Raw genomic sequence first — 72,089 nt, forward strand, 5'->3', positions numbered from 1 at the left:
CTTCTATGCTCGGGTGAAAATTCATGGGAATTTAGAGGTATTCTTTTGCTCGCTAGAAGAATTCCATATTTTGCTGACAAAAGTAGTTTGACCAGAGGAGAATTTGCATTCTTGGAGTTCAGTTGAATGAGCTGTAATGTGCATTCAAAAATACATTATTTCCTTTATTTCCAGCTTTTGGAAAGCAACAACTTTATCAAGAGTGTGAACAAAATTGGGTGGTGGCCTATCAATGTTTGCATATAAAAATTAAGGTGCCTGTGAGGTTTTGCAAAATTCATGAATTTGGTCAAAGGTGAAATTTTGTCTGTACTTTCAGTAAAGAGTTTCCATGGTGGAATAATGGCTGGAGACAAAGTGAGAGATTGACAAATTTGCCTCAAGTTATTGTCAGTGTGGAAAAATGGTTTTTTATTGCAAAGTGATCAGGAAATAACATTTCCCTCCTCATTTCTCCCCCACCCCTTACACACACACACACACACACACACACACCTGTTGTACAGCATTGCACAATTGGCTGAATGTATTAAGAATCCAATCCTGCAGACATGAGCAACTCTAGTCACAGGAGTAGTTTTTGTGGACTCTACTTGCAAGGCTAAAGTTATTTGTGTGTAAATGTTTGCAGGATTGGGACCTATGAAGACTAATCTTTCTCTGAAGTACTGGATTCCAGTCTTCTGAGGCAAGATAAAGGCTTAATTAGTGACCTGTATCAGTGTGGCACATTTATGTTTGGCTGAAAACAATGGCCTTGGGCCGTCATAGGAGCGTGAACAATAAGAGGCCAACATGCAAATTGGATGGTGTTTTCCCGCAAACCTGCAAAGTGCAATTTTTGTGCCCAGCTCTCATTCTAGGAGAACACTTACAATTAAGTTTTGGAAACGTGGTGGTCCAGCAGAAGGCTGCAGAGAGAGTGCAGGCTGTGGGTAGTTGGGTAGGAGTTACAAGTCTAAAATGACTGCCTGTTATCTGAAAAAACCTTAGATTTCTATCTGCTTCCATTTTTTAACCTACGTGCTTCTATGGCCCTCATCTCAGTGGCATCTCAGCACTACCCACATTAATAGAAAAGAAAACAGCAAACAAAACAATCTGCCCTATCTGCCTGCAGGATTATCTTGAATGTCACACTGTCCCCCATTCTCCTTCTCACTGAAGATATGCTACAGCACACTCAGAAACCATTCTTGGTAATGGCAAAACCTGCAAGACAAACACAGGGTACTTTGCAGGAATCAAATGTATATGGTCATTTCTCACAAATGAAGGAATTACTGGCCATGATGACTATTCTCCACAAGATGGCAGTAGCTTGTGTGCAAAAATCTTTCCAGTCAAATATATTCCTGGAGTCTTTGTGGATGTAGCTTAATTTAACTCTCCCTCTCTCTGCATTTAGTGCCTGCAGAAGGTGCTCCATGCTCAGCTGTCAGATCTGGAGACTGAAGCCCACATACCAGGTACAGCATGGATAGCAGCAGTGCAAGTTTCCCCTCAATGCCTCTCAATATAGGTCTCATCTTTAATCTGGGACAAGCAATTTGGAGCAGAGACTAGTTCAGTATCTGTACCCATCTGGTCCCTGGCAAATGACAGCACTAGTTGTCATTGTGGTGGGGTTGGCTCTGTCCAGTTAGTTATCAATGTTCTTTTAAAAGTCAGGCCTGAAAGAGCTATTTCTGGTAAGATAAGAAAACATCAGCAGGGGAGGTGGCCTGTTAGTGTGGTATTATGACACGTGGCATGTGTATTTTACACAGTACCCTATAAGCCAAGAAACCTCTTCAGCGGTGAGGAGTATTGCTCGGAAACTCTGACATGAACCTCCTAGAATGTCCTGGCTCCTCTGCCTCTCCCACTCCTCAAAGCAGATAGTCCAGCTTTTCCAGTCACCATGGAGTGATTAATCTTCACAACAACTGCATGTGGCCCAAGTAGCCTGAAAGAGGTACTGTGGTACTGCATGAAGCATGCAGTAGGAATGGTGCTTTCAGAACCATGTGCAGAAGTATATCAGTGTTTCAAATATTCTTTGAAACTTGGATGTATTATTCAAATACTTGACTATCTTTGGATACTGAGAGTGATTAGCTGTGGGATCATAACCTAATATTACAAGAACCAGAAATAATATATATTTATGTTGCTTGCATATTTTGGTAAACCAGGACTGACAGTGAGGGAGAGCTCAACCTACTCTGTTCCTTCGATTGGGGATACTGATTCAAGGCAGCCTGTAGGACTCTGGAAAACTTGTTCAGCTTGTCTCTGTGTGTGCAGACATATAAAAACACCAGTCTCCAGAGACACATTTACGTGGAACAGAACTCAGACTTCCAGAATTTTACTGTATGTGTCTTAAGATTAGAGTGGAAAAATCAGGATTCCAGGTGGGAAAATCCTGAGCTCTTTTTTTCAGGTTTGTTAGTGGATTTACAACAAGTCACTGAAGTCTTTTATATCCATTTTATAGATGGATAAACTAGGACATAAAGAGGTTATCTGTCTTCTATAAGTGAATATAGAAACGTAAAAAGCACTAGAAAAAAACAGGAAGTTGAAATGCTGAAGGGATAACCAAAACCAAAAACAATTCAAGCCACCATAGATGCACCAATAGAAGAGTGAATTAAGAAATGCCCATGGAATCATGTGGAATGTTAAGAGTAAATTAAGGAGTGTTAAAAAAAGTCAAAGGACAGAGTTGTCTCCAAAAAGGATAAAGAAAGAAATGCAATACTCCCTTGAGGATTTAGGATAAAGGATCCCTCAGTCCTAGGTAACAGCACAAAGCAGGTTAGGGAACTGCCTGTGGCAATATAGAAGCAAACAAACACTTCAAAAGAACCAAGAACTTGAAAAAGTTGAAAAATGCAGTTAGTAACACACTTGGATCTGAAGAGGAAAAAAAGCCAGAGCTAGCACAGCTGGATGTGAACTTTGATGCTGAATTAAACAAGGTTTAAGAAGAATGAGCCTTTAGAAGAAATGGTCATTGGAGATTCCATGGGGTCAATCAAGGGGTTAGGGAGGGAAAAATCTCTTCTACTCTCTTGCGACCAAGAGCCACTGGTTAGCAGTCTTCTCCGATAGAAGCTGAGCCAGCTACTCATGCTGAACTTATGCAGAGCCTTGCAGATCTGGGGGCTTATTTACCTTGGGATTTTACACAGGCAGCTGAGCAACAAGGACAATATTTGGCAGTCAGTAACCAGGAGACAGCTCTGAGGCAGTACTCTTAACATCTTTGCAAGGTCTCCCAACCAGGCAGCACTTTCCAGGGTCCAGTCCAAGGGTGAATGATAAGGGACAGTTTGTTTGAGCTAGAAGAAGATATATCTATTACTTTGTATCAATCTCTGTATGACACCAATCCCCTAGATAGGGTCTGAAAACTATCCTTCCCTGTTTCCAGAAGCACGATGTGTGTGATAGAAAAGGAACCAACAGTCCTTCGAGCTAAAAATTGCTGAGAAAGTGGAGAGTTTGTACTTTGGAACCAGGAAAGGAAAGAGGAAGAGAATGTTGGTACGTTGAATGAAGGTGTGATGGGGTGCTCTACTTACCACTAGTCTGGTGCCTCCTCCTGGCTGCTCTGGAGATTAGCTCATCAAGTCATCACCCCTTCCTGCAATTGCACACTGTCACTCTACCTCTCTCTGTGGTCTGCAGCCCCTCCTTCGCTCCAGGAAGCGCAGTGTCCTCTTTGCGTCTTGGCCCTCCGGCCAGGTCACTCAGCATTCTCCCTTTCTGGGGTATATCAAAGTCTTTTCTTTGGCAATCCTAGGCAGGCTTCCCATTCACTGCCTCAGGTGCCACTCCTTCAGTGGCTGATAGGAGAACCCAGGCCTGCCCTCTACTATGGGTTCCACTCCAGGGACCCTCAACCCAGCAGTTCCTGGCTTTCTTCTCTCTGTCCTCACTGCTTGCTTGCTTGCTTGCTTGCTTGCTAGCAGCCGCAGCCACTGCCGCCGCCGCCGCCCTTCTCTGGGGGGTACCAGCTCCAAACCCTCCTCCCTCTTCCCAAGGAATGACTGCTTCTCCAATCTGTTGCCAGCTTCCTGGCTTTATAGGCCCCACCTCTTTCTTCCCAGATAAGCCTGCTTGCAATCAATCCTTGCTCCTTGGCTTTTCCTCCAGGTGAAATCAGTGGAGTTAATGGGCCCACCTGGCCACCTTAACCCCTTTCAGTCCTGTGTACGGTGAACACCTCGTCACAGAAGGAGAGAAGGCTGCACTAAGGCCCTTTCTACACCAAAGCCCTTTCTACACTAAGCTAGCAACAATGGTTTTAGGAAATGCTTAAGAAGTGTGGTTCTGTTTAAGACAGTGTGGTGTGAGTACGCTACAGACAAATACTAAGCAGGCCCATTTCAGACTGTGTTCCGAGGGAAGGTGTAGGTGGGAAAGAGCAGGGAAGAGAAGCAGGGGTCTGCTGAGGAGCCCCTTGTCATTTACGAGAGAAGAGGAAAGTTCATTGCCCACATACCCCACTGTCAGACGTAAGTGAAGGGGTGGGAGAGAAGGGAAGAGACCACTCCTAACCAAGGACCCTATCCTCTTTCATACCCCAAGTCCTCATGGAAAAATGGGTCCTATGTTGTGACCTTTTCTTTGTTTTTGTATGGAAGACAGAGGGCCCCCAGCAAGTCTCTGTGCGAGAGGGGGGAATCCCAGAAAAGCGACTCATGGGGTCTTGTATTCCCCTTCTTGTACTCAGTTGAAGATGGTGTCTCTGGGAAAGGATACCTCCTTGAAGGAAGGGGTGAATCTCCCAACAGATCTGGTTGTTCTCCCCCTTAGGAGATGGATCTTCATGTAGCATAAAATGGGATTATAAAAGAACCTCAGGGGAGTTAGGGACCCAGCTTCCACTGGAAGTGAATGAGATCTGAGCTCCTAACACCTCCTCCTCAATATCCCATCCATGGTTGTTCCTGTCCACGTGGGTACCTTTCAGCTACGGCAGACTGCAACTGCTTATTCAGAGGTTTACACAGGAAGTACATGATACCTGTGCACTGTAGTTAGCAAGACCTTTCACCTGATTTCTGAAGTAAGTTCAAAAAGTTGGTTTCAAGCTACAAAGCCCTTAATGGTTTGAGTCCTTCCATCTTAGCAACAGTCTCTCCGCCCAGCTTTGTCTATATTAGCAATTTTCAAGAAGTTTCCCACTGTTGCTCTAGCACTGGTGGCACATTGGTGTAGACAGACTCAGACATTTTTTTTTTTACAGATGGGGGCATGGACTAGTTGCCCAAGTATGTACCCAGGGACCTGGGGAGAGCTGGGGGGGCTTGTCCTCAGGCATCTAGCCCATGCCACTGCCTGTGCTGTCATGGCTTCGCTGCTGTTTTAGCAAACTAGCTTGATTAAAGCCAGCATGATAGGTAGGGATTGTCGAATCGTGGAAGTCAACGAATGGCTACGCAGGTGGTGTCGGAGAGAAGGCTTTGGATTCTTTGACCATGGGATGGTGTTCCAAGAAGGAGGAGTGCTCGGCGGAGACGGGCTCCACCTAACGAAGAGAGGGAAGAGCATCTTCGCGAGCAGGCTGGCTAACCTCGTGAGGAGGGCTTTAAACTCGGTTCACCGGGGGAAGGACACCGAAGCCCTGAGGTAAGTGGGGAAGCGGGATACCGGGAGGAAGCACGAGCAGGAGCGTGTGAGAGGGGAGGGCTCCTGCCTCATACTGAGAATGAGGGGCGATCAGCGGGTTATCTCAAGTGCCTATATACAAATACACAAAGCGTGGGAAACAAGCAGGGAGAACTGGAGGTCCTGGCAAAGTCAGGGAATTATGATGTGATTGGAATAACAGAGACTTGGTGGGATAACTCACATGACTGGAGTACTGTCATGGATAGGTATAAACTGTTCAGGAAGGACAGGGAGGCCAGAAAAGGTAGGGGAGTTGCACTGTATGTAAGGGAGCAGTATGACTGCTCAGAGCTCAAGTATGAAACTGCAGAAAAACCTGAGAGTCTCTGGATTAAGTTTAGAAGCGTGAGCAACAAGGGTGATGTCGTGGTGGGAGTCTGCTATAGACCACCGGACCAGGGGGATAAGGTGGACGAGGCTTTCTTCCGGCAATTCGCAGAAGCTACTAGATCGCATGCCCTGGTTCTCATGGGCGACTTCAATCATCCTGATATCTGCTGGGAGAGCAATACAGCGGTGCACAGACAATCCAGGAAGTTTTTGGAAACTGTAGGGGACAATTTCCTGGTGCAAGTGCTGGAGGAACCAACTAGAAGCGGAGCTCTTCTTGACCTGCTGCTCACAAACCGGGAAGAATTAGTAGGGGAAGCAAAAGTGGATGGGAACCTGGGAGGCAGTGACCATGAGATGGTTGAGTTCAGGATCCTGACACAAGGAAGAAAGGAAAGCAGCAGAATACGGACCCTGGACTTCAGAAAAGCAGACTTTGACTCCCTCCGGGAACTGATGGGCAGGGTCCCCTGGGAGAATAACATGAGGGGGAAAGGAGTCCAGGAGAGCTGGCTGTATTTTAAAAAATCCTTATTGTGGTTACAGGGACAAACCATCCCGATGTGTAGAAAGAATAGTAAATATGGCAGGCGACCAGCTTGGCTTAACAGTGAAATCCTTGCTGATCTTAAACACAAAAAAGAGGCTAACAAGAAGTGGAAGATTGGACAAATGACCAGGGATGAGTATAAAAAATTTTGCTCGGGCATGTAGGAGTGAAATCAGGAAGGCCAAATCACACCTGGAGTTGCAGCTAGCGAGAGATGTTAAGAGTAACAAGAAGGGTTTCTTCAGGTATGTTGGCAACAAGAAGAAAGCCAAGGAAAGTGTGGGCCCCCTTCTGAATGAGGGAGGCAGCCTAGTGACAGAGGATGTGGAAAAAGCTAGTGTACTCAATTCTTTTTTTGCCTCTGTCTTCACAAACAAGGTCAGCTCCCAGACTACTGCACTGGGCAGCACAGTATGGGGAGGAGGTGGCCAGCACTCTGTGAAGAAAGAAGTGGTTCGGGACTATTTAGAAAAGCTGGACGTGCACGAATCCATGGGGCCGGATGAGTTGCATCCGAGAGTGCTAAAGGAATTGGCGGATGTGATTGCAGAGACATTGGCCATTATCTTTGAAAACTCATGGCGATCAGGGGAAGTCCCGGAAGACTGGAAAAAGGCTAATGTAGTACCAATCTTTAAAAAAGGGAAGAAGGAGGATCCTGGGAACTACAGGCCAGTCAGCCTCACCTCAGTCCCCGGAAAAATCATGGAGCATGTCCTCAAGGAATCAATTCTGAAGCACTTAGACGAGAGGAAAGTGATTAGGAACAGTCAGCATGGATTCACCAAGGGAAAGTCATGCCTGACTAATCTAATTACCTTCTATGATGAAATAACTGGTTCTGTGGATGAAGGGAAAGCAGTGGACGTGTTATTCCTTGACTTTAGCAAAGCGTTAGACACGGTCTCCCACAGTATTCTTGTCAGCAAGTTAAAGACGTATGGGCTGGATGGATGCACTACAAGGTGGGTAGAAAGTTGGCTAGATTGTCGGGCTCAACGGGTAGTGATCAATGGCTCCATGTCTAGTTGGCAGCCGGTATCTAGCGGAGTGCCCCAAGGGTCGGTCCTGGGGCTGGTTTTGTTCAATATCTTCATTAATGAGCTGGAGGATGGTGTGGATTGCACCCTCAGCAAGTTTGCGGATGACACTAAACTGGGAGAAGTGGTAGATACGCTGGAGGGTAGGGATAGGATACAGAGGGACCTAGACAAATTGGAGGATTGGGCCAAAAGAAATCTGATGAGGTTCAACAAGGACAAGTGCAGAGTCCTGCACTTAGGACGGAAGAATCCAATGCACCGCTACAGACTAGGGACCGAATGGCTAGGCAGGAGTTCTGCAGAGAAGGACCTAGGGGTGACAATGGACGAGAAGCTGGATATGAGTCAGCAGTGTGCCCTTGTTGCCAAGAAGGCCAATGGCATTTTGGGATGTATAAGTAGGGGCATTGCCAGCAGATCGAGGGATGTGATCGTTCCCCTCTATTCGACACTGGTGAGGCCTCATCTGGAGTACTGTGTCCAGTTTTGGGCCCCACACTACAAGAAGGATGTGGAGAAATTGGAGAGAGTCCAGCGAAGGGCAACAAAAATGATTAGGGGTCTGGAACACATGACTTATGAGGAGAGGCTGAGGGAACTGGGATTGTCTACGGAAGAGAAGAATGAGGGGGGATTTGATAGCTGCTTTTAACTACCTGGAAGGTGGATCCAAAGAGGATGGATCTAGACTAGTCTCAGTGATAGCAGATGACAGGACAAGGAGTAATGGTCTCAAGTGGCAGTGGGGGAGATTTAGGTTGGATATTTTTCACTAGGAGGGTGGTGAAACACTGGAATGCGTTACCTAGGGAGGTGGTGGAATCCCTTTCCTTAGAAGTTTTTAAGGTCAGGCTTGACAAAGCCCTGGCTGGGATGATTTAGTTGGGGATTGGTCCTGCTCTGGGCAGGGGGTTTGACTAGATGACCTCCAGAGGTCCCTTCCAACTCTGATATTCTATGATTCTATGATAGGCCTACATGTGCTACAATCACAGCTCCAATTGCAGTGTAGATATACCTGTGTCAGAGCAGACAGACTTAGATGATTTGGTGGTAAAAACCCTTGAGGCCAGTCTACATGACAGCTCTCATGGTTCGAGCTGCATGAGTACTAGTGCAAAAGTAGAAAATTTTCCCAAAATTTCCAGTGTAGATACCTCTTCAGTGGTCAGCTGAGGAATTTGAGCCATTAGTGCTCTGGAGTTTAAATGGATCAAGGTATTTTCATCGAGGAGCCAGTCCCTCTACTGTGTATCCATGATCCCTGTCACATGTCCACATTACCCTTTTTTCCTAAATTTTCCCACCATTGCCATTACTGGTGCAGCCAACTTTTGGGGCATTAATATAGACTGGATATAGATGTTTGAACCATTATTTTGTCCATCCTGAAGCATGCCAGACACAACAGTGGTTCAAATGCCTGCAGACACTAATGCAGCATCTATACTCATGCTCTGCAACTTTGCTCCAGGGTAGTCAAATATTAGAGGCATGGGCCAACATACAAGCAGAGGTAAGAAATCTTACTCTGTTAAAAATACCTTCACAAAAGTATATTACCAACGTATCCATTGGAAAAGAAAACAAAACCCAAATTAGATTCATCGTGAAATGCAAAAACCTGACCCTTTCCATATAAGGCCCCAATCCTGCAAAGAGAACCGCATGTGCAGACTTTCAATGGGGCTCCACTTGGTCCACCTGCATAGCTCTCTTTGCAGGATGAAAGCCTAAGAATTCAGATATTAGCATGAGCTACATTTAAGCAACAAAATTGTAGTTGGAACAATTGAAGCATTATAAAAAGAATTAATGATTCAGAAGTTAAAAATCTTTACTGCAATTTAACCAGAAGTGATAAATTTGTTATTAACATGTCAACTTGTTGATACAGGATCAAGCATGGTAATACTGATTTAAAACCACACATGGAAAGCAATAGAAAATGGAATAATTATTAAAAGTAATGATTGAGAGCCCAGTATGTGGCAAACTCAAACTAGGTAGAAAATGAGCTCCATTAAAGTAATACACCAAATTTAACTTCTAGTTTGGAATAAATACACTAGGGCTAGAAGCACAAGCAACACAGACTTCTGATGACTAAACAAATGTTATTTTGTTTGGATTGTTCATGATTAACATCCATCAAATCTACCTATGTTAATTTTTAATCCTCTCTAAAGAGAGTGCACATTGATCAGGTTTCTATAATTTCACTGAATGAATGAAACCATTCAGCATAACATTTAGCAAGGTCAAATCACCCTTGCTACTATTTAAAGGTGTTACTTTACTCCAAACAAAGCTAGTCAATGTAATGACATCAGCAGGCCAAGATTATGTAATATTCAGGATGGTAGGTTTTATAGCAAAACCCCCATCTCTTATTGAATTAAGAAATTAATCAGTCATTTTAATAGATTCCATTTGAGTAGCCTATATGACACTGAGATATACTCTGCTAAGATAAGGCTGTCTCCTCACATTTCATCATTTTACTGCCTACTTGACTGGTTGGCAGCTAAGACACTGTCAGGTTAATCCTAATTTCTAAAGCAGTGTCAACTACTATTTCTTTCCCTGGAAATGATACAGAAGGCCCCTATGTGGTTTATGACGCCACACTACCGAACATGAACCTTAAAAAAAGTCTTGTCTCCAGTAAAACCTCCCCTTCTAAGTAACCAGAAAACCTAAAATAGAAATCCTTTAACTAATGGAGGTGGGGGGTAGTTAGAATGAGCAGAGAAATACTGCCAAATTACCTTTGATCCTTTCACCTATTTGTTGGGTCCAGGCAAGAAGAGGTCCTTTTATACTGAGCAGACAAACAAGAGAAGTTAGATATAAAGACTATTACATCATTGATTCTATCTCTCTTCCAGTGTAAAACAAGGCCTCGAGATGGGACATACCAGATATCAAACAGGTGCTAGATTTGCTTGAGACAAAATGTGGTTTATGTTTACTAGGAATTGGGAGAATAAACGTGATTCATGCATATTTTCACACATTTAGAGTGAGTTCAGTTAACTGTCATTTGAGGGGTAACATTCTTAGCCTTTTTTCAGTATTTTAACGCCTCCCAGGTATCTGAAAACATTCATGAAGCCCAAAATTTTCACTAATTTCAGCACAAATGATCACCGGACCTAACATTTGTACCGGGAGTAATTTATTCACTGTTCATCCTTCTTTTGTTTCAAACGTTTTTTCATACAGAGCTAGGTTGTGCCTTGCCACAAGCCCCCAGTGTATGGGACACCTCACTGTTTACAGCCCAGGCAGTAAACTGTACCTTGTCACAGTCTACCTCAGCCGGATTTACCATGCACCGGCCTACACCTGATGCAGCATACGTGTCATAGTGTGCCAGTGCATCTGAACTGCCCAGTAGGTAGGGGGGTGAGCGGAGCCAACGCTCCACCCCCCAGCCCCACCCACACCCACCTGCATACATGTGACGGGAAACAGTAACTCTGTGGAGCTTGCTTCCACTGACCTACTCATGCTGCTACCCAAGATGTCTTGTGCCCCCCACCCCATTCCTCTGAGAGGGAGCCAATTTCTTGCTTTCTTTTAATTAGGGAGCAAAACCAATACCAAATTGTTATTTAAAAGAGGGTTTTCCACAGCAAAATGTGAAATTCTGAAGACTTACTCTAACAGCAGTGGGACACCCCAGGGTATGAAGTGTCATGTGATGGCTGAAGGCACTCTATACAGCAGAGATCTGTGCCAATAGCCTATTAAGGCACACTCTGTTGTAGTTATTCTGGTTATATTGCTGTCTGTTGGTGGCATGATAGGAGCTGATCAGTATGATCCTGGGGGGCTTATTAAAGACAACTGAGCTTCAACAAAATCGTGCTCCTGAAGGAGTCTCCATACATTATGTAACAGACTGGTGGGGGGGGGGGGAGGTCCTTCATATTGCATGTTTATTTCAGTCTTACAAGGAAGTGGGTGAGTCCTGAAGAATACCAGAAATAACTTACGTAATGTATGGACACCCCCTGCATGATTTCAGCTGGTCATCCATTTTGGATTATGACAAGAAATTTCTCCTGTTATCTATCATGAAATCCCATTGTGCAATACATCTTCATCCGTGTGAATATTCTTCTGTTGCTGACTTCTTAGTATCCAGGCATAGGGCCTGATCCTACAAGGGGCTTAGCGCACTCAGATGCCATTAAAGTCAGTGTGATGCTGAGTGCCCCCACTTTAAAGGAAGAACCCAACACCTCACCGGATCTGGCCCTTAGGTCCAATCCTGCAATCATAAGCATGCTTGCAATTTTTTAAAATTACCTACACTCATCCTTTGACCCTCAGTTTCTCTCTGTACTCTTATATTCCTTGATTTCTTTAACCAAGCAGCAGTTATTGACTGGACCTGTTTCAAAACCCAGCTGACAAGAAATGAGTCAGTCCCCCTGTCCAGGGTCTAATAACTAGAACTGGTCCAAAAATATTTTTTTAGAATGTGGGAATTTTGAGAGCATTTTCATTGTCTTTTCTTTAAGCTGACCAATTTTTCACTTTCCGAAACCTTCCATGGATGTCTTGAATATTTTTCCTTCCTAATTTTAATATCATATTTTTTAAAACAAATCTTCAATTTTGTTAAAAATAATCCCACCACATAGCTAAACTGGCCAATAAAATTGTGCAAAGAAAAAACCAAACCAATATGCTAGCAGACAAAAATGTAGAAAAACAAAATAGTTTCACAAAAAATTTGATTTTGAAAAAAGGCCATTGTCTGATGAACACTTTTCCACTCAAAACGTGTCCATAATTTCCACTTTTTCCATTTATTCTGTGTCCTTTACACTGCCTGCCTTCTAGTGACTAAAATCACTTTTTATGCAGTGTAAGGCAGTCTCGAGGACAGGAAAACACACTTGTAAGCTCAAGGTTACATTGCCTTTTCTACTCCCTTATTGACTTATTTTTATTCTAGTCTTCATAGTTTTCATCATCTTAATTCAGCACATTAGCATTCCTCCGATTTTTAATTATTCTCCCTGGTAGTTTCTCTAGGCCCTCTACTTGAACTTACTTTCTATACTTGCTTAACTCTTAAGTAGTGAGCACCTACATTTTCGGAGTTTAGCCCCTGTGATTCTCTTTATTTCATGCATATGTTGCAAGCTGTCCCTTCTAGGGAGAGGCCTTCCAAGTTTGAAAGAAATGGGCGTCTATTCTTTCTCATCTTATTTCATTGTCAGGTTGACTACTGCTGAAGACAGAACTATGACAGTGCACAGTTTTGAACCCAGCCATGAAAATGGCTTTATCATAATCTTTACCAATGCTGCATTACATGGTACTGGACTTGCATTTGGGCCAGAGAGTCTTCTCTCCATCTGTAATTCTGATTTATGACCAAATTATTTTTGAATACTTCATGCCTAATACTAGGAAAAATAGAATGGTGCATTAGAGGCTTACCTGTAAATGTGAATCTACAGTATTCAATTTTCTTGCAGTAGTACTTATTTAGTATAACATATACACAATAGGATTCTTTTATAATATGTACTGAGTGTATCACTTCCTTCCCTACTCTACACATCTTCTCATTACTATGATCAATTTTACTATTTCTTCCTACTGATTAGAATTTAATCCTAGTAAGTCACTATGCTTGTGGTACGTGCACATCATGCACAAATACACATGCCTCTGTAGAGTACCATAACTGCCGTTACTTTCCCTCTGAGCTAATCCTTATAACACCCCTGCATGACTGTGGAAAGCTGAAAACGCAGCAGAAATGCCACATCTTCCCTGGGGGAGGGGAAGAGGAAGCAGAAAAGATACCTGTCAGGTTACAGCAACCTCCATGCTGTCTCTGCAGCAGTGCAATATTTGAGAATGAGTTGAGGGAATGGCAGTGGCAAACTGCCTGGAACCAATAGACCATGACAAGGGATAGGGAACAGTCTTACAGCCCATGCACTATAGTGGTACCTGTGGCCAGTCTATGCATGTGCTCTGCTTCTTACATCTGGGGCTCTGGTGGATGGGTGGGGAAGGGAGACGATTCTTTTCTCCACCCCCAACCAGTCACACAGCCTTTGCAAAGCTCTTCCTCAGACTTGGTTCAGGAGGAACAGGATTTAACCTGCTACAATCATAAGAGTCAATACTTCAGATAACAGTGTGTACATCTTCTTTTGGCTGTATTTGCATGGCTGTGTCCCTTCTCTTTAAAATTGCACATTACCTGGCTGGGATCATACATCAGCGATATGTATGCTGAATAGGTCATTTTAATCCCATTCCTTCCATACAAGGGACAGGATTTGACCCAGTATAGCAGGGGTGGCCAACCTGTGGCTCTGGAGCCGCATGTGGCTCTTCAGAGGTTAATATGCGGCTCCTTGCATAGGCGCTGACTCCGGGGCTGGAACTACAGATGCCAACTTTCCAATGTGCCAGGGGGGCGCACTGCTCAACCCCATGCTCTGCCCCAGGCCCTGCCCCCACTCCACCCCTTTCCCCAAGGCCCCTGTCCCTTCCCCCGAGCCTGCCATACCCTCGCTCCTCCCCGCCAGAGCCTCCAGCGCATGGGAAACAGCTGATTGCGGGAGGCATTGGGAGGCACTGATTGGTGGGGCTGCCGGCGGGCGGGGGGCACTGGGGGCTGGAAGGGGAGAGCTGATGGGGGGGCTGCTGACATATTACTGAGGCTCTTTGGCAATGTATATTGGTAAATTCTGGCTCCTTCTCAGGCTCAGGTTGGCCACCCCTGCAATATAGCTATTAAACAGAGTAATGACATATGAAAAATTAGACAAAAAGATTTCATGCCTGAGTTCGGCAAAAATTATCTTGAAAGTGACACAAAGTAATATTGGATACTCTACACTGGAAATATATGGGGCAACATAAATTGCAACCCTGCAGTTACCGTTCAGTCAAGTAAAATATACAGACGTGTGGCGCACTGTGCAGAGCAAATAATGGCAATCTTCTGTATGGCTTGCCAACCCAACCCTCTGCCCCACCCATCACCCCGCCTTTGAAACCAGAGTTTTACAGGCACTGCAATAGGAGAGTGTACTTATTAGTGTTTACAAAACAGTGGCAGGTATGGAACAGGATAAATGTAAATTAAGGCACCCGTAACTCATTTAAGATGGTATGTACACACACACCTTGCTTACCTTATTTCTATGTTAATCACAAGATGTAGCTTAAGACCTTTACATTTGAATTCAAATATTTCTTTATAAACACTTGATTTTGTGCTTTGCATGGCACTAGTTATGGATCATGCACCATTTCTATCTAACAACTTGGATTTGCAAACATCCTTCCCAGGGAACTTGTGATTAAGCTAGCTTGGATTCCAATAAGGTCAAATCACTATATGAAGATGAGGAAAGTCCTTCTACATCAATTTACATGATAGACACAGTGTCAGATATTGCTGATCAGCTGTAAAGCAAAATGTCCTAGACATGTCCTCCGGAGGAAGAGAAGAATCTAAGTGGTGATTACAATAAGGAAGAGCCAGAAAGTTATTTTTAGGTCCTTTTGCAGACAGAATCAGATGCCATTTTTTGTGTGTAGTATACATAGCACCTACATACCAGAATGATAGGTACATTAGAAATGCAAACAGAGTGATACATTAGGCTGGCAATTGTAGTCTTGCTGTCACTCTTTCCACATTCCTTCTCTTCATTTAAATTAAACCCTTTTCATTTCCCCTCTCCTCATCGTTTCACTATTTTAATGGAGTCATATCAGTAACTGTGTGCTGCTTCAGTGTTACACAGTGTAGTTAATTCTATTATCTGCTTATACTCAAAATGTAATAAAACGTTATTCAAAATATAAAAACTACTGTGAGGTAAAAATGCCATGCAGGTTAGCCAATTACTGGCAAAACATTTATTCACTACAATAACTGACAGGTTGGGACTATGACAATTTATGGATTCCTTTTTGTTTTATGATTAGCATTTATGATTGTAACCTTCTGTATGGATTAGAACTTCCATTTTGTAGCAGAAACCGACTACGTATGGGCAGCTAACACTGTGTAGTACCACCCTGGGGGACAACTCTTTTTGGTCCTATAAATAATACAGAAGAGCAAGATGGTTTTAAGGTTAGAGTTTTAAGGGATTACCTAGTCTTGCTAGCTTTTGAAACATAAACCTCTGGATCAGAGTTTTCTGGCTCAGGCCCAGCTGCAGCTATTATCGTGTTCTGGGACAGATTCAGACCAGTGACCTGGAGGCTAAAGGCTTCATAACCCACTAACCCTCGCTTGAGACACTCAGTCTCCTTACATGCACTGTCTTAGAATGAGGAGTTTCCCCTTAAATTGTGATCTGGGACACCTATTCTTTTAAAAGGAATTCATTCTAAAATAATTAATGACAGTTTATATTGCTGTCATGTATCTGTAGTTTTCTCCACACTCTGGCTACAAATATCATGCAATTCACTCATTCTGTCTTCACAGTCCTACCCTGGTAATTGTAATGCATGGCTAAGGTATCTGTCAACACATTGCTCTTTTTGCTATTTGATGGTTCATAGAACAATGGAAGCTATATACCAAACAGCACCTGTCTTTTTAATAATTCAAGATATTAAATAAAAAGCAGTAAAGTTGAGAATATACCTACTGCCTTGTTCTCTTTAACTCCCCCATCCCTCCCACACACATTTCATGAGCGAAGCCAGATGTTAAGAGGCACTGATTTGTCATCACCACAGAAAATTAAATTGCAACCAGGAAAGATTTTGCCTTTGCACCTTACTGTCTCTCTACAATGTATTCTAACATTAGCCAAAACAGTTTAAATTATTAGCCAAAACAGCACTATGCCCTAATTACACAGAATAGCCAAGACAGCTGTGCATATAAAAGCAAATGTATTTATACTGCTAGTACATTTTTGAATAGTTCCAACAAAGTCCACATTTCTTAACATGCAATAGATTTCAGTACTTTTTCATATAATCTGAATTTGTTTTTTTGAGTCCTTGTGTTATTACATTTTCTATTATCTGCATATATTTCTATTGTTCTGCTCTGTTCTTGTTTTACTTTTAACATAGATGGCCCAGGATGCAAAATTGGGACCCAGATACTAAAAAAAGCAAACTTTGAATTTCAAATATCTCCTCAAAGTTGGGGCTGTTCAGAGCCAAGAGTTTTCTTTCAGTCCCAGCTATCTTCTTCCATATTAGAACATAAGAACGCTCATACTGGGTCAGACCAAAGGTTCACCAGCCAGATATCCTGTCTTCTGACAGTGGCCAATGCCAGGTTCCCCAGAGGGAATGAACAGAACAGGTAATCATCAAGTGATCCATCCCCTGTCGCCCATTCCCAGCTTCTGGCAAACAGAGACTAGGGACACCATCCCTGCCCATCCTGGCTAATAGCCATTGATGGACCTATCCTCCATTAATTTATCTAGTTCTTTTTTGAACCCTGTTATAGTCTTGGACTTCACAACATCCTCTGGCAAGGAATTCCACAGGTTGACTGTTCATTGGGTGAAAAAATATTTATTCCTACCCTTTGTTTCCTATCTTTTAACTAGTTACCAGTCCATGAGAGAACCTTCCCTCTTATCCCATGCCTGCTTACTTTTCTTAAAAGCCTTTGGTGAGGGACCTTGTCAAAGGCTTTCTGAAAATCTAAATACACTATATCCACTGGATCCCCCTTGTTTAAATAATAATGGGGGATTTCAACAATCCCCATATTGACGAGGTACATACCACCTCAAGACGGGATGCAGAGATAGTTTCTTGACACCTTAAATGACTGCTTCTTGGAGCAGCTAGTCCTGGAACTCACAAGAGGAGAGGCAATTCTTGATTTAGTCCTAAGTGGAGCATAGGATTTAACCCCCATTATTATAGAGTTTTTTATTTTAATAGCCTCTCTAATCTCCCTGAGCATTTCAGTCACTATCACCATCCTGATCAAGTGGTCGGTAATATATCCCTACTGCTATATTCTTATTACTCGAGCATGGAATTACTATGCATAGAGATTCTATGGTACAGTTTGGTTCATTTAAGATTTTTATTTCATTTGATTCTACACTTTCTTTCACATATAGTGCCACTCCCACAGCAGCATAACCTGTTCTGTCCTTCCAATATATTTTGTACCCTGGTATTACTCGTCCCATTGATTATCTCATTCCACCAAGTTTCTGTGATGCCTATTATATCAATATCCTCATTTAATACGAGGCACTCTAGTTCACCCATCTTATTATTTAGACGTCTAGCACTAATATGTAAGCACTTTAAAAACTTGTCACTTTTTAGCTGTCTCCCATTACATGATGTAATTGAATGAGACTTTTTTCATTTGACTGTTTCTCATCAGATCCTACCTGTATTTTATTATCTTCCATACTCTCCTCCTTACTAGGACATAGAGACTCTCCATTAGTAGATCCTCGCCAAGGGATGTTTCTGTCCAAACCACGTGCTCCTCCGCACCTGTTGACTTTCCCCCAGCCATATTACTATGGCTCTCGTTACCATTGTTTGAGTACCTCACAATCTCTAATATATTTATCCTCACTACATCCCTGTAAGGTAGGGAACTGCTATTACCTCCATTTTATGGATGGGGAAATGAGAGACCAAGTGAGCCACCCAGCATCACACAGGGAGTCTGTGGTGAAGTAGGGAATTGAATGTGGGTCTCTGAAGTCCCAGGCTAGTACCCTGACCACTGGACCATCCTTCCCTTTCTACTTTTGAGGCTCTACTCCATCTCTCTTTTTCAGTTACCATACTTTTGAGAAATCAGTTATGAGATTAGTCTTACTGGGACACACTGTGGAATAAAAGAAAAGGAGTACTTGTAGCACCTTAGAGACTAACCGATTTATTTGAGCATAAGCTTTCGTGAGCTACAGCTCACTTCATTAGATGCATACTGTGGAAAATACAGAAGATGATTTATACACACAGAACAAGAAAAAATGGGTGTTTATCACTACAAAAGGTTTTCTCTCCCCCCACCCCACTCTCCTGCTGGTAATAGCTTATCTAAAGTGATCACTCTCCTTACAATGTGTATGATAATCAAGGTGGGCCATTTCCAGCACAAATCCAGGGTTTAACAAGAACGTCTGAGGAACAGTGGGGGGGGGGGGGGAGAATAAACAAGGGGAAATAGGTTACTTTTTATAATGGATCAACCATTCCCAGTCTCTATTCAAGCCTAAGTTAATTGTATCCAATTTGCAAATGAATTCCAATTCAGCAGTCTCTCGTTGGAGTCTGTTTTTGAAGTTTTTTTGTTGAAGGATAGTCACTTTGAGATCAGAAATCGAGTGACCAGAGAGATTGAAGTGTTCTCCGACTGGTTTATGAATGTTATAATTCTTGACATCTGATTTGTGTCCATTTATTCTTTTACATAGAGACTGTCCAGTCTGACCAATGTACATGGCAGAGGGGCATTGCTGGCACATGATGGCATATATCACATTGGTAGATGTGCAGGTGAACGAGCCTCTGATAGTGTGGCTGACGTTATTAGGCCCTGTGATGGTGTCCCCTGAATAGATATATGGGCACAGTTGGCAACGGGCTTTGTTGCAAGGATAGGTTCCTGGGTTAGTGGTTCTGTTGTGTGGTATGTGGTTGCTGGTGAGTATTCGCTTCAGGTTGGGGGGCTGTCTGTAAGCAAGGACTGGCCTGTCTCCCAAGATTTGTGAGAGTGTTGGGTCGTCCTTCAGGATAGGTTGTAGATCCTTGATAATGCGTTGGAGGGGTTTTAGTTGGGGGCTGAAGGTGACGGCTAGTGGCGTTCTGTTATTTTCTTTGTTGGGCCTGTCCTGTAGTAGGTGACTTCTGGGAACTCTTCTGGCTCTATCAATCTGTTTCTTCACTCCCACAGGTGGGTATTGTAGTTGTAAGAATGCTTGATAGAGATCTTGTAGGTGTTTGTCTCTGTCTGAGGGGTTGGAGCAAATGCGGTTGTATCGCAGAGCTTGGCTGTAGACAATGGATCGTGTGGTGTGGTCAGGGTGAAAGCAGGAGGCATGTAGGTAGGAATAGCGGTCAGTAGGTTTCCGGTATAGGGTGGTGTTTATGTGACCATCGTTTCTTAGCACTGTAGTGTCCAGGAAGTGGATCTCTTGTGTGGACTGGACCAGGCTGAGGTTGATGGTGGGATGGAAATTGCTGAAATCATGGTGGAAGTGAGCTGTAGCTCACAAAAACTTATGCTCAAATAAATTGGTTAGTCTCTAAGGTGCCACAAGTACTCCTTTTCTTTTTGCGAATACAGACTAACACGGCTGTTACTCTGAAAACTGGAATAGCAGCCCTTACGATGGAGCTCGGTACCTCTTCCCTAAGAAACCAGTGGAAAGTCACTAGCTGCATTTCACAGACCACATGCCCATTGGCAGTTCAGGCTGCTGATTGTGACCAGCACTTTTAGGTCATACATGAGTTTTGCTATCAAAATTGACAGCAGCAAGGATTCACTTGAACTGATTTTCCCTGGCTATTTGAGGCATGTTATATCAGGTTAGGTACTATATGTTGCTGCCTATCGCAAACCAACAGCTTTGATAACTGAAAAATGACAATTTAAAATCAATGAATAATACAGCAAAGAACCAGATGATAATCTTACATTTATATAGCCTATTTCAGCCTGAAGGCTCTCAGAATACTCCACCATGATACACAGAGAGATTTACTGAATCTGTACACATCTGGGGTAAAGGGTAACAATCTAGCAGCATGTTGCCTATCAGTGGGTGATGGGAAAGTATTGTCCAAATTTTGTGAGACAGTCCTATAACGTTTAATAGAAAATGGTATTAAAAGAGCCATTCTATATAATTAACAGGGAATTTTATCCCTGCTATAGAATTCTATAATCTGGTTCAAAAAGTGCATAGAATTTGAACAGAGAATGATATCCTTTCCATTATTTTTTCTTAAATTCTTATATACTTGTGCAGCAGAGACACGACTATGTTCAGTTATATTGGCTTTTAGATATAGAATCTTATTAAATGTTATAGAACCTTATTGGTTCCATCCCTATTAAATTCTATAGGACTTTTCCATAAGGGAAGCACACCAGAGCAAGCCCTCACTTTTCTGAGAAGTGTCATGGGATCTTCACTGTCCCAAGAACAAACAGAACATTGGTTTACCATCTACAAAGTACCATATTTATCTGCCTTAGAAAGATGAAGTTCAGCTGAGCATGCCAAGAAAGGAAACTATGGTTGCATGGAGATTAGGGGCCAAAGTCATTTATGGCATAAGCAGTTGTAATTCCATTTACGTTCACAGTAGCAATGAATCTGAACTCGGAACTTAAGGTTCAGAAGATATTTTTTAAAATTTTGTTTCTAAAATCATTGGGCTCTATTTTACCTAAATATTTATAGAGTGCTTATAACTGGATTCTAAACACCTGTCCCCTAAAACTTATATTTCCAAAAGAGGCTACTGATTTTGGGTGGACAATTTGAGACATATTGGGCCCAATTTTTAGAGTTGCTGAGCACCTCAAATTCCAACTGACTTCAGCTGAAGCTCTAGATGCTCACCACCTCTGTAAATCAAGCCCTACGCATCTTAAATTGAGCACCTAAGTATTGTGGCATGTTAAAAAACAATCAGTGGTCTCTTGAAAATTTTGTCTCAAGAGTTCTGCTACTGAGACAAAAGGCCACCAACTCTAGGTTCATTACATCACTTAAGCATTTTTGAAAGTTTTAACCACCACCATCTTACATTTAACAGGACCACCTTCATAGTTCTAATGCTCCCGGAGTCTCTCTGCTTCTCTTAAGACTAGAGTTGGGCCAAAATAAAATCCCAATACCTGAACACCAGGGAAGCTCAGATCTCCGTATGAAGTTTGCAAAGCCTTATTGCCCTGATATTACCAACAACATTCCCATGCCTCCTGGATTTGAATGATGTAGTGTATATGTCAGAGTTAGACTGCAAACTCCTTGTATTTGACTTGTTTTGTCAAGTACTGTGTACAGTTATGGCTCTATGAATTAATAATAAGGTGGCATCAGATAGTCATGTGGCATCATTGGGATGCCACATCACAGAAACCATTTTAGAGTGCAAAACAACTGAAATTGAAGTTTGAAAGGCCTACAAGTGTTAAAAGAATTTTATTCTACTGCTGAATATTAAAAAAAGATTAATTGCCCTACTGTGCATATATTATGAAGCTGTCACAGAAACAAAGAGGAAAAAAACTTCCTTGCTACTCCTAACATAGCCCATTAACCAGCATTGTATTCAGATCTTGCCAACCCTCTCCGGCTTTGTTCCCTGAGTCACTATGAGCAAATGGAAAAAATAGCCAGTTTTCACACAAATGTTTGCTCAAATTGAGCCCAAAACTTGTTACAGTCTAACATCATCATTGTGTTGCCAAGTAAAAATTTAATCTGGAAACTGATAAGTGAGAAATAGGGAGTTGTTTCTTTAGATATACCACTTCTAATAGGAAAATGAAATCTGCTGTAGAAGTGTCAGGCTGAATCCACTTTGATGGTATCTAAGTGTCCTCAGAAATCCAGCAGCCCATCTACTGAAATAAGACTTAGGAAACTGGCCTACCTCTGAAGGGAGTTTGCAGAACTCCAGGATCACAAGCACTGCTGTGGAGTTACAGAGTAGCACAAATCACTCTAGAGAACAGAAAAAGAAGCCTAGAAAAGCTACTTGTTAGTGCTCTTTGGGGGGTTACCATAGACTCTTATAAAACATTGTAGGTTATGAAGCTCCAATGGCATCAAATAGGAAGGCTAAGGAATCTCTGTGGGCAGACAGAGGGAGTAGGCTTACATTGTAAATTGATGGCACAATGGAAGACAGCAGTTGAATTTTGTAAGGAATGCTGGTGTTCACTGGAACCAAAACCCCACATCTGAACATCTCCCAGAACTATCAGATGTTCGGAATGCTTCTTCTCTTCATTTAAATTAAACCCTTTTCATTTCCCCTTTCCTCATCCTTTCAGTATTCAGAAGCCTGGTCTGGAACTGAGCTTTGTGACTTGAGCACTTCTGCAAATTAAGAACAAGATAACACCCCCCCACCTAATGTTCAGGGCATAGATGGCTAAGCTCAAAGGCAAGAGTCAGGACTAGTTACCAAGTCCACTCAGGAGACAGGTATCAAGGTCAAGACAAGCCAGGGTTGAAGGCAGGGAGTCAGGCATAAGACAAGACAAAAGATAAATTGTGTAGCAGCGGCAAGCCAGAGTCTACATTCCTGCTCAGACAGCTCCCTGGGCTAACTTCTTGGTTTAAATAGTTGATGTGGACCAATCAGTTGGCTGCAGGGTTCTGTTGCTCTGGCCTCTTTTAGGCGGAACTTCCTGTCATGCCTAACCCTCTAGTAATTATTGAGTGCTGCTTCATCTGGTTCTCCAGTGGTGTCATTAGTCACCTATGACCCCACAGCCTGGGTTTCTGTACCCCTGGATCAGTACACCCCAAAGCAAGCAAACAAACCACCACCACCCCAAGCTAAGCCAACCCTTGTGTAATAGATAATTATTCATGTGGCAGAGTCAAGACACATATTTTTGATGTACTGTACTCAGAAATCTGAACTATAGCAACATGAATTTCTTCTCACTTCCTACTCCTACTCTCATATGGTGGAAAACGTATTTTAAAATTTTGAAATACATTTGTTAAGCTCTTGACTGACAACACATTTGCAGGTGAAGATTTCTATTTAATACTACTGATCCTACCAATGTTGTCTGATAAGCCATCGCTCCAGCAGAACCAGGAGGGTGTGGACAGGAAACAGCAGAGCCTGGTGCTCTGTTTGTGGGAAGGGTTATTGCTTCTCAGTCATACCCTCGGAAAGGTTCCTTTGCCCGCTGGCCTTTACCTCTGGGGAGCCTGCTGCCTTCTTTCCTGCTGAGCAGTTCAGGGGAGGGGTTGGGTGAGGGTTTTGCTGGTGCCTTTCTTTCTTGCCCTCCAATTAATACAGGATTATGAAGGTGCTCCCATCCCCTCTCTCCAGCTACAAAGTGCTCCTCATTACTCCACAGCCCCAGTTCTTTTGTTGGCTCCAACACCCTTCCTATAGGCTCTTCTTTCTTGACTCTCACTGTTAGACTCAGCTGCCAACTTCCCCCAGAACATCTCTCAGAGCATGTGCTGGGGAATAAAGTAATCTCCCAAAGATGACCTTGACCTCCAAATCCTTGCACCTATGGCAGGTAACTGAAGTAATTCCCCTAGCTAGCCCTATCCAGCCAACTTGTGGATGGAGGCTATACATCCCATCACAAGTGTGGATTGACTCGATGAGTTGCTGTAAAACTATTCTGGATTTAGGTGATAACAGTCAATATTACAGAAAAACCAATAGATCTGTCATGTCACAACCATCCAGCTTCTTCTCCAGCATAGGCCAGAGCTGAGTTGATCTGGAGAATGAGTTGATCTGGAGAATGAAGCCTCTTTTAGGAACTGACATAACCAAGATCAGCGTTTTTAACATAGCTGATCTATTTTAGAATGCTAGCTCCTACTTTCAGGATGAGTCCTGGTCCCATTGACATTAATGGGAATTTTGTCATTGACTTCAATGAGATCAGTATTTAGCCCTTGAAGAAGCAAGTAAATAAAACAACAACAATACAGTAAGGCCTACTTAAATTTCCATTTGTAACCTATCAGCCTTCGTATATTAGCCATTTAATAGATCAAGAAAGAAAATAAAAAAAATTAGATTTCAGCTGCCAATGAATATTCCCATACAAGTGAGTGTGAATCTTTCAGGTATCATGGTTAAGAACCAATTGATGCCCTTGGATGCAAACACATAACTCCAATTCACTTCAAGGGAGTCTGTATGTCTACATTATTATTACTATTTATCTGGGGGCAGAATCAGGCACAGACTTTACATCTGCATTTGTGATTATACTGATGAGATCTTGCTAAAAAGCTGCCTGGGGGGGAACTGCATAAAAGCTTGGAAGCCCTGTCTACTGTACAAGCTCATTTTGTAACCAGATGGCCATATGTTCATTTTATACCTTGCTTACGACAGCCATGACCGTGTCCCTGCAGCAGCTATTCCACCACACATCTACACTGGCTTCACTGCCTGAGCAGCTACCCATACTGTTCCAGAGTACAGTCACACAGACCAGTACCAAAAGCTCTGGGACATATGATTGGCTGACATAGTTAAAGAGTTCCATCTGCACAGCTAGAAAACTCAGGTGTTATGACCCAGTTAAAAGACAACCATGTACCAGTCTAAGCTGTTGGCAAAGGTCAGACTCAACTAGCTGCCACTAACCAGGCATTAACCATACTGTATATGACAACAGACTTGTGGTGGGAGCCAACTATGTCCGTAACTGCTTACAAAGGTTGAAGGCAGCAAGCATAGTAGACAGGGCCTTGGTTACTTTGAGTAACATTTAAAATCAATGTGTGTGTGTGTTGGGGGGGGAAATACCAAAGCTCTTAGAAGTGCTGCTTACATATGGCTCCTGAAGTCTTTGCTTTGGTTAATATTGTTTAACAAAAATCAGAACAACAGCAACAAATGAATCAGATATATACATTAAAATATAGTAGAGAATAGCAGCTTACAAGTTGAATTTCATTTCAAACCTAACAGGCAAATGGGAATAAATGCTTGGGTATCTCCAAGTGAGCCATGGGGGGCTTGTTTGCCAGCGTTTCAGTCTCTGGTGACCAGCTCTTTGCTATTACATGCAAGATTCAGTAACTAAACAGATGGTACACTAGAGCATGGCTTCATGAGGAATAAGAGATGAGTAGCTAAAGCCTCTCAATCTCAGTTTTATATTGGGTGATCAGAATCTCAGTCACAAGCATACTATGATAAAATACTCTGCGTGAAGGATGAATTAAGATGGTATGTGTGTTTTATCAATAAAAGTAATGGTAAGAGATATATTTCTTACAATTCTTTAAGCAGAAGAAAGCTCACATGAGTGATACATTTTGCTCATAAAGCAGTGTGAAGTGGGATAAATCACACTGTCAATTTAATGGTTCTGCGTTTGCTGCATCTGTATTATCAGCAAGATTATTCTTTGTAGTCAAGCGAAATGCTAGAAATATATATAGCACATTGTTCTGTGCTAGGCTGAGGCCTATCAGGAGTGCTCCGAAAGAACGAGGCCTACACGCAGCAAAGCAGCGAGTTATTGGCTTTATGAAGGTGACACACCCGCAACGGGGACTCCAAGCGTTACTGTCACGGAGGAGGGAACCCAGTGCACCGGAGCTCTGCCTGGGACGGAGTCCGACGAAGGGGGAAACAGCGAGCCATAATAAGCAGTACACAGAAACAGCTCATGAATATATACTTAGGTACTTTCCTACAAGGGCTTTCTGCTACCTGGCAAAGGGCCATACAGGGCAGACAGAACCGGCCGAAAGCTGGTTATATCCAGATTTTTATGTCCTACAGTGAGCCGTCGGCTCCGAGAAAGCGGAAGTTCCCTAGCCAGGCCGTAACAAAGTCTTCCGCAGTCCCTTACACACATCCACACTAATTTTTTTCCCCTGCAAGGGTCCTTAGCCATATAGGCTAGCACAGGTTAGAAAACCAATTACTTGCTTTATTATATACTCTTATATTTATGACACATTATAAATTAATTCAGGATCCTGTCATCTAGATGTATTTGAACAAGATTTTCATATTTGAAAAACACTTTCATGTCAAGAAGTTAATGAGTGAAATAACATCAGTATGACTAGAATATTAGGACAGCCTACAAGTAGATATTTCACTTACGTTATGTGAGGGAAATAGCTTAAATTATTCAGCACATAAATTGATGTCACATGGCCACTGTGCTGTACGTACCACAATCTGAATTAATGTAATAAGTATTAATTATTTAATAATCAGGGCCAAATAAATTATTGTAAACATAAGTCAAATGCACCAGGACAGCATCTCTCTCGCTCTCTCTCTCCCCCAATTTGCACAGCAGATCTTGATGCCAAATTAGAACTGAGCAAACAATTTATAACAAATACTCTATTTGCATCTATATCCATTTTTGGAGCGAGATCACAATGGCCTCAAATCTATTTCTTCAAAACAATTCATTGAAAATTAGCACAAATTTAATTTACTCTGTGCACTGCTATTTAATACTCGATATTCAAAAATGAACTGTGTCAATTAGGGTTTGACTACACAAAAATTGTACCACTTCAACTATATTGATAATTAAAATGGCACAGCCCCCTCTAGTGTGGGCACAGTAATACTGGTATAAAAATGCTTATACAGGCATAGTTTGTTCCCATCAGTTATGTGCCCTTACCAAAATAGTTAAAAATCAATATAAAACTACTTGTGTCAACTAGGCCTTTGGATATGTCTACACTGCATTCAAAGCTGTGACTGCAGCATACATAGTGATATCCAAGCTACCTTTGATATAGCCAGTTCAAATAACAATGCAGTGAAGACACAACAGCATGGGTTAGCCTCTTACATACATATCCAGTCTCCTGGGAGGGCTTGTACAGCCTCAGCCAATGTGGATTCATTGCTATTGCTATTTGAGCTAGCTAGATCAAAGCTAACTTAGGTATATCTGTGTGCGATGCAGTCACGCCACTGATTGCAGTATAGACATACCCTTAGTTGTGATTGGTGACATAAGTCACATGCTATTGTTTGTTCCTTGAGCAGATCCTGGTTTCTGTGAAGTCAGCCAGCTCTGCAACAGAGTGAACTTTCCTATCTACTTTATTAGATAAGAAAGGTAACTATTAATAAATGTAGGCCCTAGTTCGCCTTTTATGATTTTGTTTTGTATTGTAACCATTTGTTTCCATGACTCTCACTTGTTTCCAGTAGAACCTCGATTCTCTCTTAAATAAACTCTTGTTTCTTTACACATGCAGTGCGTTACACAAGAGTAGTGCTTCAAGGTAAAGTTGGTAAACTGGTCCTTTGGAGTCAGAGTGTTGCCGGCACCCAGTGCCAGAGGCGAACAACAGCAGGGGTTCATTACCCGGTGTGTGTCACCCAATAATCACAATGGGGTGGAGAAGCGGAAAAGTTTATTTGCAGCTGCAAACAAGGTACAGGGAGAATAGAATCTCAAATCCTGCACACAGAGCAGGAAGTTACACAGGCTTTTATAAATGCTTTTTTCAGCATACTTATCCAATAGCAAGCTGCCCTAAGTATCCATATAGCCAGCCAATCCAGTTACCAGCTAGTTCCCTTGTTCTCTGTACCATCTGTTAAACCATACATAAAGCTGCTTTATTCAGCATTGTTCTTCCATATCTGCCCTGTTTGGCCTTGTATAGTTTCAGGCAGTCTGACTCTGCAACATATTGTTGCACATCCTCAGCATAACTGCTGCGAGTGCCTCCAGGCTGGGGGACCAAGGACACTTGGGCCTAGTGCGCATAACTGCTGCGAGTGCCTCCAGGCGGGGGGGGGGGGCGCCAAGGACACTTGGGCCTAGTGCGAGGGGGCTTCATCGACACTCGTCGTCTTCCATCCCCTCGAGTTACCTAGTGGCCATGCCCCAGTGTCCCCAACAAGAGGATCTGGGATTGTTGAGAGTAACTAGCATCAGGGGCTGGATATCACAGGGGGATGATTTAAGGGGATTAGGGCGCTGAGCTGCACCTCTTGTTAACTTGAAAGGCAAAGACATGGCTTACAGAACCTGGAAGAGTGTGCTTGCGTGGCTGAAAGGCTGGTTGTGTTAGGTAGCTAGCAACCAGTTAACACAAGCAAGACTCCCTCCCTCCCTCTGGAGGCAGTGGGTAGCAATGTATTCATAGTCCTGCGTACTCTGATGTCCACCACAGGGCCTTATTCAGGTTTCTGGTGCAAATTATCATGGAAAACAAATATAGTGTTTGCTTTCCATGCATAGTGGAGCATGCAAACTCAGCATTCATGGTATTAAATACTGATGTAAACAGGAAAATGAACAAAAGTGGGTGCAAATATGGCAAAAGCACATTCAGATTTAAATTCTAACAAATAGTTGCAGGATTTTCTGTTTTGTTTATTTGTTTGTTTGGCATTACTTTCCTAGCTCTAATGCTTACCTTCTTTTTTCGCTATGTGCTTGGAACTCACATAGGACATCAGCGATTCTCCACATGGATCAGAAGGGAGAATTTTGTCCTAAATTATGTATGCTATAGAGATTTTAATACTGTATTGCCTCCATTCACAGATGATCGCTTCCAACTCAATCAATGTGACAACAGTGCAAAGCTCTACAATTTCATAAAAAGCCATTTTAACATTTCTGAGTCAGACTCTCTGGTGATGTAAATTGGTACAAAGTTGTACTAATTTACACCAGCAGAGAATCTGTCTTTGGTGGATTCATGCCAACATAGTGAAAATAGTGATTTTTGATCCTATTATACAGGTCCATCCTGGCTAGCATAAAAATCAAACCTGAATCTGAGATCCCACAGGTTTACACTAAAAAAGCCTTATAAGCTAAATAAAAGAGAACTCTTCAGGGAGTCTCACACAGGCATCAAACTGCGGCAATGGAGCTCAATTTTATCCCATGCACAGCAACTAAGTGGGAAAAGTGTTTGTGGAGCATTTCTTGGCCATTTGCTTTACAGTCCCCTCATCTTCTGTCTTAGTGTTTGTTTGCAGCTGTTCCAAACTGTAAGCGACATCTACTCTGTGTAGCAAATTGTGCGGAATTTCATTTTTTGACACTATGATATTACTGACTGTGGTTGTTGCTATCTGATATTTGATGTTTCACTGTTTCAGCATCACCAAGCCTACAAAAAACTTGACAATCTCTAGATTGCTAGGTTTCAGAGTAGCAGCCATGTTAGTCTGTATTCGCAAAAAGAAAAGGAGTACTTATGGCACCTTAGAGACTAACAAATTTATTTGAGCATAAGCTTTCGTGAGCTACAGCTCACTTCACTGGAGCATCCAATGAAGTGAGCTGTAGCTCACGAAAGCTTATGCTCAAATAAATTTGTTAGTCTCTAAGGTGCCACAAGTACTCCTTTTCTTTCTAGATTGCTATTGGGTTGAGACCACAGCCTATAATGCTGATGAATATTATCTCATTGTTTCCTTTGACCCCCTCATAGGTCTGTCTGTATCCATCTCTTGTCACTTTTCTCCTGGGGGAATTCTGCACCAAAAAATTAAAAATTCTGCACACAATATTTTAAAATTGTGCAAATTTTGTCGAAATTACTATATAATCACACCATTTTCAATTATTTTGATAATTTATTTCAAAATACCTGTCAGCCAATAGGTCTGTAACAATACAGACAACAAAAAAGATTCCCTCAGGACTAGAGAGTTAAAGAAACCCCTATAACAACCTAGTCCCTGGTTCTCAGTTATGCTTTTGTTGGCTGCCTCAGCGTGGATGGGTCACACGTGCCAGCTGGGCACATCTTGGAGGAAAACTCTGTTCCTTGGATCTCAGACACCCAGACCCATCCCTGCACCAGAACTCAGCCACAGGGCACTTCCCCCCACCCCCCTGCACTCCTTACCCCCCCAGAGCCCAGGGATCCAGAGGGAGAAAGAGCCTGATGATGGTCCCAGGATTGTACAGAGTTTCCTGCACATCGCCTACTTCCTTCAGGAGGTGCTGGGAACAGCAATTGCCCAGAACCTTCAGCTCTCCCCACTCCCTGCCCCTCCCCCTCAGCAGCATCCTATATTTGCAAGCTGGAGAGTCATGCTCTGCTCAGTCTAGCAGCCCTAGTGGCAGCCAGCAGCTGTGCAGCACCAATTCTGCGCAAATTCTGCATTGCGCAGTGGTGCAGAATTCCCCCAAGACTATCTCTTGTCTTATGCTTAGATTGAAAATTCTAGGGAAGGGAGCATCTGTTCTGTGTTTGTACAGTACCTAGCACAAAGAGGTCTTGGTCTATCACTGGGGCTCCCACATGCTATGAAAATACAAATAAGAAAATAAATAATATGCCTTCCTTGCCCTTTTATTTTTCATAAAGTATCAAACCCTTGAGATTTAATCCCAGAAATTTAGCTTTTTAAAAAACAAACACCAAAAGGAAAAAAAGCCAAAGCCAAGATGAGATCAAAAATGCTCCTGAATAGCAAGCCTATATTACTATCACAGATCAGGAGGCAAAGTTAGAGCAAGAACAGTGAAAATTGCTTAAATAAAAGATTTTATCTCCTCATATTGTTTTATTTAGTTCGTTTTCTGCATTTACCTTTGGACTCCCAAAAGCTGAAATATTTGATAATTATCAGAAATTTAGCAACAGAATGCAAAATTAATTGGACGGTTATTATATATGTATTACAGCATAGTGTGGAAATAAAATACATACATACTATCATTGTAAGAGTGCTGAAGATGAAAACATTCTTAAAGCTTTTGTTTTAAATTTACCAGGTCATAGCTGTGTCATTTGAGTTTGCATCATTCTGGCCAGCACATGAAATACTTGACGGAATATGATGAGACTTCTATAGCTCAGCATGGCCCTTGTCAAAGGCAGTTTATCTCCAAGCTTACAAAAAACCCAGAATGTTAAGAAATTATAGGTAAAGCAAGCAAGGTTTTAAAAAATAAACATTGAGGAATATTTTATGTCAGGTAGTGCTAAACAGTGGGAAAAATGAGATGTTTACTGCTGTGTATGGACTCTACAATTACCCATGGCTACTTGATGTCTCCTTGCTCCCCAGGCATAGTCCTGAGTGCTTAATTTGTAATGAAAAAGGTGCCAGGGCTGAAGCAAATTTTTTACTTTCATAACTGACACAGCAAGCCCAGAGGTGCCAGGGCTATGAACTGCCAAGCCTGCCAGGGCTCAGCCCTGGCAAGCCCTGGAACAAATTAAGCACTGATAGTACTTAACTGGGATTGAGTACTTAACTAGAGGTTGTTGTCCAAATGCACCCTACTTTTACCAAACATCTCTGGCCTTCTGTCTCTTTGAAGTTCAGGTAGTTCCACCCTCAGTCAGATTTATATGCTGTATGCTTCCAGACCTCACAAAAACTAAGAGGAAGCAGAGAAAGACCCTAGATGAAATATTCATGAAGTTTCATAACATATATTATCATTTTATGCTTCCTTTACTTGGTCTAACACCAATGCTTGCTAGCACTCTACTAAATCAGCCAGCAAACTTTATAAATCACTAGCAAAAGTATATGAAACTGTCACTTAGAATCATAGAAGATTAGGGTTGGAAGAGACTTCAGGAGGTCATCTAGTCCAACCCCCTGCTCAAAGCAGGACCAACCACAACTAGATCATCCCAGCCAGGGCTTTGTCAAGCTGGGCCTTAAAAACCTCTAAGGATGGAGATTCCACCACCTCCCTTGGTAACCCATTCCAGTGCTTCACTACCCTCCTAGTGAAATAGTTTTTCCTAATATGCAACCTAGACCTCCCCCCCTGCAACTTGAGACCATTGCCTCTTGTTCTGTCATCTGCCACCACTGAGAACAGCCTAGCTCCATCTTATTTGGAACCCCCCTTACATAGTTGAAGGCTGCTATCAAATCCCCCCTCACTCTTCTCTTCTGCAGACTAAATAAGCCTAGTTCCCTCAGCCTCTCCTTGTAAATCATGTGGCCCAGACCCCTAATAATTTTTGTTGCCCTCCGCTGGACTCTCTCCAATTTGTCCACATCCTTTCTGTAGTGGGGGCCCCAAAACTGGACGCAGTACTCCAGATGTGGCCTCACCAGTGCCGAATAGAGGGGAATAATCACTTCCTTCGATCTGCTGGCAATACTCTTACTAATGCAGCCCAATATGCTGTTAACCTTCTTGGCAACAAGGGCACACTGCTGACTCATACCCAGCTTCTCATCCACTGTAATCCCCAGGTCCTTTTCTGCAGAACTGCTGCTTAGCCAGTTGGTCCCCAGCCTGTAGCAGTGCATGGGATTCTTCCGTCCTAAGTGCAGGACTCTGCACTTGTCCTTGTTGAATGTCATCAGATTTCTTTTGGCCCAATCCTCCAATTTGTCCAGGTCACTCTGTATCCTATTCCTACCCTCCAGTGTATTTATCTCTCCCCCCAGTTTAGTGTCATCCACAAACTTGCTGAGGGGCAATCCATCCCATCATCCACGTAATTAATAAAGATGTTGAACAAAACCGGCCCCAGGACCTACCCCGGGGCACTCCACTTGATACCAGCTGCCAACTAGACATCGAGCTGTTGATCACTATCTATTGAGCCCGACAATATAGCCAGCTTTCTATCCACATTATAGTGCATTCACCCAATCTATACTTTTTTAACTTGCTGGCAAGAATACTGTGGGAGACCGTATCAAAAGCTTTGCTAAAGTCAAGATATGTCATGTCCATGGCTTTCCCTATATCCATAGAGCCAGTTATCTCATCATAGAAGGCAATCAGGTTGGTCAGGCATGACTTGCCCTTGGTGAATCCATGTTGACTGTTCCTGATCACCTTCCTCTCCTCCAAGTGCTTCAAAATGGATTCCTTGAGGACCTGCCCATGATTTTTCCAGGGACTGAGGTGAGGCTGACTGGTTTGTAGTTCCCCGGATTCTCCTTCTTCCCTTTTTAAAAGATGGGCACTATATTTGCCTTTTTCCAATCGTCCGGGACCTCCCCCGATCACCACGAGTTTTCAAAAATAACGTCCAATGGCTCTGCAATCACATTCAGCCAACTCCCTCAGCACCCTTGGATGCATTAGATCCGGACCCATGGACTTGTGCATGTCCAGCTTTTCTAAATAGTCCTTAACCTGTTCTTTCACCACTGAGGGCTGCTCACCTCCTCTCCATACTGTGCTGCCCACTATGAGCTGACCTTATCTGTGAAGACAGAGGCAAAAAAAGCATTGAGTACTTCAGCTTTTTCCATATCATCTGTCACTAGGTTGCCTCCCCCATTCAGTAAAGGTCCCACACTTTCCCTCACCTTCTTCTTGTTGCTAACATACCTGTAGAAACCCTTCTTGTTACCCTTCACATCCTTTGTTAGCTGCAACTCCAATTGTGCTTTGGCCTTCCTGATTACACCCTTGCATGCTCTAGCAATATTTTTGTACTCCTCCCTAGTCATCTGTCCAGGTTTCCATTTCTTGTAAGCTTCCTTTTTGTGTTTAAGCTAACTGAAAATTTCTCTGTTAAACCAAGCTGGTCGCCTTCCATATTTGCTATTCTTTCTGCACTTCGGGATGGTTTGTTCCTGAGCCCTCAATAAGACTTCTTTAAAATACAGCCAGCTCTCCTGGACTCCTTTCCCCTTCATATTAGCCTCCCAGGGGATCCTGCCTATCCGTTACCTGAGGGAGTCAAAGTCTGCTTTTCTGATGTCCAGGGTCCATATTCTGCTGCTCTCCTTTCTTCCTTTTGTCAGTATCCTGAACTTGACTATCTCATGGTCACTGCTGCCCAGGTTGCCAACCACTTCCACTTCCCCTACCAATTCTTCCCTGTTTGCGAGCAGCAGGTCAAGAGGAGCACAGCCCCTAGTTGGTTCCTCCAGCACTTGCACCAGGAAGTTGTCCCCAACACTGTCCAAAAACTTCCTGGATTGTCTGTGCACTGCTGTATTGTTCTCCCAGCAGATGTCAGGTTACAGCAGTACTTGTTTATGTACTGTCTTGTACGCCCAAACTGCATGAGTGCAGGGCAAGAATCATATTACATATATGACTATGCTTGCCACCAAACTTCAACATATTGATTTTTTCCACAGTCAGCTCCTACTGTATTAGGTCTTTATTTTTTGCCGGGGGAGATTCTGCCAGTAGGTAAGCAAGGAAACTAGCCCATCCCTCTTTATGAAGATCATAGGTGAGCAGAAACATATAAGATCACAAAAGTCATATGTAAAATCTATAGAATATTTGTTTTCACATTGATAAAAATGTGCACATCATGTGCCATTAGGAACGTTGTACTGTACTTTATTCAGAAAAAAATTCAGGTACACACAGATTCAGTCAAAGTAAAAATGCTCTTATCTGTTCAAAATAGTGTGCTGCTAACAGTGAATAATTGTGGAAGACTCCCCCTGTTGAGCTGCAATATTACAAGGCTGCTGGAACTTGGCTGAGGAGCTAGTCCATTGTCTGAAATTAGACACCTTTTGAAGTAGAGGAAAATGGAAGTAACTCTGGAAGTTTTTAGGAAAGAGCTACTCTGAGTAGGAATCAGATCCATCCATTCCTGAGTGGGAATCAGGACATGGATCTATCAAAGTTCCCTCACTTAATGTTTCAGGGTCTGAGACGTCCTCCCAGCTGTCCCACAGTGGGCTTTCCCTTCCTCTCTCTGCAGGTGAACAGCAACTCCCATACATACTTTTACCATTGATTTTCTGCCCATCCTGGACAAACTTGCTTTACATTCTGTCCCCAAGGGCCAGCCAGGCTGCACCTCATCTTTTGCCCCTCTCTGGCCAACTAGTCAGCAAGTCAAATGGCATTTAAACTTTTTTGCCAGTGGCAGTCCACCGCCAATTGTGTCCTAAAATTGACTTCCACTATGAAGCGTAACTTCTTTTCAGTCATTACAAATTTAATTAATTTTTTGATCAACTCTTCCCTTGTTGCACCCTAGCCAAACAATATAATTCACAGAAAATAAAATAAAACAAACAAACCCAGAGGGATCTAAACTTAAATAAAAATATCACCTATCTTCTTAATTTATTGTCTGAAATTGCTTGTGACAATTCCATTGATTTCAGTGGGAGCTGCATGTGTAGCATGGCTGGCTACACAGTCATAGCCACCACAAAATTTCTATTCTGTCATTAAAATTGATACTCTATGTCCAATACTGGATCCTTGTGCCTCTAAAATGTGGGAGTCTTAACCACCTGTTCGGGCTGTGAATCTATGGAGGCATAGGCATATTATGAGGAGACAACCCCCTACCCACACAAGAATGGTTATATAGACCCTGATCCAGCAAAGCACTTATGCTTACTTTTTTGAAGTCAATGGGCTACTCACATGCTTAAAGTTAACCACGTTTAAGTGCTTTGCTGGACTGGGGCCACAGGATCTGATCCAATGCCTAGTAAGCCAATGGAAGACTCCTAAACATATTGGATCAGTCCCAAAGCAGTTGCACTGCCAGTCCTAACACACACTGCCTGGGCATTGGAAGATTATATCTGAACAGGAAGTCAGAATTGGAACTGTGTATTTTAAAATGGTTGCATAGGAACATACAGGAGCTTTGAAGTGGAGTTTTATAAGACATATGTAACTGTCCAGGAGCTCTAGACTAAATTGTAGAAGATCTAAAATATAATCTCAAATTCAGGAAAGTACAAGCACATTACACCTTGGGGAAGATGTTTATTGGGTTTCTGATGACACACTGGCCCTCTTGTTGCTAAAAGGCAAAATAAAATCGTTTCATATTAATTAAAGTTTTACACTTCTTTGTATTATTCAGTAGTATGTAGCAAATCACAGACTGACCTTCAGAACACATTCAAGAAGATGTACTAGTACAACCTTCATTTCAAAGAACTTGGTTGTGTCCAGCATATAATCTTAATATAGGTGAAAAATATTGGAGTTAAATCTTGGTCTCATTGAAGTAAATGAATGGCAAAACTCCTACTGACTTAGATCCGGATTTCACCCTGGGTGCTTAAGGCCCAGTGTACAGATGATAAAAAAAAAATTCTAACATTTGTTTAAGAAGGGCTCATATCCAAAATACTAGTGTACCAAAGACAAAAACGTCTTACATTCCCTCAGTAGGGTCAGGTCTAATGACAATGCTACTGTACAGGTTCTTTTGGGAAAGCTTACAGTCTGCTGAACCTGTAATAAATAGATGCCATTATCTACTGCCAACCCCTGAGCTCTAGAAGTTCAATTCTTCACCCATAAAGGACATTTCTTAGATTAGAGCTACTTCTCAACACACTGAAATGATAGCGTTAGTAGAGAGCACCAAAAAAGGTTGCTGACTTCAGAACATTATGATGAAGGCTGTATATCAGTAAATGCTTTCTGCCACACAGATTAAGGAAATGGGCCTAAGACTAGTCAAAACTTTCCATCAACACTTCTTTTTTTAAAAAAAAATAAACAACAACCCCAAAATATAGGTTTTCGACTAGACACATTTTTCTTGGAAATGTCAGTTTTCCTCAAAAATGTTCAATTTTTCCATCAGCACGCTTAAAAGTTTTCAGTTTGAGGGTGGGTTTTTTGGTCCCCAAAACCCCAAAATTTTCTGAGCGGAAAAACCCATTTTCCAACCAGTTCTAAGTAGGCATTTAAATTTATTCAGTCAAAGCCATACTTTTAATATAATTCACCTTTTTGGGTAGCATCCACCTGAACGGTCCTAGACCGTTTAACAATATGACTATTATGCAGCAATAGATCCAAACATAGCACTTCACTACAGCAAGCAGTATAATCTGCAGCTGCCACTGTAGAATATTGCAGTTTTGTTTTGTTTTATAAAAGAAGGATAAAACCCAACAGGAGAGTTAGCATAACAGGACATGCAACTGAAGTGTCTCTAAAGTAGTTCACAAATTGTAAAACTATCTTGGCCCTTTTACATTGCACAGAACCAACGACATGACTCTATAGCCACTCATAGTTTGCTCTCTTGGTCTGATAGTACTAGCTGGCTATATTTTCAGCCACAGGAATTGTGGTAAATGCAATCTGGATGCCACAGTGGTTTGTTGTTTTTTCCTTCAGTAAATGTCAACTTTGCAACATTTTGTAAGCTTGTCATTCTTTATGGATTTCCAAATCCAGTTTCTACTGTCTCAACAAAACCTGAAGAACATAGCTTTTTAGTTCGAGGTGGTTTATGTAAACAGTTTCATTTATTACTGAAGTGATTTTAGGTTCTGTTCTGTAGCTTGTCAACTATTCAGATCAGCAAGTGGAGTCAATTCACCAAGAGTCAGAGCATCAATTGACATAAATTGTCATAGCTCCATGGACTTTGATTGAGCTACAACAATTTACTCAAAAGTTGAGAAGGGTCTGATTCCAAAGACGTAATTAAATAGCATACAAGTTCTCTGATATTTCACATTTGAAATCCCAATGAAGTTAAAAATGGTTTTGGTTTCCAAATAATTACTTTTCATTGCTATGTTTTGTGGCAAAAATAATTTTGTTTTGGAGGTTTTCCTTTTATCATTCGTGAAAGCATCAATGATATACAGGAAGGAATAATTACCAAGTTTGCTGATGATCAACTTAAAAACCCCCACCAAAAACCAACAACCCAAAAAAGAAAAAGAACTCCCCCACATATACACAATATTTTTCTTGTTTACAAAAGCATTTTTAAAAATGTATCCTTATTGGCTTCTTCTTCACAGAACATCCTACAGATTCCAGGCAATTAAATCTGATAGGTGTACATAACTTCACAATAACATTGTGGTATGCAAATTTCTATTGTAACAGTGAAATCATTTTTATGTGCAACTAATATTATTTGGTTAGTAGTCTTTATTCCAAGTAATGTCTCCCTTTGTATTGTTAGAGAAGGTTTTATGGTAGCCATTTTTTAAATGATTATGATTTCTGGCCCTTTGTTGTAAATAAGAAAATAGAAAAATCGGTGGAGGAAGCCAGATCAGTTGCAGACTTGTCCCCATTCCTAATAATAACTGATGAAGATTCCTGTGCACTAGCAAAATCAAAAGCATAAAAGGCCTTTTCTATTTAAAATCAATGGGAGCCAACGCAATACTGACATAAAGGTGAGGGTCTCTTAATATTGAGAAGAACTATCTGAGGAAGTCATATCCCATTTGGAGGACTAAGTAGTAGGTTGCTGTTATCATTCAAATGTGACACTTCTGTATTAGAAATACCTGTGATGACAGCTCCAGACCCTAGTGAAGTCATATCCTCTCTCCAAAGGAGATATTAAGAGTTAAAATATTGCTTTGGGTTTTTTTTGTCAACACCAGAACATATCAAACTGGCACAAAGCGGGTTGATCATTATTTCCTTTAGTAAACTAGGGGTTAGATTACTCTGAGCTCAATTACTTCAACCTTCCTGGTCACTTAATTTCAGACCTAAAAGTCGCACTCCTTCAACAAAAAAACTTCAACAACAGACTCCAACGAGAAATTGCAGAACTGGAATTAATTTGCAGACTGGACACCATTAAATTAGGCTTGAATAAAGACTGGGAGTGGATGGTAAAAACTATTTCCCCATGCTAATTTCCCCCCTATTGTTACTCACATCTTCTTGCCAACTGTTTGAAATGGGCCATCCTGATTATCACTACAAAAGTTTTTTTTCTCCTGCTGATAATAGCCCACCTTAATTAATTAGTCTAATTACAGTTGGTATGGCAACACCCATTTTTTCATGTTCTCTGTGTATATATATCTTCCTACTGTATTTTCCACTGCATGCATCCGATGAAGTGGGTTTTAGCCCACAAAAGCTTATGCTCAAATCAATTTGTTAGTCTCTAAGGTGCCACAAGTACTCCTCGTTCTTTTTGTAAAACTCAAGTAACTGCATTGATTTAAGTGGAGTTACTTCATTTTTAACACTGGTATAACTGAGATTAGAATCTAGTGCTAGGTGTATAAACTAGTGTTATCATCAGGTTTCTATTAACATGTACATAAACGAGTGAATTATAAGATTCCATTGTTTAGATGTTCTTTCTCTGTTTACACATATTTACAGAGTAGAGGTGCAAAGGAATTCTTATTTCCTTGCATGGGCACATTCACAATCTAGCCCCGAGTGTATTATTTTCCTAGAAGTGTTAACTCCTCAGAAAGGACCATCCCAGTCCTAGAGGATCTTACAGAGAAGATTAAAACTCATGTAACAGTGACAGCGAATGCATTTTACACTTGGGCTTTAACATCTGTGTACCATGAAAACTGCCATTAAAGGGTTAGCATAGGAAGAGCTTGTAGTTTATGTTTTTAATTCTTTTACTAATCTGCATACCCTTACTGAAACACACTGGCCTCTTTTAACTCTTTTCTCAGTTTAGATTCAACTGAGCTACGTTTCAGCTACAGTGTTCCTAATTGGTAAATAATTCCTGTTTTTAGCCTGAAGGCTCACTAAACATTTTATAATTCCAGTAACAATTCCTTGGGGGATTTTATATCCCTACAAAAAAAATCAAGCAGTTAGCCATACTTCAGTGAGGGATGAAATCCCCAGTTCTCGTAATTGAATATCATTTTTAGTAATCAAGCAAAGAGTCTTCAATAAAAGGATTCTGAAGTCAGGTTTGGTACCACAACTAATTTATTATCCACAGCATCTTTTGTCTTCCATGATGGAAGTATTTTTATTAACGTTTGCATTATGTCACATCTAGTTAAGGGAGGCTTCCTTTTCTGATTCAGTGAGGTCTCAAAAGACTCTTCCTTTAAGAGCTACATATTTTGGGCCAAATTCTCCACTCAGTTACACCAGTAAGTGGACTCACCATTGAAGCTAATGAAATTGGTAAAAGTTCAGATCAGTGTAACTGACCATATTAGGACCTCTTAAAGATAACTAAATGGAGAATTCAGATATATTTTAAATACTATCTAGAGTATAGAATTAACAGTATAATGAATAAACAGTAAGAAAAAACAGATTGTTAATGTTTTCTAATCGTCAGATGACTGGAGGAAGGGCGAGGAAGGGAGGTGTGAGAGAAACCTGCTCATCTGACAGTTAGGAAGTTTTTCCTAGTGTCCAGCCAAAACCTCCCTTCCTTTAATTTAAGCCCACTGCTCCTTGTCCTATCCTCTTAGGTTAAGGAGAACAATTTTTCTCCTTCCTCCTTGTAACAGCCTTTTATGTCCTTGAAACTTGTAATGGCCCCTCTCAGTCTTCTCTTTTCCAGACTAAACAAGCCCACTTTTTTCAAACTTCCCTCATAGGTCATGTTTTCTAGATCTTTAATCATTTTTGTTGCTCTCCCCTGGACTTTCTCCAATTTGACCATCTTTCCTGAAATGTGGCACCCAGAACTGGACACAATACTCCAGTTGAGACCTTCTCAGAGCAGAGTAGAGGGGAAGAATTATTTCTTGTGTCTTGCTTACAACACTTCTGCTAATACATCCTAGAATGATGTTTGCTTTTGTTTGTGTTCCACTGTTGACTAATATTTAGCTTGTGATCCACTATAACCCCCAGATCCCTTTCCACAGTACTCCTTCCTAGGCAGTCATTTCCCATTTTGTATGTATGCAGTTGATTGTTCCTTCCTAAGTGGAGTATTTTGTATTTTTCCTTATTGAATTTCATCCTATTTATTTCAGACCATTTCTCCAGTTTGTCCAGATCATTCTGAATTTTAATCCTATCCTCCAAAGCACTTGCAACTCTTCCCAGTTTGGTATCATCCGCAAACTTTGTAAGTATACTCTCTATGCCATTATCTAAATCATACTAGACCAGTGGTTCTCAAACTTCTGTATTGGTGACCCCTTTCACATAGCAAGCCTCTGAGTGTGACCTCCTCTTAAAAAGTTAAAACACATTTTTTATATTTAACACTATTATAAATGTTGGAGGTGAAGTGGGTTTTAGAGGTGAAAGCTGAGAACTTCGACCCCCACGTAATAACCTCGCAACCCCCTGAGGGATCATGACCCCCCAGTTTGAGAATCCCAGTACTAGATCAATGGCCACACTTTGAATTGCAAGCATAAAAAAATACATCGACTGGTGAAGGACCCTCAGACCGTGGAGATCAGGATGCAACTCCTCATCCCCAACCAGTTCTGAAGGGAGGTGTTGAAACTGGCCATGCGATACCTTGTGGAAGACCCCTCAGATGGGAAAAAATGCTTGAAAGGGTGACCCTGAGGTTTTATTGGCCCAGTGTCCATAAGGGAGTGTGGAACTATTGTGCTTCATGCCCTGAATGTCAGTGGATGAGCCCAAGGAAGGGTAGGAATGGACTTAATAGGCCACCTGGAAAATTGCACAGCAGCACGCCAATATATCTTGGTGATCATGGACTATTCCACACACTATCCTGGGACAATACCCCTCAGATCCTCAAAGGTGGCAGATATTGCCACAGAGCTTATGAAATTATTTGCCCAAAGAAATAATCACCAACCAAGGGATCAATTTTATGTCACAATTAATGAGAGAGATGTGCAGCTTAAAGGTGAAAGCCTTAAGAATTTCCATTTACAACCTACAGATGAATGGGTTGGTGGAACATTTTAATAAAACCTTGAAGGGGATGTTAAAGTTTGTGGCTGACAACTTGTTACTGGGACAGCTCCTACCTTGCATCCTGTTTGCTGTCTGGGAAGTTCCAAGCCTCTACAGGGCTTTCCCCTTTTGAGTGCTGTATGGAAGACAACCTTGAGAGATATTAGATCTGATCCATGAACTTGGGACAAGATTTGAAAACTACCAACTTGGTGCAGCACATGCTGCGGCTCAGAGAAAAGCTAAAGACCCTGGGTGAGTTTGCAAAAGAGAACTTGAAGGCATCACATGACCAAGACTGGAACTATAATAAAGGAGCCTGTATCTGAGAATTCCAACTGTTGCTTTTATTACCTACCTCCGAATCCAAGCTGTTGACTGGAAGGCAAAGTCCCTTCAAAAGTAGTAAGATGGGTCAGGACCGTAGCTTACGATGTTCATCAGTCATGGAAGAGAAATGTTACTCAAATACCACGTTAACCTGTTGAAAGCTTTGAAAAAACAGGAGGTACTCCTTGTCACTCCATTTCCTTCTGAGCCTGAACCTAAAGGCTATTATGGTTTCCCACCTGGGACGGTGCCAAACAGAGAGGGATTGTGACCTGAACAGGACCAGCAGATACATAAACTCATCATTACCTTCCCCTTTGTATTTTCAGCAAACCCAGGTCATACTCATCTGGTGTTCCACCATATGGAAACTGAACATAGACAAAAAATGCAGGAGAACATGTGACCACTACCCAGGAAAATATGGGAGATGATCTGATAGGAACTGTTGTCCCTGTTGATCCTCGGTGTCATCAAGGAGTCACGTAGCGAATGGTGAAGTCCAATTGTACTCATGCCCAAACCAGGTTCAACATGGTTCTGCATGGATTTTTGAAATGTGAACACAGTATCCATGTTTGACATTTATCTCATGCCCCAGGAATTGCTGGAGAGGTTGTGGGCTGCCAGGTATATATCTACCTTTGATCTGACCAGGGGATACTGACAGATCCCCCTCACCCCAGAATCTCAGGAGAATACAGTGGAGTCGCATCTTACGTGGGGGTTAGGTTCTAAAGTCAACACGTAAGGCGAAAATTGCGTATAGTCAAAATTACCCTTGAAAATCCTTTAAATCGCCCATAAAGTACAGTATACTATACATGGTTTTGTGTATACAACCCTGTACAGTAATATGTATAAATGTATAATGTATACAGTAAAGTCCAGTATATAATAAAGAGTACATATGCAAAATATAATTTTACAGTACTGTATTTTTAATTACAGGGGGTAATTACAGGGCGTCATCAGGGCTTGATGTCAATCCAGGAGAGGGAGGTGATGGAGAGCTTGGGTGACAGAGAGCAAGTCGTAGATGAAGTGGTTGGCTCTGGTTCAGCTCAGGAAGTTGATTGCATAGGCTCATCTACTGCTGGTTGTGTTTCCTTGAAAAACATGGTGATCAGCAACTGTCGCTGTTGTCTCTTGAGCTGCTCAAACATTTCTTGATACAGTCTCAAACCATCTGTAATACTACGTGTGATTTTGAGTCTTCATTCCATAGAGGGAAGTTAAATCACTCAAATGTTTCGCTGCTTGGAACACTTCAGCAAATTTATGAAGATTCCAACTTGCTGGCTCTTCCTGTTCGTCGTCATCAACTTTGTCTTCTGTAGATGATTTTATCAGTTCCTCTAAATCTTCGTTAGTCAGTGTTTCTCTATGGCTCTCAATTAATTCTTCAGTTTCTTCCTCAAGGATGTCGATGAAGCCCTCACCACCCAATTGCCTGGCCACCTGAACAATGCATTTCACTTCTTTGTCAATGATCAGGAAACCCTTAAAATCATTCACACATTCTTTCCATAGGTTTCGCCAACATGCATTGACTGTTTCAGGCTTGATTGCAGCCATTGTCTGTTTAATATAAGTGATGCAATCGGCAATGTTGAAGGACTTCCAACACTCCATCACATTAAGATTGGGATCAGCATCCACAGTACTACATATCCGTGAGAATGTAAGCCTCGTGTACGTGGCCTTGAAACAGCGAATCACGCCTTGGTCGAGAGGTTGGAGGATGGAGGTGGTATTGTGGGGGAGAAAGACAACTTCAACATCATTATGCACAAACCGGAGTGCCACAAGGTGGCCAGGAGCATTGTCTAAGATCAGCAACACTTTAAAGTCAAGTCCTTTCTCTTCGAGGTACCGCTTGATCTCTGGAATGAAACACTTGTGGAACCAATCCAGAAATAATGCTGCCATCACCCAAGCCTTTTTATTTGATTGCCAGAACACAGGAGGAGATTTTTGTTCTTGCCTTTTAGGGCATGGGGATTTGCAGCCTTGTCGAGCAAGCCTGGCTTTATTAAATATCCAGCCTCATTGCCACAAAATAACACAGTCGCGTGGTCTTTAGCTGCTTTGAAGCCAGGGGCTTGTCTTTCTGATTTCGAAGTGTAGTGCGGTTGGGCATTTTTTTCCAGAAGAGCCCAGTCTCGTCAGCATTAAAAATTTGTTCCTGAAGATAGCCCTTTTCTTCTATGATTTTCTTTAATTGTTCAGGGTAGGCTTTTGCTGCCTCTTCATTGGCAGATGCAGCTTCACCAGTAGTCTGCACGTTTTTGAGGTTGAAGCGGTTCCTAAAACTGTTAAGTCAACCTTGTCTGGCTTTGAATTCCTTCTCATCAGAAGGCTGTCCCTCTTCGGCGGGAGGTTTCAACAGTGCATAGAGGCTAAGAGCCTTTTCTCGCAACGTGTTGCCATCGATAGGCACACGTTTACGGTTCATGTCTATCAGCCATAAGTTTAATGCCTTTTCAGTCTTCACTAAAGTATTATCACGCACCTGGCTCATCACCTTAGCAGTTATAGGAGCACTTGATGCCACAGCTTGATGAATTTCTCTCTCTCGAATCTTGATGGCACGGATGCTAGATTCGTTGCAGCCATATTTATGCGCCATGTTGGAGACCGACATACCGTCTCTCAATAAGTCCAACAAAGCCAGTTTTTCCTCCAGCGTTGGAACAGATTGCTGTTTCTTCAGTTGAGCACCAGATGAAGTAGTTGGCTTGAGTTTAGGGGCCATGTTGTACGAAAAATATGTACAGTATCTTTAAACACTAGAATGACACTCAGCATGGCGAGATGCTCATACTATGAGAGACAGGCAGGAACTGAGATCGACTGAGGGGCAGCTGCTATTAAGCTGACCCGCTGGAGGAGGCAACTTGAACAATAGGCTTTTGGGGAAGAGAATTAATGCACATAGCCAGGACAGACAGCACAATCCTCAACTGAGCTCCAGGACACCTTTATCCTTCTCCATTCCTGGGGATGGCCATAGAGAAGCCTCTCTAACTTGCACTTGCTGTAGTGCTTCCCTAGAGCCCATTCTGCAGGCTGGGAATTGGCAGAGCATGCAGGACCATTCTGCTGGCTCCAGCCCCACCCCTTTTGACCTCCAGAAGGGCCCCTACCCAACCAGCCACACCCCAGGCAAGGGGGGGAACTGAAGGGACTTGCATAAAGCTGGCTAGTTCAGAAAGGGATAGTTCAGTGGCTCCATTACAGCAACTTTCAGGTCATTTTACACCATTGTGATAGCACTAAGTAACCTTTAGAAGAGCTGAGAATCTGGCCCACAGTTTGAGCCTCTGCTTAGCAAACCTCTGGACTATTTAAGATTTGAGCTTATATGATAACATTAATTTCCTGTCTTCAAATTCAGAAATCTAGGCAACCTCCAAATCTGCAGTGCTCATAAACCCAGTTCCCTCAAAGTATCAAAATAAAAGCTATGCAAAATATGCAGCACCAGGTTGAGACTACAATCAGTGCAGATACTTGGACAATTTTGAGACATTAATGGTAACTGCTGAATATTATTGACCAAAGTGCAGCTGTAGCCTAGATGAAAAGCCTTTGATATATAAATTCTATTTTACTCTTATGTACAATAGGGTGAAATTCACCCTTGTGCAGAGAGCCAGTACAGAGACTATGCATTAGACTATGCACCACCCTATTAAGTGAGAATTAAGTGGTGCATAATTCTTGTACTGGCCTTCTGCATGGGGTGGATATCACCCTTTAATGAACAGAAGAGGTTTTAGGACAGAATATATGGCATAATATCCTAGCATACAGCAGTTCTGAGGTTTTATACCAGTTATCCAGCCCTAAGAGTTTTAATCATTAGAAATAATTGTTACTGATCTAAGACTGTGCATATTTTGTTCAGTTTTTGCTTTGATCACTTTTCTATAGGAAATATTGCCCTGGAGTCAGCATAATGTAGGATAACCAATATACTTCCAGGATAAAAGTATGTATATTTTATGAAGAAACCCTAATGAGGTTGAGCCAATCTTTAGAGAAAGTACCAGAGTTTCCTAGGGGAAGTATTCAAAATTATGATAAAGAGGAATGAAACAACCGTTCATGCTAGAAAGGGGATCAGAATGCAGGATGTAATGTAATGACCCACTCCTGCTCCCACCCAAGTCAACCGGCAATACTTCCATTGATTGAGGTGGGAACAGGACTGGGCCCACATAATTGAAATTGAGCACCAGTTTGGAATTCAAGCACAGCTGTTTCATTCAAGCAGTAACACTTATGGACGAGATTGGACAAGTAGACCTGTTGAAGCAATTACTGTTACTGTATACTATGTTTGAGTCAACTGGCCGTTATAGAGAAAGAAGGAAACAACTGCAAAGCAAAGAGGTGGTAAACTTAAGGGGAACAGGCTTGTTGGGCCAAGTAGCCTTTTCTTGTTCTGTTTTTTTATGGCCTGATCTGTACTACACAATTCATCTGTACTGCCTGATTCATTGTCTTGAGTGATTATTTTGCTTGGGAATTTAGGACTCAACCTTGCAAGGCATTGTGCACTTTGGCAACAATCCAGGTCTGCTTATATGCTTTGCTCGATTGGGTCCTGAGTGCACAGTACCTTGAGTCCATAACAACGTCCTCCACTACTTTATATCCAGAGGCTAGTTCCAACCAGCTGATGTGTAAGAATCTTATTGCCATTCTAATTGCTGTAGTGAACAAAAGGACCATCCTAGAGAATTACATCTATTAATATAGTGTTAAACTAAAGCTGTTTCTCCTCTTCCTTTATACTGCAGATTATATTGCATAGCTTTTATAATATATGGTACTGTCCTTGGGGGACTGAGGCAACGTTCAGTCTATTTAATTTAAGGTATATGATCTTGACTAACAGCTCTCTGGTGATGGTGAGTGTCTTATGCATGTTAGATGCTTACACATAATGAATCAGTTTTGTTTAAGAAGTAGGAATTCAAAAGAAATACTTCTAAAAAAACCCAATAGAACTATGAACTATGGTGGGACACACAAACCCAGTCTTTAAAAAGGATCAAGAATTTGCTGTGAATTTGTTTGCCCAGCTGCTCAGATTTTTTTTAAAGTCTATAAATGCTACTTCTAACACAAGTTTCTTGACCTAAACTGAAAATGTAAATCAAAACTGAGCATTACCATTAAGAAATGAAACCAAAGGAAACTAGCAGAGCAAAAGGAGAAAAATTAATACTGAAGCTTGGGGAAGCAGATCAAATGATGTATAACAAATGTCTTTTAGGCGTTCTTCTAAATTCCCGGTGCTCACCTCCATTGACTAAATAGCTAAAAGGCAAAGAGGCTCCTTGTACCAGCAAAAGTGATAACACCTTGAAACTAGCTTCCTTATTCTCTGCAGAATGTCTGTGTTACAAAATAAAAACTGCTGCTTGTGGGATGAAAACTCCAGTATATGAAGAGTGGGGAGAAATCCCTAAACACCAGAGTGTGATCATTTTGAAACTTGGCCTGTATTAAAAAATAACTCTGCTGAAACCTGGATGAAAAAAATCACGTTAACCAGGACAGTGAATGGACTCTGAAAATGTGGAGGAAAATACCATACGCAGGAGACAGTGTAAGAATGAAAGCAAGATACTGAACCTTAAATAGGTACCACAGCCTGACAACTCACCAGCTGAATCATGGGATAACCTAGCAACTCAGAAACTCAGCTCATCAGTAGAAGTGAAACTGTCAAGCCCAGGGGTTCAAAATGTTTTTAATGGCACTGCCCAAGTGTTATTAGAGATGATCTTTACTGGGAGGGCATTTGAGCCTTGAGATAAAGTGGAACACCTGTCCCCCATTGTGATTCTGTAACATCTCTATGGCAACTACAGCTATTGCTTACTTAGAAAAGTAACGTTTGGAAGATATTGGTGGAATTTACTTTTACTTTTTACTTTTAATTTACTTTAATTCAATTTGGCAGAGAGAAGAAGTAAGGGGGAGAATCAGCAATAGCAGTATGCCAATATTAGATCAAAATTTTCATGTGAACACAATTATGTCAAATATTGGTTGGAGGGAAATTGAAGGTTTTGACTGCTGAACATGGGGCAGATAGGGTTTTGGCTCCTGGAGATCTGCCAATGAAATTATGATTGTGGGAGGCAGTCTGGCATTGGGGGACAGGCTTGTTAGCTGGACGTTTCTTCTAAAATAATCAGTAGTGAATAAAGTTGTTGACTTTTAAATTGTCATCTTTATGTTTCAGACTTTGAAATGAATGGGACACACACCTCAGTCCTATCTGTAGACCTGTTAGGTCTCTAATTCCTAATCTCTCTCCCTAGTAAGACAAGATTGTATCAGTTTCCATTCTGTTCATGTTTTTTAAGGCTTTCTTCAGTTATAATTTTTTTTTTTAATGAAAGCTTGGATTCTGAAGCATGATTCTGTATGTTGCACCTGCAGATGATAGAATACACAGAGCCCTGGATAGTACAGTATGTTTCAGTCTAGCTTTGCCAAACTCAGCTGTGAACATGAAGTCCATCTTAGATGAGAGGAAAGGTAGATTTTCCCTGGTTTGTATTAGATGGAATATTTTGGTTATTTTCTTGTCTATAAAAGCATACTTGAGCGCAGTACACAAACATTTATACTGCAGACACTAGTACATGCAGAAATGCTGGGTATTTGTGGTTGCCCCTCTCTTTTGTTGTTGAATGCTGCCCTGTGAGTTTGCTTTTAAATGGGATTTCAATCATTTGTGTTTAAAAAAAAATCAGACACTTTTTCTTAAAATTTCACATTCCATCAATAATTTGTTCATTGCTAACACACACCCAAGCCTGTTGAGCTAGCTTCTGGCGGCAATCCAATCAGATTATCAGATGGCTGAATGAGCTCAAAAATGTTTCAGCAGTGTGAAGAATTTATGCTTAATCACTTCGGAAAAATATCCTATTTTGATTTCTAGCTACACTACTCATGTTCAATTGCCTAGTCACATGGAAATAAAATTTCACCATCCAGCCATATACTACTTATAAGTTTTGCTAGTCAACATGCTTTGACTCAGTGTCTATCATTCAGCATTCCATAAGAGGTTCTCCACAACTATTTAAATTAAAAAACAAAACAAAACAAAAAACCCACACCAAATGTATGGTGTGGCCTGCTTGCAATTCAGAAATTTGTAAGTAGGGGATCCAAACAATACTAAACTCTGAGAGATTTTGTATTTGTGTAACCCACACACCTTCTGGGTATGGTGCTCTGTCCCTTCAGGTGGCACCGAGATAAATGAGTCTACCACAGTCTTAGGTAAGGGCCATGTGGCTTTTAGCTCATGCAGTAGAGGCTCATGCATTTAGCTTCAGAGGTCCCAGGTTTGATCCTGCCGGCTGATGACTGGGGTCTGTCGGTGTTACATTTGCATTTGCAAATTTTGTAACTTGGTGCCATCAGGACACTGCCTCCTGTACGCTTCCTCATGGCAGGGCACTGTGCTGCAGCTGCACTACCTTACTTTCCCCAAAGAGTTTCCAATCAGCTCTGGTGACTTCTGGATTAGCCATCTGGCCAGGTCATTATGAATGTTCAGTCCCCTCCTTTGAGGTGGCAGGATCCAAAGTCTCAGGGCCTCTGAGATTATTGCTCCCCTCCCTCTAGGCTCAGCTGTCAGACCCACCCCTTCCCCTGCAGCACTCCCGGCTATGGCTGACTCAACCACCAGCAGCAAATTGCTAAGAAAACCAACCACTCTGGTGTCAGGCCTACCTTCCCTCCTGGAAGACTCGGAGCAGCCAGCCACAGTCTTACTCAGTTCCTAGCTCCAGTCAGGCTTCTCTCCCTTAGTGAGAGCCGCTGGACACATCAGAATTTCTTGAATAGCACCCTATTGTAACTAACATAGCTCAAACTCTATTGCAACTATTATATTTATAGATGTGTAAATTCCAAGGCCAGAAGGGACCACTGTGATCATCTAGTCTGACCTCCTGTATTACGCAGGCCATAGAACTTCCCCAAACATTAAATACCATGAGAAAGTCTGTTGAGATTTCCATTTTCAACACGAGTCACCATTTTACCTTCGTTACTTCAAAAAAGCAGAACTTTTTACTGAACCACCAAGATGTACACCTGTAAATTGGGTGTGTGATTACACTGTGAGCCAGTGGTGGGACTATTGGGAGGGGTAATTTGGGGCAGGTCAGTGGCTGGGGAATGCCATAAGGCAACTGAAGGAATTAGCATTCTGGAAGTGAGTTCATGGGGCAGCTGGGATTCACATTCTGTTCTGATCTTAGTGATTCACCTCCTGTGGGTATGGAGGAACGAGCTTTCAGAAGGGATTTAAATGAGAAAAGGAGAGTGGCTTGGCAGACTAAAGTAAGGAAGGCATTCCAAATGCAGGGAGAAATATGGAAAAGGCATGGAAACACTTATGGGAAAAATGGACAAATGAAGCTTCACGGCTCACATCACTGGCAGCACCAAGAAGATGGGACTGATGTGATAAGAGACATGGTCAGTGCATGCCGGTCGACTGTTTTACTAGCTAGGGGAAGGGAAACAACTCCATACTCAAGTACTTTTTAAAGCCTTTCCTCAGGGCGTTGCTTAAAGTTCACAGCAATAATAGAACAAAAACAAAACTCCTCAAACAAAAGCACTGGTCAGAATCCCCACAGGCCTCCCTGCCTCAATCAGTCCTGGGGAAAGGACCAACCCCCAGCTTCCTCTGCTTTGTGTACCTTATTGAACCATGTGATTGGCAGGGATCTTTTGACCCTTTCCAGGCTGCTGCTTTTACCTAAACCCCACTATGGCTGACTGAGACCTGTAACATGGCATAGTTAGCTTCTCCTTAGATACCACTTCTTTGTTTAATGTAGTGTGGTTGTAGCCATGTTAGTCCCATTCGATATCCGGAAGGTTGTAGGTCTTTAAGATATTTCAAGTTACTGCTGTAAGCTCCCAAAGAGGAGAAATGGGATGAAGATGAACTAATGGAAGAAATCAAATATTTAAATAACACATCTAACAGACTTAAAGCCTTTTACATGGCATCCTCGGAAAGAGTCAATCATGGGCATAATAAGAATCTAATAGCCAAAGTAGGCCAAATGTAAACACTGTCATCCTTAAAAAAAGTTCAGAAAAAGCTATACAAATAGCAATGAAAGAAGACAAATATGCACACTCAGAACACACACCAGGGTCTTCTTGAGGAAGCACACAGCAAGAATTTGATTTAAGCTTGGGGAATTTGGAATTCAGACACAGCTGAATTTCACTCAAAAGCCTGTAAAACCTTAACACCAGTGTACTCCATAAGTGCAAAAAATAACTTAAGAAAAATGAAGTGAGCTGTAGCTCATGAAAGCTTATGCTCAAATAAATTTGTCAGTCTCTAAGGTGCCACAAGTCCTCCTTTTCTTTTTAAGAAAAAACTTGTTAGTCACATTTTTAAAGCTTACTTATGAGAACCTTCCTGTTCCTTTATTGCCAGGTAAAAGGGTAACGATACACAATATTGCATCAGTGCCATTAAACTTAAAGTACAGGGGAAGCTGTTAAAGTAAACAGTAATTGCGGTGATCAAGACAGAGTATTGCTGGAGAAAATAAACCAGGATTTTGAATTCCAGTGAGAGCCCTTTATTTTTTAAAAGTATTTTGTCCGTTTGAAGTACTTTGTCATTTCTGCAGGCTAGGTTGACATTTGATAGTCAAAATTCTATATACTCCTGGTGGGTTTAAGATTTTGTTTTAGTATGATTACAACTATAGAGAACACTACATATAACCTTATGAATGATCATATTCAAACTAGCTTCTCTAGGCACAAGTTTTTTACTGCCAAGAAAGTGACATTTTGAATATGTTATGGGTAAGCATGACGTCAAGTGTTGTCTGGCAGCATTTATAATATGTAAAAACAAAAAACTTTGTTAAAAAAACAGTTAAGGCTGCAAAGTGATAACCACATAGTTATCTATCATATCATTCTCAAAATCTAAGCACTAAAAGAGGGAAATGCTGAGTTATAATTTTTTAAACTAAGTTTTCCGATTTGGGAATTTGCCAGATTTCTATTTCCTGTTCCTTACATTTTTCAGTTATTCTTTTTTGTAGGTAAATCAAGATTCAGTTTTAAATGTTAATAAACAGAATAGACTCCAGAGTATTAAACTGAAGGAACAAGTGATGAGTTGGCCAAGTTCATAATAGTACCTGTTAACACCGCATCAGTGTCAGTTTCCACTGACAAGATGTTTATCATTCAGGTTTTGATGAGGTAGTAAAGATTTTCAGAATCAAGACCTCAAATGGGAGCCCTTGTTGAAAGAGACATTAACTTCATTCACTGAAGATACTGAAACAACAACAGGTATTTCCTAAAATGATTTTTAAAATTCACATATATAGAGAACTATATTATTTTATTAGGGCCCATTATTTTATTTATTTATTCTGCCACCCCTCACTTGTGTTGAGCAATACTTTACAAATAGTCAACATGAGTCAGAGTTGCAAATTTTCACCCTTAGTAAATACATATTTAAACACCAGGCCTTTATCTTGTAAACATTTACTTAAATTACTTCAGTGGGACTCAGGTCTTGTCTACACAGCAAATTACTGTGTGGCAACCTAGGGTGTAAATCTTTAGAGCTTCAGCTTGCTGCGCAGTAACATCCCGTGTGGATACTGCTATAGTGCAGTGACAGTCCTGGAGTGTGGCTTGGCACACTACTAAATGTAATCATACCGTTTAATTACTCCTACCGGGCCAGGATTTCACCCTGTGGGTGTCTGTATTTTAATTTTTTTTTAAAATATGACGTTTGCATTTTTGTTATGACAAAGCAACAGGTATTTTGACATTTTACCATGACAAACAATCAGCCTAAATTATATTCAATCATTGCAGTTTTCAGTTATGTGTAGTGTTCTTCTAAATAACAGGTGTGGATGAACCCATGTTCCATGGCAGATGCCATGGAATGAATCCATGTTCCACTCTGTATCCCACACTGCTTTGCTGGCTACCTGTGTGTTTATCTGTGTATCCTCTACTGCTCCAGGGTAATCCTGACTTGATGTCACCTTGCCATTTAAATGGTGGTGTGAAATGAGGATCTTTCCTTTGTGATTATGGTTTGTGGGGAGTTTGGATACCAGTTCATAATCCTAGTTGACTGATCATGCCTCAGTGTGGTCTTTTGTTGAAGTCATTGATTTGAATTTCCCCCCGTCAGTTAATTCCAGTTCAACAAGACCAGAAACTCTAATCTAGACAAGGCCTAATCTATCTATGGGTGTGCAAGAAAGTTTAGTAGAATTTATTTTCCAATGTATAGGTGTATGTGGACTGCAATTTGTGAGGTTATGTACAGAATAAATCTTACTGTCTAAAGAGATAAAAAGGTGGTTGAAGGATAGCAATGAAAGGCACGTTCACTGTCTGTCTTGTTTCATTCTTCTCCACCATTGTCTCATCACTTTATGAAGGAGGAAGTTTGGAGTTTATAGGTCTTATGAAAGAAGTGAGTATTAAAGCAGTGATGTGAAAGAGGAGTGTATCAATGAAGAGACAAGGGGGGTTCCAGGAGCAGGGTGTATGTGGTAGGAGTAAATGAAAGGGACCCTTACACCTGATTGGGTAAAGTAAGGGGGTGTGAGGTGCGTGTGTGTGTGTGGGGGGGGGGGAATGAAATGCGTTGAGAGGTCAGCTGAGTGAAGAAGAGTTGAGCCATATTTAAGAATCCACATACATAGTTTTACACATTTCATTTGCTGCTGCACATCCAGCTGCACTGTGATGACATAGCAGTCAGGGATTTATTTCTGCTGTTGTTTAAGGGATCATTCATACCTCATGGTACTCATAATTTGTCTCCAACTCAACATACCATCATGTATCTGTCAGTGACGAACCAACAACATTTTTATCAATTTTTCAATCATTTTTCATGTTTGTGAGTGTGTTTTCCAAATTACACTGAAGTTTTTTCTTCCCAGCTTGCTCTCATGGGCTACTACTCTATAGCCAAGCTCAATGTATTTTATATCTGCTTTGAAGTGTTTGCTACATTTCTAATGGCAATTTTTAGTTAATATTTATCCAGCTTCTCCATTTAGATACCAAATAATTATAATGAAGAAGTATCCTTTTGTCATTAATTGCATGTGATACTCAGACACTAGAGCAAAGAGTTGCATGAATGGCCCTTTCTTCAAAAGCTATGTTTTGGACATTTGTTTCAATCTGCATTACTACTAATGGTCATATTCTTTCTTCATTCCACGCACAGAATTCCCATTAATGTCAACAGGAGTAATCACACATGGACTTAGTGGAGAATATACCCCCTAAACTTGTTAATATGTAAATGATCACCTAATTATTATGGTATTACTTAACCTTTGTACTTTGGATGCGTTAAACATCATTTTCTATCTTCCTTGAGGCAAAAGTAGAATTTGCCAGTTTTCTCATTAGAATTGAATTGGGGAAATGAAGTGTTGCTATTACGATAATTTCAGTGGCTGACCACAGACAGTGCATTGAGACCTATACAGAACAAAATAGTGATACTAGCCCTACCCCCAAGTAGTTTAAAATCTATAGGGGCTTGATCCTGCAGACTGAAATTATTGGAACAACTGTCATGAAGGTTTCCTAGATTCTAAGGCCAGAAGGAATGATTGTGATTACCTAGTCTCACCTCCAGCATAATACAGGCTATAAAACAGAATTATTTCAGGGAAATTCTAACCAGAAAAAACATCCACTCTTGATTTAAACATTGCCAGGTTTGTTGGTGATTTAATTTACCTCTGTTCTGTTGTCGATAACAAGGGTGGCATCTAGAAAAGAACTTAAAACCCACACTGCAAAAGCATCATCCGTTAAGGGACACCTCATGAAGAGCATCTTTTGCAAACTGAACATCCTAATAAGCAGAGAGGTGAAGCTGAGGAGAAATAATGATTTGGTGGTCAGTATTCTATGGGACTGAAACATTGACTGTATTTGTCAAGATTGAAAAGAAGTTGGACATCTTTCAGATGGAACATCTCCAAATGATTGAAATAATCAAATGTTATGAATTCAAGTCAAATGAAGAGATCCTTTTCTAACAGGCCCTGCTCCCTCAAATGGTTGCCCAACACCTCTAAGTTGGTATGGTCATCTGCTTTGAATGCCTACGAGCCGCCCTCTGAGAATTATCTTTGACTTTGACCCAATGCAAGCAGGATGGAAAAGACCTCTATCTCCCTGGGAGTCATAAAACACAATGGCTGGATGGCATCAATAGACACCTATTCCTCACAGGCATCCTATCCTATAATATGCCAGATTTGGCTCAGGACAAACATTATGGAGGCAGATAATGCATTAAGTAGCCACTACACTAACAGCATGAGAACTAACCTAATTTTGCCAGATTTGTAGGATTGGGTCATAATCTGAACAAAACAATGCACACAGATAACGCACAGTCTGTTAAAAGGGTGGAATAGAGGTTTTCTTTCAGAGGGTTTGGGAAGTTTCTGGTTGCCCCATCTCAAATAAATATATTAGAACTGGAAAAAAGTACACAGAAAGGCAACCAAAATCATTAGGCATATGGAATAGCTTCCATATGATGATAGCTTAGAACGACTCTTAAGCTTGGAAAAGAGATGGTTACAGGGAGGATATGATAGAGGTCTATAAAATCATGAATAGTATGGAAAAATTTGAATAAGGAAGTGTTATTTGCCTCTTCACATAATACAGGAGCTAGGGGCTACCCAGTGAAATCAATAGGCAGCAGGTTTAAAACAAGAGTAAATACTTCTTCACACAAGGCACATTCAATCTGTGGAACTCACTGCCATGGGGTGTTATGAAGGCCGAAAGTATAACTGAGTTCCAAAAATAATTAAATAATTATTGGACTATTATCCAAGATGGTCAGGGATGTTACCCCATGCTCTGGGGTGTCCATAAACCTCCAATTGCCAGAAGCTGGGACTGGATGATAGGGGATGGGTGCCTGGAGGAGAGTGCTTTAGTGGCTGGTAGTGTTAGGGAGCTAACACCCAGTTATCACAAGCACACTGGAGGCAGGGGATATCCCACGAACCATCACAAGGTATTTGCATGGCCGCATTACTGCAGTATCTGCATGCCTCATAATCTTGTGTGTTTATCTTCACAACATTCCTGTGAGGTAGGGACATACTACTATCCCCATTTTACAGATGGGGAACTGAAGCACAGACAGATCAAGTGACTTGCCCAAGGACACACAGGAAGTCTATCGGAGAGCAGGGAATCAAATCCAGATCTTCTGAGTTCCAAGATAACATCCTAAACCCTGGATTATCCTTTCTTTTTATTGCACTTGATCTATTAGACAGAGAATGGGAAATAGGGGCTAGAGTTCTAATTCCAGCATTGCTACTTACTTGGTGCAACTTGTACAAGTCATTTGAAACTCACATACAGAGGTTCCCGTCTGTAAAATGGGGATAAATATCATTATTGGTTTTAGTTAATATCTGTCAAACACTTCAGCAATAAAAGTGTAATAGCAGTAATAAGTCTTTTCATATAATTTGTGAAAGAGGAGTGGGTAACACATGGTAATGAGAAAATGTTATAGCTAGTTTACACATCAAGTTATTTTCAGTAATAAGATTTTAAAGATTACAGTAGATTGAAAATTTAGACCCTAGTTCACACTGGGCACGCCTAGAAACTTAATACAGATATTAGCCACCATCTTGATGAACACTGGGGATTGAACTGGGGACCTCTGAAGCTGAATGCATGAATTTCTACAGCCTCAGAGAAAAGGTTAGGTTCTGGAGCTGAGAGCTGTAGCAGAACCACAGCTCCTGTGGATCAGATGCAGAGGGGGACACATGCATCTGTGGGTTGTATTAGCATTCTTATTTGCACGCTTGTAACATGTTACATATCCTTCACCACTTGTCAATAAAGGCAATGTAAAAAAGTCATTTTCATAGACATGTGTCATAGATAAAAGCCAAGCAAGTCCACATTTTTGGAGAACAGCAAACAATGAATCAGAGCTTTCTGAAGGTACAGTGACGACAACACAAACGGCTTCAAATTGGTAAATATGACCGAACATTCATGGCAAAGATGTATTGCTTGACCTGGATACCAGAACACATGCAAGGTTGTAACTAAGGAAACTGCATGGAAACCTATGGCAAAAACAGTTTTATAATAAGGACATAACACAATCCAAGAGCAAGAAACTTGTCTTAAAAACTAGTATCGTTTAATACATTTCCCAAAAGAGAATCCAGATGTATCACCTGTGCTCTTTAACACACACACACACACACACACACACACAGAGCTGACCTGCTGCCTACCTCAGCCACTATGCTCATGTACACTTATGACATCTGCTTAGCAGTAACCAGAAGGAGCTGTGGTCTTGCCTGTCATCTGACCTTGACCAAATACTTTACAGAGTGGTGACTTAAACTAAATGCACTGACCACAGTGTCATCTTGTTTCCACCTTGCCAACCAGTTAGCTCATCGACAGCTGCAGATCCTTCTGAACAATGAGCCAATTGTTCTTGAACCATTCCATACTTATTTGGGGATAAAGCGTGACCACTCTCTGAACATAAGAATGGCCATACTGCCCAGTATCCTGTCTACAGTGGCCAATGCCAGGTATCCAGAGGGAATGAACCTAACAGGTAAGGATCAAGTGATCTCTCTCCTGCCATCCATCTCCATCCTCTGACAAACAGAGGCTAGGGACACCATTCCTTACCCATCCTGGCTAATAGGCATTAATGGACTTAACCTCCATGAATTTATCCAGTTCTCTTTTAAACCCTATTATTGTCCTTGCCTTCACAACCTCCTCAGGCAAGGAGTTCCACAGGTTGACTGTGCGCTGAGTGAAGAAGAACTTCCTTTTATTTGTTTTAAACCTGCTACCCATTAATTTCATTTGGTGGCCCCTACTTCTTATATTATGGGAACAAGTAAATAACTTTTCCTTATTCACTTTCTCCACACCACTCATGATTTTATATACCTGTATCATATCCCCCCTTAGTCTCCTCTTTTCCAAGCTGAAAAGTCCTAGCCTCTTTAATCTCTCCTCATATGGGACCCGTTCCAAACCCCTAATCATTTTAGTTGCCCTTTTCTGAATTTTTTTTAATGCCAGTATATATTTTTCGAGATGGGGGACCACATCTGTATCCAGTATTTAAGATGTGGGCGTACCGTGGATTTATATAAGGGCAATAAGATATTCTCCGTCTTATTCTCTATCCCTTTTTTAATGATTCCTAACATCCCGTTTGCTTTTTTGACTGCCGCTGCACACTGCGTGGACGTCTTCAGAGAACTATCCACAATGACTCCAAGATCTTTCTCCTGATTAGTTGTAGCTAACTTAGCCCCCATCATATTGTATGTATAGTTGGGGTTATTTTTTCCTATGTGCATTACTTTACCTTTATCCACATTCAATTTCATTTGCCATTTTGTTGCCCAATCCTTAGTTTTTGTGAGATCTTTTTGAAGTTCTTCACAGTCTGCTTTGGTCTTAACTATCTTGAGCAGTTTAGTATTGTCTACAAACTGTTTACCCCTTTCTCCAGATCATTTATGAATAAGTTGAATAGGATTGGTCCTAGGACTGACCCTTGGGGAACACCTGTTTACTTTTGAGCAACAATTTATGTTCTTCTATGTGTCTGACAATTTCATTCTTAGTATTGTTTCAACTAATTTGCCCAGTACCAACGTTAGACTTACTGTTTGTAATTGCCAGGATCACCTCTAGAGCCCTTCTTAAATATTGGCGTTACATTAGCTATCTTCCAGCCACTGGGAACAGTAGCTGATTTAAAGGACAGGTTACAAACCATAGTTAATAGTTCCGCAATTTCACATTTGAGTTCTTTCAGAACTCTTGGAGAATGCCATCTGGTCCCGGTGACTTGTTACTGTTAAGTTTCTTAATTAATTCCAAAACCTCCTCTAGTGACACTTCAATCTGTGACAATTCCTCAGATTTGTCACCTACAAAAGACGGCTCAGGTTTGGGAATCTCCCTAACATCCTCAGCCGTGAAGACTGAAGCAAAGAATTCCTGTCCTTCTGTCCTTTCAACACCACATTGAGAAGACATGCTAAAATTGCCTAACATAAATAAAGGAGAGAAAAGAGGCACAGAAACTGAACATATAATGCTAAAAAGCCATTAAAGATTTTGGGCCAGGTTCTGCAGTCCTCCATCTGGCAAACATCCTTCTGATTTCAATAGCAGTCTTGCTAGCTTAAGAATGACAAAATATGGCCTTTTTTCTTTAGCACTACTGGAATGGTTTTATAGTCCAAGAGCAGCCCTCATGGTGCTGTTGTCATTCACTATCCTGCAGCACTCTTTTGTGGTTTCTCATCCATCTCTTAGTGGGATACTTGGTCTTCTAGCCAGTTTGCCCTAGAATCCCACATCTTCCAGGGCATCAGTGTCCTAAATAACATCCTTGTGAAGGGGTATACTACCTCTTTAAGGGCCGGGGCAGCCTGGGAGTATAATCAAGAGGCCCCAGCTCCACTGAAGGGCTGGGCTATTTGGACAGAAAGCTGAGCAAGAGAGAGGGAAGTAAAAGCCATGAAGGCTACAGTAGGTGTTGGTAGTTTTTCTGCTCAAGCTCTAGGAGACCAGCCTAACCAGAGGCTTTGCCTTGTGGACTTCAAGCTGAGACTTCTGAACCAGGGCCCTGATATGAGAACCTTATGAACTTTTTATTGTGATTGTTCCTTCCTTGAAACCTTATTAAAAGGGGACATCCCTTGCAGAGAAGAAAACAGATCAGCATTGCCTGAAAGTGCCCATAAGTGTGACACTCAGAATTAGCAGGTTTCAGAGTAACAGCCGTGTTAGTCTGTATTTGCAAAAAGAAAAGGAGGACTTGTGGCACCTTAGAGACTAATCAATTTATTTGAGCATAAGCTTTCGTGAGCTACAGCTCACTTCATCGGATGCAGAATTTCAAACTGAAACACAAACACCTGCTTTGGCAGCCAGGGACATGAACTGTTTAAATGGAGGGCTGAAAGAAAGAGTACATCTGATCCCCAATCTGAGGCCACATTGGTAGTTTAGGGATTAAATTAGCAAAAGAAAAACATTTTTGGTGTTGTTTTACTTCTAACACTACCTATGAAAAATGAAGGCAATTATATAATTTGCCTGAATCTGTTCCACAGCTCAGGTGATAGCTGTGTAGCTCACATAGGCTTCAGTGGGCATCAGCGAGTGAAATCCTCACATACAGCAGTTAAAAGTGTATTCTTAGGAGTCTGACCAAACTACAAAAGCAAATATATTCAGATTCCAAGCAGGAAATCCATTCTTATTTTATCTGTTGGTATCTAGATATCAGTCTTTACACAGCGGCTGATTTTATGAAACGTGTGTTCAATACCTGGGCACAGCAGAGTACAGTCTCCAAAGGTTTAATTCTCCTAAATTATTAATTTCTCTGGAAGTCTATACAATGTCAGTATTTCAAGGGTTAAGGGTTCCCTCACTGCCAGTCTTCCACTATACCTACTGTGCTGGTGTTGGCCATTACTACTCCATTAGAAGCAGTGAAGTTATTATTGTCCAGCTGCATAACAGGTACCTTCACTCTGGAATATTTGCGACTCATAAACAGGTTAACTCAGAACTGAAGGTTTAAATCAGACTGTAAGGTTATTGGAACCCAACTGTCTGGGGTTTACTAAGACAATGTCTGGTGCAGAAGACTGCTACATTACTAGGTTCAAGATGTTACATAGTGATCTGCATGCATTGCTATGCAAAGAAGAATAAAAATCCTGTTTTAAAAATTAGATTTAGAACATGATTTCCTAATTATTGCAACAATGCCATGCACTTTAAACCCCCCATCACATGATGCCTGAGAGACACAAGTCTGCAAATGGCAAATATATTTGTTTTTCAATAATATCCACTTTGGTTGCTCAAACGATATTTTATGTTTACCAAGAGAAAAACAGTATTTTAAAATACACATCTTCCTCAATTTTCTCTTGCACCAAGCAATACAGGGACGTATACAAGTCACTCTGAACTTAATAAATGATCGCATTCACAAGGAGTTTCTGTGCCATCAAGAGCATGTTAGGCATCTCAGAAAAACTTACCTGGCTTACAGTAGAGCTATTGCAGGCAATAGATTTCCTTCCAGAAGACAAAGAGTTAGGCCGTTGAGATGAGAGAAGAAGGAGGCAGGCAGAGATAAGTATTTTCTCCCTCCTTTAGCAAAGGATTAGTCCAGAAGCACAAGTGTGATCTGACAAGTGCAGTTGAACAACAAATGTAGAAGTACAGAAAATGCCACTTGCTTGGTGATTTTGCTGATAACATAGCACATTTCTATCAATAGCAGAAAACAGATGCCAAGTAAAAAACAAGCTGCTGTCATACAGAAATCTTAGAGAAAAGAGACAAATGGAACCAGCCTCCTAGCCTAATGGTAATTGTTTGCGTTGTCATGTTGGAGACTCAAGTGTAATTCTTGTGCTTGCACAGGGGTCAGGGAGGGTATCAGTCTTGTTTTGCATCAACCAGTGCTTTTACTCAAAACAGTGGGTGGAGAAGAAAAATCTCACTTGCTCTGATGGAGATATTGCAGCAGAAGATGAGCTGAAAGGTTCTCAAGAGACTTCTGTCTTCAGGTCCTGGCTGAAGATAGCCTCGAGGCAAAAGAAAAAGAAAAAAAAATTTCAAATAGGGCTTGATTTCAGTTCAGTTGTCATCTGGCCAGTTTGTTCATCCCCATGTGTAAGTAGACTTAAATATCACAAATGCATGTATTTCAAAGCAAAATAGTTGAAAACTGATTCCTCTCTGCTTAACAAAGCTTGGTCAGAGTTTTGTGTTTCCCCTGCTAAATCTAATCTCATCCAGCATCTCCATCTCTACAACTCTATCAAATCTGACTTGGCTGGTGCAGTGGCATGAGTTATTCAATGTCTGTATGACATTTCGGAGTGGACAATGGCTAGCTGGCTGTGGCTCAATCCCAATAAGCGTGAGGGGATGGTGAGAGGCAGGGAAGGAAATGGAAGAACTGGCACAGGTTGCAGTTGGCAGAAGGGTGACCATTTGCAGTACAGCTTTGTCATCTTGGAGTTTGTTGGATCCTGGGATACTTCTGGATGTCCAGAAGGTAGCAGCTACAGGCAAGGGCATAGAGACAGGGCTCCTGACAGGCCCTTTTCCAAGACCTTGAATCTGCTAACCTCATTGGTCCGCCAGAACTCTTATTTGTTAGACTTTGAGTAAAGCCTATACAATTTTTCATAGACATTTGAGGTGAAGGTGGTTGAGGGTGTGGTGGAATTTTGGTATGGATTTCTGACTTGGGAATGGGGGACCAGTTTCTGTTGTTATCCCTGGACAGCCCATTAAGCATTGGTAATTTTTAGACTTTTTAGTGAACTCTTAAGTAATGTGAAGTGCCTATAGCCTGGCATAGGCTCTGGGGGACATAAAACCAAAATAAATGAAGCAATGCAAATACGAGTGCTGGCAGACACATTTGATATATAGTTTTAAGGCCAGAATCTGCAATCAGACGCTTTTCTATCATCACTAAGGCTTGCAAGATCGGACCATTAGTTTGCTTGGGGTCACATTAGATTGTTCATCAGGGCTTTATCAGTGTGCTGCTAGATATGTCCCATGAAGCTACATACAACATAATTGACAGCATATACTGTGCAATAACAGGCCCATTTTGGGAGATTATGGTTTTGTACACTGCAGACAAGGGTTGAGGAAGCAGCTTGTGTACAAGTTTAAAATTGTTAGATATACAGTTAAATGTAATGCACGTAGCTGCCTGCTATGTTTTAGGTGTCAGTGACATACCATCACCTGTTTTAGGATAAACATGGAACTCTGAACTAAGGTCTTGACAGGTAAAATGCCTTTAGCTCAGTGACCCCACAATATTACTGGATTCTGTGGGTTAATAATGAATATGTACTAAAGCTCATGCCAAATGCAGAATTTGAGTTCTAATCAGATATCAGCATGTCCTTGGGAACAATACATATCTGATAAGGAAAGACACTTACTATTTGCAGTGCTGCTAGTTCTGACAAATACACAGAAAGGCAGAAAAAGTGACAGCAATGTAATACCATATCTGTTTGCAGAGAAAAAATGATCACTTCATTTTTAGTTCATCGACTCCTGTATTCACAGCATGACTATACAGAGTCTTAAAACAAACTAGAGTTAAAGAAACCCAATTTGTACTAATTTCCCTGTCTTAGAGATAAAAGGATATCAGAAATAATGTAATCCACAGAATTATTTGGAATTTCAACTCTTAGTATGAGTTTGTACAGTGCCTACGACAATGTGGGCCCAATCTCAGCTGGGATTGCTAGGTGCTACCATAAATAAAACAAAATCATAATAATAAAACATAATGCACAAAGATACTGATTATAAAACTCACCACAGCTCATATTTCTAATTTTAAAAATGGTAAAGTCTGTATTTTACATTATTTTCTTTCAGATACATTATGCTTTTCTGTCACAGTTTGACTTCAGCTTTGTTTTCATTAATACTTGATTTTATTTAATTAATCTATTAAACTTAATTAATGCAGGATGATTAAGTGTTATGCATGTTTACAGGCCAGAGGTGCAGCTGATGAGCCTGTATTTAATAATGTACGTGTGTGGGCTTTTTTTACTTCCTGTGTTGGCAAGTGTGGCTTGTAGACACTGACCCAGCAAAACACTTAAGCATATATTTAAAACTAAGCACATGAGTAATCCCACTGAAGACTTGAGGTTTCTGACATTTGAATTATTTTACTCCTCATGAAAGATTTTAAGGAAACAATTCCCTTATTTTATTAATTCAAAAATGGGATAGTTACTAGCCCTTTTCTAAATTCAACTAGTGTGCAGTTTGTGGTGATTGCCAGTGGGGGTTGCAACATATTTTCAAATGGAGCCAAAGCAGTTGAATTTAAAGCAGATTTAGCTTTGAAGGGTTTCATTAGTCAGTGAATTAGATTGATTATGGATTGGAGATTTCTTCTGTGCGATGGGCAGGGGCCTGTACCTTACTTGATTTTTTTTCTCCTTTTGCTTCACCTTCTGAGTTGTAACTTATTTGATGCTCACCAGTTGCATCCTTTATTGCAATGCAGTTACAGAGTGTAGTGATAGTTTATTTCAATGGACCTTTCAGAAATTAAAGCTGTAAGCCAAATTTGTCACTTGTACAAGCGGGTGCAACTCCAGCTGAAGTCACAACATAAATAAGACATAGCCATGATCACAGTATTATGTAATGTGAAATCATCATGACTTGGTTTGCTACTTACATCTATTCAGTCTTGGATTAAATGGGAGTTGCACCTACTTATGCCAACTGAGTTTGACCCTTCTTGTTCAATGCAGCTTTGAACTTTAAAGGCACACAAATCAAACCACTAACTTCACTCTCCTGGGGGATTGCTAAAACAAGTGCTGAAGAAATGGGTTAAAGGATGACTGGTGTATGAGAAAGCCAGGCTTTGCCTTCAGTTGCTTATATAAATTTAAAGTCTTCTGGTGGGACAAGTTTTCTGATCTTAGCTGCACTGAATTCAGGGTTTCCTGATCATAGGAACATCCTAACAATAGCTTAATTTCTATTCTGAGTTGGGAAGTATTTCATTTACACTTGATTTGATCTGATGCACAGCCACAATCTACAGATAGTTCAGGTTTGTTATTTTTTAATTTTTTAATTTAAAATTAGTAAATATTTTCCATCAATCATTTTTTTTTCACTGCCCCTGCACAATTATGGATCTGGGAGGTACTGAACCTCTGCAGTTTCCAGTGGATTTCAGTGAGATTTGCAGGTGTTCAAAATCTTTCAGGATCTGGCCTTGCAGTATTATATTTCTGCGGTAGAAATAAGGCATTTACTGTGAGTGAGAGCAAACGGAAATGCTGTAGCAGGACAGGGACAGAATGGTGTCTGAGTACTTTGAGCACAACAGGGTGATGAGAGAGCAGGACCAATAGCAACAAAGGGAACTGTTCAAGTAGCTGTTTAGCCTGATGGCCAGCCCCCAGCATGGACTGCCTTGGTCCAGCTATCAACAATTGACTCTCCTTCGTACTACCATGTTGTGCAGCCAATGGACGGTTCAAGGGTAGGGTGGGGAATGAGCTAACTGCTGCATTTCTGGAAAGGACGTGTGCATGGGCAGATGTACCTTGTTCACTCTACCCCAGCGCAACGAGAGTGAGGTAGGAAGTTTAAACTAAAGCTTTTATTAGACTCTCATAATATTAGTGATAGTAGTACCATAGCACCTAAAAGCCCTAGTCATGGACCAGGACCCCATTGTGTTAGGCGCTGTACAATCAGAACAAAAAGATAGTCCCAACCTCAAAGAACTCACAATCTAAGTAACAATAAATAAATGGACATGTATAGTACAGGAAAAATCACATTACTCTACACAATCACATTTCCCTGTGCAAAGCAAAGATGTGGACACACAGGGCATCCCTTACTTCCCTTACTCTCCTGGACAAGCTCCAGTTAGAGGCACGCTTTCTTGTTGCCTGTATTGAACCTGTCTTCAGCAGCACTGTCTTCAACCCTCTTCTGACAAAAGCTCTCCCCCTTATCCTTGCATATGTTGTGCACTGTGCAGCACCCCCTAGTAACACCAATGGCGTTGAACACACTGGCATCTATATGCATTATTAGGCAGTGTCATCTTGCCTTCAGTCTGATAAATGTGCATTCCACCACCATTTTACAACTGCTCGGTGTTTAATTAAACCTTCTTCTGCCAGGTGCTCTTAAATCAGGGTACAGCTTCATGATCCAGGGCAATTGAGGATAGGCAGGTCCTCTAAATTGACAGTGGGCACAGACACCTGTTGATATCCATATTATTGGGAAGGAACAAAGTCCCTTCTTGTCCAAATAAGCAAACCAGATCTCCAGAATACCCTGGTATCATGCACGCTGCTGGTGCATCCCAGGATTAATGAACCTGCCTCTGTGGTTAATCATAATGAGTAGTATCCTCTCTGGTTGACATATTCACATGCACCATGTGTGAGGACAGACAATGGGCACATGTGTGCCATCAACGGTGCAGTTTGGCAATCCCATTCTCTCGAAACCATCTATTATTTTGGGGACATTAGCAATGTTCACCACCTGTGGGTAAGTCACAGCAGTATTTACCTCACAGACCTCTACCACCACAGCAACAACACTTGACTTGCCATCACTAAACTGGTTAGCTATGGACCTGTAGCAGTCTGGGATAGCCACGTTCCAGATGGCAATAGCAATCCACTTCTGGATTGGTCTGGCCTCCCTCTGCATGTCCTGGTGCTGGAAAGTCAGGGAAAGCTCCTTACACAGCTCCATGTAGGTTTGCTTCCTAAGATGGAAGACCCACTGCCGGTCATCCAAGGTCTGCATGATGATGTAGTGCCCCCACTCTGTGCCTGTGGTTCTGCTCCACATCTGCTGGTCAGCATATAGGCAGTGAGAATCCACAGCTATCAAAGCCTGCATTAACTGTCTCCACTTCACCATGCCTGCATGATCTCTTCACCCAGGCACATTGCTGCCTTCTCAAAGTGACTAACCACTGCTAAAATGCCCTCCACTACATCTCATGCCTTCTATCTCCGGCTGCAGAAATGGGTGTTGCATTAACAGTCCCAGTCACTGGAACAAGTCATAGTCCTGAGCTAGAGCCATCCCTTGGGACCAGCTGGAATAAAGGCTAGACAGATGTTAGGAGCATGCCGAGCCGCAAGTGCTCTAGTTATTGCAGCCCAGTTATTGTTCCATAATAGTCATCCCTGAAGTGAAATTTCCATGTATAATACATTATGAAATAGCAAATTACACTGAGTGCACAAACACATTAAATACTTTTCTGATTATTTTCTGGACTCCTAACGGCTCTAAGGCAAGAGTTATTTGTGATACTATCATTTTACTAATTACACCAGCCAAATAATTACTAAGATGGTTGTTGCCTCTAAATAGCCAAAACTGTAAGTGATATGGTTGCACTTAAAGATTTTAAACGGTTCAGAAGCGTGGGGAAGGAATTTGCTCCAAAATGGAAAGGCACTGTGGAAACATACAAGATTATGACAGGTTTCAGAGTAGCAGCCGTGTTATTCTGTATTCGCAAAAAGAAAAGGAGTACTTGTGGCACCTTAGAGACTAACAAATTTATTTGAGCATGAGCTTTCATGAGCTACAGCTCACTGAATGCATCCGATGAAGTGAGCTGTAGCTCACGAAAGTTTATGCTCAAATAAATTTGTTAGTCTCTAAGGGGCCACAAGTACTCCTTTTCTTTATACAAGGTTATGAATCCTATATGAGATACTGTAAACAAACCGGTAAGAAAACATATTAACTGTCCAAGTCAAAAAAGGAACACCAGCTGAATTTATTTAGACATTCATCGGAAACCAATATCTGCAGAAATACTAAGGAATCCAGTTTAATGGAAAAGGAATACAAAAAATAGACATGTACGAGAGACATGACTGAATTTTCACAAAACAGAGCAGCCTAGACCAATTAGATGTCATGCAGATCTAAGTGGTATAATCAAGATCCTCACTGCAACCACTGAAAGAACATCTCTCGAGAGGTGAATGGATCCACAGGAAAAGAATGTTTGTTTGTTTTGAATTTGCACATTCTATTCTTCTGTTTGAAGCCACAGAAGCATGTATGTATGACAATAAGGACTTCACGTGAAAGTTTATGGAAATCTAGCATAAATATAATTTTCAAATAAATAGGATCTTTAGTATCACTTACTGTAGCACAACATTAATCTCTCTTGTAGCGTTTACATGAAGAATTTGGCATTTAAACAGCTGTGTGCTACACGTTAACAACTCCAGCTAAACACTTTATCAACCAGATAAATTTGTTTTTGATAAACCTTTAACCGTTTGCTGTCTCAAGCTTAGGAGTGTGTTCTAATAGTTAGACCAGATGATTGGTAGCCAGGACTCCTCGGTTCTATTCCCAGCTCTGGTCCTGTTCGACTTCCCTTGGAAGACTTCACTCCTTGGACTATTTTTTTTCTGATATTCAGTCTATTTTCTTTTACAAAATATTGGACAAAAGTGAGTATTGTAACTGGAGCACCAGAGACAATTCCTTTCCTTCCTGGAGTATTCACCCTTCAAGTATTTGGAAGAAACCTTCTTTATTTGAAGCCTAATCCTGCATTCCTTATGCACTCAGATCTGTTAATGAAGTTAATGAGAGTTTTGGGTGCATAATGAAGGCATGGCTGGGCTCTTGGCCCTACCTGTTTAGCCAAGCAATTAAAGAATCAAAAAAGTTCAAAAGACACACAAGAAAGTGTCATAATCAGAAATGTAGGTGAACCACAGTACCTGTAAGAAACTAATTACAGGTTTAATAAATCCATGTTCAGATTAATTAATTTTATTAGAACTCTGGAACCAGGAGAAACAGCTTTTCATTTAGTGGAAAAATGCTTTTATGAGAATACCAAGTGAGTCAGACTGTTACTCACATTTAGAAAATTACCTGGCAAAAACAGAAGTACAAATTATAACTTTAAAATAGCTGTTAAGGTTATTAAAGGAGAGGCTGAAAGAGAAGATCCTTGCAGGAATTAAGAACAAACATTTTTTAAAACTATTTATTTAGGAAGTTTTAATAAGTTGACAAATCCTTGCCATTTAAATATCAGAAACAAAACAATCCAAGAGTTAGTTTTTTTGTTATAAAGAGACATTAGACACTAATATAGTCATCAGATCTTTCTGTTTTTTTCTATTATATTTCTAATCTTTCCATATTACAGAGTGAGCCTCATTGCATCATCTGTGTCGTTTCTAGTGATTTTATTCAATTGAGTGAAATCTCTACAGACACATTTAGCAGACCAGGTATGTCTATCAAATATAAATATTTTTTAAAAATTGGACAGATATGCTGCGTTTTTTTGCAGGTGAATGTACTTTGAGTACTGAATAATAGGTAACCAAATATCTAAGTATCTGTCCTGTCTGTTTTGCTTGGTACATAATTGGTGTGTTAATTTTTCCATAACCGCAACCTTCCATATTTTTATGAGCACCTGAATGTTTTGCTACACATCAGTAACCACCTAGGATTTCATGATTGTTGCTATTCTGCTCAATGGCTGTTCAGAAGTTCCGTGTGGTATTGTGGAACTAGTCAGAAACTCCTTCTCTAAAATATTCTAGGCTCTTGTCTCTTGACCTAAAGGAGATGTTAAGTCAAAACTGCATCAACTGTTAGGGCCTATGGCATACAGTTTTTCTTTAGATTATGTACAGTAGGTGGCAGTAGTATACATAAACAAAAGCCAGTTCATTACAATATATTGAAAATGTGTCAGATCATAATCTACACAATCAGCCTAGAGTACAGTCTGTCATTTTATCACATATTACAAGTGCTGATATTATCCTTTGCAGTTGTCAATATTTTTATTTAAAAAATCAATATCCACACATACAGATAACATCATTCTATTATATTTATACAAATTTCCTTCAACTACAACATAGCTAAGCAAGTGATAGATACCACTAACACTTTTTAGAGAAATCCACAGTCCTGTACTGGCGGAAGAAATGACAAGATGGCCTAACAGGGCTTTCACATTTCTCATTTCTCTGCTGCTATAATTTAAAGCAATGTAGTAAAAAAAAGAAAAAAAAAGCCCTTTTCTGACCCTCTTTGTGCATATTCAGGAGCAAGGTATGTCTTTTCAAAGCTGGCCTGGTATTTTGTGATGTAGCAGTTGAATAGGATATAGTTATCTAGCCCAAGCTGACATATCTCTGCAGAGTGTATTTGGAAGGTGCTAAAACTGTTGGGATCAATAAGCTAATAAATTAATGAGCCACATTTGTTTTAAAAGAGGCTGCTAATGCCATATTTCACCATTTCAACCATTCCATTATTATGGATTATTAACCAATCACTGATTTTTTCATCCCGACTATATTGTAAACAGGCCAATTTGCTATTTTGTGAGTATGTTACATAATTCCAACTTCAGCATAACGGCTAAAGAAACAATTACTATATTTTACTCCGTGTACTGTATTTCATCTTCATTTTTAACTGCCTGTCTCTAGTAACTAATGATAGTACCAGCTAAACAATGGCTCTTCACATATATAAAATTATTGCTTAGTTTTAGACATCTAAAACAATAGAATAGAAAAGTCATAGACAACAGTCAGAAATCAGTCTAACTCTTTTTTGGTCATATTAAATAATGAAACCACTAAGTTTAAACAAACTTGTACACCCAAAGGAATGATTTTTGTAAAGGGCCTCATCAACTCAGCCTCCAATGTTGGGCATAATTTTGCATCCATGTACAACTGGAATTGAAGCTGAGGGTGGCACATGGTGATATTTATATAACAAAATATAGGACCTGATTGCACCAACTGACTAGGCAGAGTAGTTACATGTGTACATTCTATCAGTAATACAGGAGCTACAAATCCGACCTATTACATTACCTCAGGTATGGATCTTTCCCAGAGATGTGCAGTTTTGAAGTTGTTTATTGGAAATCCCTTTCAAATGTGCGGTGCAGTGGATAGAGGTGCAAGCTGGTAATGAAATATGAAGTCACTCACAGTCTTGACTCTTGCCTAGGTTGTTAGTGGCCAAAAATTGACCATCTGATGAGAATTTGGTACCCTATTTCAAATGCCTGGTGAAGTGTCCTTATCACAAAAAACACCGCTGCAATTGGCAGCACTGGCAGCTGAGACTACTAGCAAAGAGGCCAGTGAATGAATACTCAGAGAGACTCAAATAGCTGCCTTCACTTAAGCAGGTCCTGCCAGCAGAAGGATAAGACACATTGACTTGCAGTGCAGCTGCCCATGCTATAGCTATTCTATAGATAGAGATAGGACTATATTTTCCTGGATTGTCCCGGTGTTATTTCTGCATAGCTGATATTGAAGTGCTCCATATTTTGAGGTCTGGGTATTTTTGCCAGAAGCCTATTATTTAAAGTTCCTCATGTTGCTTCATTTATATTTAGACCAAAAGATCTGCTGTTTTCTTCATCCAGACACTAGTGTGTCTCTATCCAAGACCTTTGCTTCCTGGTGTAGTAGGTATTAAAGAGGGGAGGAATAGTACTTTAACTCAGCAGGCGTGGAGGGTACTATACAGGGAGCAATGAATAAACAAAGAGTTAGAAGTCTTTTGTCAGCCTAAAATACTCCCTAGGATTGTGTTTGATAAAATAATGATAATTATAGTGATGGCTGAGGCTTGCCATTGAAAACCTGCAATTTTAAACAGCTGTGGCTCCTAAACTATGACAGCTACCAGCATGTGTATATATATAAAAGTAGTTTTATTTTGTAGACTCTGCGTTTCTCTGTTTCTGTAAAATGTATGGGTCAAATTCATCCCTGGGATAATTGCACTGACTCCAAAGCCCCCTTGTTTTTAAGTTTGGTCGCTCGAAGGATATAAGGCTGCGTGAATTGCGTTTAGTATGTTTAGAAATGTACTAAAGGTTTGTTTAAAAATAAAAAGCTATTAGTTAAAAAGCAATTAAAATGTAAAGTATCCGAATATGATACTTTGATCAGAGTTGGGAGAAAGGTATGTAGCTGGTAAACAGAAGTGACTGCCAGAAAGACAGGGTATTTGACAACTGTTGCATAGGAAAACTATCTACAGCGTACCAAGTTTCAAACATGCTATAGCGTATATTACATAAGGG

General features: G+C 41.0%; 1 long non-coding RNA gene across 1 annotated transcript; it reads left to right on the forward strand.

The window, feature by feature from the left end:
• The first annotated feature begins 1,414 nt into the window (after positions 1-1,414).
• LOC141996034 (uncharacterized) lies at positions 1,415-55,161 on the forward strand. Its single transcript, XR_012641469.1, has 3 exons — positions 1,415-1,469; positions 40,942-41,036; positions 55,055-55,161. It is a non-coding gene; the product is annotated as an uncharacterized LOC141996034 (long non-coding RNA).
• Positions 55,162-72,089: the final 16,928 nt, after the last annotated feature.

This window comes from Natator depressus, chromosome 11, assembly GCF_965152275.1.
Source record: "Natator depressus isolate rNatDep1 chromosome 11, rNatDep2.hap1, whole genome shotgun sequence".
NCBI classification, from domain to species: domain Eukaryota; kingdom Metazoa; phylum Chordata; order Testudines; family Cheloniidae; genus Natator; species Natator depressus.